This window comes from Ascidiella aspersa, chromosome 3, assembly GCF_963924565.1.
Source record: "Ascidiella aspersa chromosome 3, kaAscAspe10.2, whole genome shotgun sequence".
NCBI lineage: Eukaryota > Metazoa > Chordata > Ascidiacea > Phlebobranchia > Ascidiidae > Ascidiella > Ascidiella aspersa.
Window position 1 is genome coordinate 12,074,992 of NC_139449.1, and position 72,089 is coordinate 12,147,080.

General features: G+C 36.0%; 3 protein-coding genes across 4 annotated transcripts in view; all 3 read left to right on the forward strand.

The window, feature by feature from the left end:
- The first annotated feature begins 4,135 nt into the window (after positions 1-4,135).
- Positions 4,136-18,342, forward strand: LOC146160210 (serine/threonine-protein phosphatase 6 regulatory subunit 3-like). 2 transcript variants are annotated; one of them, XM_083385624.1, is made up of 22 exons: positions 4,136-4,413; positions 4,490-4,649; positions 4,860-4,973; positions 5,644-5,781; positions 5,895-6,073; positions 6,399-6,521; positions 7,118-7,247; positions 7,578-7,730; positions 8,140-8,364; positions 10,536-10,719; positions 11,174-11,349; positions 12,113-12,210; positions 12,336-12,387; positions 12,742-12,850; positions 12,966-13,050; positions 13,263-13,405; positions 13,834-13,958; positions 14,042-14,115; positions 14,257-14,321; positions 14,638-14,692; positions 16,026-16,337; positions 16,699-18,342. In XM_083385624.1, the coding sequence occupies exons 1-22, from the start codon at positions 4,280-4,282 to the stop codon at positions 17,012-17,014; spliced, it is 3,150 nt and encodes a 1,049-aa protein (XP_083241750.1). In that variant the 5' UTR covers positions 4,136-4,279; the 3' UTR covers positions 17,015-18,342. The 2 variants fall into 2 exon arrangements, with proteins under 2 accessions (XP_083241750.1, XP_083241751.1); XM_083385625.1 differs by having other exon boundaries at positions 12,164-12,210.
- Positions 18,343-65,670: 47,328 nt separating this feature from the next.
- LOC146160211 (cell cycle control protein 50A-like) lies at positions 65,671-67,907 on the forward strand. The gene has a single exon (XM_083384270.1). It carries the CDS (start codon positions 65,689-65,691, stop codon positions 66,745-66,747), a length of 1,059 nt encoding a protein of 352 aa, XP_083240396.1. The 5' UTR covers positions 65,671-65,688; the 3' UTR covers positions 66,748-67,907.
- Positions 67,908-67,921: 14 nt separating this feature from the next.
- LOC146160212 (CCR4-NOT transcription complex subunit 2-like) overlaps positions 67,922-72,089 on the forward strand; it is a 14,290-nt gene continuing 10,122 nt past the window's right edge. Inside the window, exons 1-6 of the mRNA XM_083386027.1 lie at positions 67,922-68,062; positions 69,150-69,224; positions 70,225-70,267; positions 70,589-70,712; positions 70,982-71,164; positions 71,825-71,849. Of these exons, the coding sequence (XP_083242153.1) occupies positions 67,973-68,062; positions 69,150-69,224; positions 70,225-70,267; positions 70,589-70,712; positions 70,982-71,164; positions 71,825-71,849 (540 nt within the window). The 5' untranslated portion in view covers positions 67,922-67,972. The remainder of the gene's footprint in view (positions 68,063-69,149; positions 69,225-70,224; positions 70,268-70,588; positions 70,713-70,981; positions 71,165-71,824; positions 71,850-72,089) is intronic.

Genomic DNA, 72,089 nt, shown 5'->3' on the forward strand with positions numbered 1-72,089 from the left:
TAAGTTATGCGTTACACGCGTTTCATGCGTTACTTAAGTTACGTACGCCACATTCGCTAAATACCCCACATACGCCAAATACGCCACATAAATCACGTATGGATTACATGCATCAAATGCATAATGTTACATGCGTTACATGCGTAACATACGCCACATACGCCACATATACGCCATATACACCATATACGTTAGGTACAAACACGTATGGATTACATACATTATGTTACATACGTTGCATCACATACATTATGTTACATATGTTGTGCGTTAGATGTGTCACATGCGTTACAAATACCACATACGCCACATACGTTACTTACGCTACGTTCGCCACATGAAGACGTTATGACGTTACAACGCTGTTTATAATGAGCTACTGTTTACTGTCATCGCAATAAAATTTACAAGGGATACATATTATATATATCAACATATTATTATCAGGGCTGCAAACATATTATATGCAACGCAACTCGCCAAAAATAATGATTTTTGTAACAAATATCCCCATTTACACCAAAAACTGCAACAGTGCACACAACTTGTACCACGACAATCGCAGGTCTCATGGAGTTAAATTATACTTCGGTTAAATCACTGTCTCGTAGAAATCGGCAATTACTGGCAAATATGATGTAACAGCGACTATAAGATTTCCCATTACACTTTATGTTAAAACATGCGCTAAATATTTATGGCCTTTGCGAATTTGTTATTTTGTTAAACAAGCAGAACATACATATCCGAACTTACCCGGTATCGCAGAAACATCGGACATTTGAGTGCCTTTTGGTTCAGTCTTTTGGCTCATGTCTGATTTACTTAAAGCAGGGAGTTGAACCGAACCCAAACCGGATTTTTATGAACCGGTTTTGGACCATTTTTGTCCCGAACCGTAACCGGATCTAAACCGTTTTTTTTGTAAGGAGTCGAACCGGAACTGAACGGAATATTTGAAGAAAACCTGAATCTTAGGCATTGAGTAGTATATACTCTCGGTCGAAAGTTTTGGCTACTTGCCTCACACTAAAAGGTCTTTAATTTTTCGTGGTTCACTTTTTCAAAAAAAAATTTTTTTTCCTTTTCAAAAAGTATACCGATTAATTATTTTATACTATATTCATATGTGTCTTTTCTGCCATAAATGCCTAAAATCCTCAGTTTTATGCCATTAATGCTTAAAAGCAGAGCTGACTTACGGTCGTTTTAGACCCCTCGCTGTGCCGACCATGTTGAGGCAGTTTTGTCTTTTCGATCGACAGTTTTTTCTCATTGCTAACCCTTATGTGTGGCAAATAAAACTTGCTTATACTAACTTTACAATCCCACTTTAACACACGACAAACTATCGTAAAGTCTTAATATTATTATTTTAATCGATAGTCATTATTATTATTATTATTGAAACGGAAGTCTGGAATGGTTGCGGGTATGCCAACTTATTTTTGCAAAAATTTAACGGTACGACTGATTTTCGATTTACTAAGTAGTTTGAGGTGTAAAATAATAGCGGCCAGGGGGTGTCTTAGAAACCTGATTCCTTAATCAAAGAACAGAAAGGTCTACTTATATGAGTCTAGACAAGAGTCACATGCGGCTCTTAACCATATTTTAGGCGGCTCCGATTAGGATTCGAAAAAAAGTTGCCATTTGTAAAAGACTTAATATCCCTTAAACCTAATTTTCAATCGTAATAAAATTTAACTTATTTAACTGTTAACGGTCAATTGGTCTTCACACGATGCATTTAATAAAACGCTCCAGTCATTATTATATAAACCTTCGACATCACAAATGATCACTGTACTAGGACTTAGTGCAATCAGCTATGCTTTTAGCAGGCCATGCCCCCAAACTACTTTATTGCCGACCTTAACTTTGTAAATAAATCTAAAATTATATCGTTTTATCGTGCTTTATATGAATGGCTTTGAAGTGTTGCTCGAGGCGACGTATTACCTGACAGATATTTTTGTTTTTCTTTAATTTGAAAATTTTTCCAATATCAGCTTCATGTCTGCGGCAAGTTCGCTGGTGAACAGCTGTTGTTTTAGATTTATTCATTTTGGAGGTAACTTTATTAAGACATCTCTGAAAATTATTTGCAATGCATTGTCTCTATTTATTTTACTTTTAGTTTAACTGCGTGATTTTTTTATGTGACTTCCTATAAAATCTAAAGTAAAATCAAATTCATCTCCGGTACTAACAAAGGTTGAGACCTATCGATCCAAACTCTAGATCAGTGGCTGTTAAGTGTTAACCGTTTGCCACTGTCGTAACGCTAAAAAATCCTTTCCACGCCCATAGGTTTGGAAAAGTACAAAATGTTTACTAATCACGCACAAAACTTTGCGCTTTCGCATATTAAAATTAAAATAATGTGCTATGTATCTTTTTATTTTGTAACATCGAATTTCCCGGCTGCACGAATTTATATTCACAATAGCCAATTCTCAGGGTGTTTAAACAAATCTTGGTGACCAAGGCATAAACTATTTAGAGCAGTATTTTCTAACCATTTTTTGCATGGCATATCCTGTATACTGGGCGAGCGAGGCGAGCTCGAAATTTTTTATCGGTATTTTTGTTAAATGCTTACAACTTTTATTTACATATAGGCCTAATCGTTGCCCTATATATTTGAAGAATCAATGAGACCGACAGATATTAAAAAAATATGATTAGTTTGAGGCACGTGATCAGGTGAATCATATGTTATTGACGTTTGAGCAAACGGTGTAAGTACCGGTACTGATGATCGAAACCATGTCCGACGAGCTAAAAGCTGAACTGAATGACGTGATTAATTGAGTTAAATATATTAAAGCGAACACACTAAACCTAAAGGGAGAAACGCTAAAGTCAGGGATTTGAAATATATCGACAATAAGTCCACACATATTGTTTCCCTTTTGGGGGAAATCATCCCCTGTCCAAAATAATTGCTTACCACTGTTAAACAATTGCTTATCACTGTTATCGAGTAATGTGTGAAACATTCTTTGCACGGTGGTCCCCCAAAACTTTAAATCTGTTTGTCACGGATTGTGCGTGTTAAAATATGGAAACCTTATGATATGACCAATTTGACAATGAAATCGTAGAATAGCATTGGTAAAATATTTTTATGGTGGGGATTTCCCATGGACCACAAAAAAGAACCATTAACTTGATTTTCAAACAAATGTCTTATTTAATATTTTTCGCCGGGAAGTTTTTTATAGTTATAAAATAAAACACAGCTATTTATCACTTTATTTCGGCGCCTTTTTTGAAACAAATTTAACACGCAAAAACAAAAATTAAACGTTTTGAACGTTTACGTTGTAGTCTCATAGCAGCCTCCTTCAACATTTGAATGGAATTATGGGAAATGTGACCTCACTTCCGACTGATTACGCCATTTGTGAATGAAAGGGTACAACTGGAAAAGTGGTTTTGCTACTGAATAAGTAAAACCTTTGCGGTCTTACTATTAATTTTTTTAGCTGCTTAAAGCTCTTCGCTGCATAAACCTTGCACTCAAGAACGTAATATGAAATTCGGCCATTTTGTAAGTGATAACTATAATCACATCTGCTACTTAATTACTGTCACTTTCGTTTTTCGACTTCACCTGTCCAAAGTGTTGTTTTCAAAAACACTTACTAATGGAAGTTGAATGCGCTCTTATTAATCCAAAAACACACCACTTATTTTTTACTTTTATTACATCTATATATCATTTATAAACCGAATTGACCAATGGTATTCAATTTGGGAAATGAGATTGCAGTGAGTCAGTGACTAAATAAGACTTTAAGCTGGTGTTTCAAGACATTAAAGCCTTATAAATGTACTGCAATTTTCAAAGAAAAAGAAATAAATCTGTTTATATATTGCCAGGTCCTAAAAAAACAAATGACAATTCAGTTTTTGTTATAAAATGAAAAGCGGTGCTGGTCTAGAATCCTATCACATTTTCGTCCGGGAGTTCATGTTGCTAAAAGTGTTTGGCTTAGTGTGAGAGTTTTGGTTCGGGTGGGTTAAGTGTTATTATTAGTTTAATTCTAACATATTTCTGCCTTTTCTTGCAAGTTCAATTTAGACAACTCGTTTTGTTACTGTTAAAATAAATGTTGTAGGATTCTAGACCAGCGCCTATGATAATACTACACCCAAACTCGCACCTTGACCCAAATAATGTTAGCAATGTCTAAAGTTTACTTTATTTAAAGGATGTTGTTTTAAATGCTTTTGTGATTGAACTAAACCAGTGCTAAAACTCGCAATCATGTTTTGGACTTTTGCAACAACCTCCAACATGGATACGCTCCTTGAAAAGGAGGACATAACTCTCAGGGAATTAATGGATGATGACGATATTTTACAAGAATGTAAAGGCCAAAACACAAAGCTCATAGAATTGTAAGAGGCAATTTTGAAAGTGATTTGTTACTAATAATTCAGTAATAGTAGTAACTTTCCTAAAATATCTATTTAGTTTGAGCAAAGCAGATGTTATGGAGGAACTTGTTATGCTTATCATTACTGAACCATCAACCGATGTTGAAGACAATTTAAAATACAAATATCCTAATATAGCCTGTGAACTTTTGACATCAGATGTGCCACAAATGAACGAAATGCTTGGAGAAACTGAGGTGAATTAAAACACCTTTTTGAAATATTTTTAATAGTATGAGACACTAACTAACGGCTTACATGAATTGTGATACAATTTTTTTTTTTTTTAATTTAAATTGTTATGAACCTTTTGATTTAAGATAGTTGAGAATAATCTTTATTAAATACTGGATATTTTTTTATTTAATAGCCTATGCCAAAACCCTATTACAAAATTTGTTTTGCAGTCTTTACGCCAAAAATTATTTTCATTTCTTGAAACTGAACCACAATTAAACCCACTTTTGGCCAGCTTTTTTTCAAAGGTTGTTGGAATATTACTTTCAAGAAAACCAGAACCGGTAGGTTAGCTTTTAAATTTGTGTTTAGCTTAGCATTTCTATTTTAATACTTCTGAACTGTTCAAGTTATTACGAAAACTGTGCATCTAAAATTAAAAAAGATAATATTTTTTATAAGAATTTGCAGAACCCATTTTATTCCGATGTTCATGGTAATACATTTTAATCTTGTAAGCATGGTATAAGTTTAGCAGGCTATAACTCTAAATCGGAACTCTCAAGCTGTTTGCCTAACTTTTGTGATAAATTATGAATATGCATACAGCCAAGCATACAGGATGTAAATAGATACTAATGATTAAATACTTGCTAATATATCAATTAGCCAACCAAAAGTAATATATGTGTCATTTAGTAAAAGCTTTAAAATTTGCAAAATTAAAGATTTTAAGCAACTTTTGGTGAAAGTGTGACATAAATGTTTTTCATACTTCTGGCACAAGATAAAACTGTTTTGAGATGTATGTACTGCTTTAAAAAAGCGTATGGTGGCCCAGGGCAAATTTGCCTGTTTGAACATTTTGGTCTTGTTGAATTAAAAACTAATGCAAAAACTAACAAAATAACTAGGTAGTTGCCAAACTTATAAGGCCATATAAACATGTAAACTTGTATATCTTTTGTATAGTATGAATATAAGTTTTTTTCTTGTTTTTGTTAAAAAAAACAGACACTGGAGTTTATTAAAACGAAAAGTGATTTTCTTGGAAGTGTACTAAAACACCTTGGAACTTCAGCCATCATGGATCTGCTGTTGCGTTTGGTGACTTGTGTTGAAGCTGCCGATCTAAGGGCACAAGTATTATCGGTTAGTAGCTAAGATTACCTTGTTTTTTGCTTATAATATAAGTGTGAATTATATTTTAGTGTGTAACCAATCGATTAGTTTCTGATGTAAAAAAATGTTACCTTTGATTGCAGTGGCTCAATGAAAACCAGCTTGTGGAGCGTCTAATCGGACTTATTGATCCCAGTGTTAATGAAAACTTCCATTGCAACAGTGCTCAATCACTATGTGATATAATCAGACTGAGCAGGGAACACATGTACACCATGCAGGAATCTGCACAGGATGATCCTTTGTTGAACACCCTTGAAAAGTAAATGTGTGATGCAATAACCTTTTTGTTTATTAGGATATAAATAATGTATTACATTACTTCATCAAGTAATTATAAGAAAAACTCTTTTTATTAGGATAGAAAAAAAAATGTTTTTAACTTTTAGTTTGATCTTATTTACCAATTCAGTTGTGCTTTCATTAGCAGCAAATGTTTATTGATGAATGTTATTGCTGTTATATTGTGACGAGTTTTTCAAAATTTATTTTTTTTCTGTAGTAAAAGGTAATACTTTTAAAAGTTACCGTCTTTATTTGATTTGTATGTTTTCATATCAGCAAGGTTGTTTTATGCCTATTTTTAGGAAAGAAACAGTCCAGTTGTTGCTGAAGCACATGTTTGACAAAGAAACTTGTGAGTCTGTGATAGTGAATGGAATCAGTGTTCTTTTGGCTCTCCTTGAGATTCGAAGGCCTGCACCTTTTGGGTAACTACATTCTTTACTTTGTTGCTTGTCACCAGGTTGTGTTGGCATTAGTTAAAAAAAAAAAAAAAAAAAAAAAAATGCTCTTTGTTTTAAGCAACGGTTCTCAAATTGGGGTCCAAGGATCAACTGGGTCCATACAGTGGTTTCAGAGGGGGCCGCAAGGAAAATTAATCTTAAAGTTTTTCAACATAAGGCTTTAGCGAATGTTTTTAAAACACTATTTTTTTATCTCTAATCATTATTGTCTTCAGTTATGCTTTGTTATTTATTCATATAGCATGTTTTCTGATGTCTCTTGAGACATCATAAGCATCTATTATGCTGTACACCCTGCAATCAGAATCGTTCACATTAGTTAGAAAGTTGTTACATTAGAAAGAATCATGACTGCAATAGTGTACTACAAAAAACATGGGTCAACTGCCCCTTGACTTTTTATAGGGCCTCGAAATATCAAAATAATTGCAACGGGTCCACCAGGCAAATTTTTTAGAATAGTTTGAAAACCACTTGTTTAAAGTATACTCTCTCTGTGGGCATTTAATTACCATAGTGTATAATCTGTTTCAGTGCTGAAATAATTTTTGTAATTACAGTTTTCCTGAAATGGCTCCAGAGCTTACACAGTTGGATGTGGAGCGTCTAGCTTGTGGTGTGTCTAAAACTTTGCATGGATTGAGCGACAGGCTTCCTGACTTTCATCAATTGCTGCAGAAACCTCCCAAGGTTGTTGTTTTAAACTGTTGACATCTAGTAATTATGATTTATTTAAAGTTTACAATGACAACTATCAAATTAATTGATCAGATATAATCAATTTCTATATATATTATGTATGCAGTGTTTTAGGTAAATATTTTCATGATTACTTGCTTGGAATGTTTTGTGATGCTTAGTTAAAAGATTACAAAACACTCTTTGTAAATCATTTACAAAATGAAAGCTAAATAATATTTACAGCCTTGATATTTGAGAATTTTTATGTTCCGTGGTAAACACCAGGTTCACAGGGTTGACTGCTTTTGTACTAAACAGATGCTGTGTTGTATTTTGTAGCGAGACATGATGCAGTGCACATTCGGTGAGCTGGATCCACCTCTGGGAAACACTAGGCTTCATGTTGGGAAGCTGCTTTCAGCAATATTAATCACTAACACTCACAACATTAATGTGCAACTGTCAGAGCTGCAAATTTTCAATGCAATACTGGTGAGAATATGTTTCAAGTTATCAAACAAATATATCAAATAATATATATATATATATCAAATAAAACAAAGCTTGTAAAATGTAGTTAATTGATAATTTGGATTATAAGCAATAAACATGTCGACTAAGAATTACTGGCCGATATAATTAATAAGATTGGTAAAAAATACCTCCTGTTTGGTGATGTAGTTGAAAGTTATGCACTATAAAATACTACACAGGTTACTTCATTCAGCAAAAGATAAAAGTTATGACTAATCAGTGGTTTTAATCTTTTGGCAAATGAACAAGAGAGTGAGGTTTTCAAGTGGGACAAGCTTAAGGCTAATCTTAAACATTGGGATAGCCTGAACAGTGATTTATATAATTATAACATTTTCTCAACATTGGTTTGCTGTTTTGCCAACAGGACCTTTTCTTTCAATATGAGTACAACAACTTTCTCCACACGCAAACGGTCCAGTGCATACAAACGGTGCTGAGCAACGTAGTGACAGTGACCAACAACCCCAGCCCGGCACCTGCCTATAACCAAGTCCAATCGTCAAACAATGATCAAAACGAAGAGAATGAAGGTCAAAAGGAAGATGATGACCTGGAAAATCCTCGAAAAGTTGCCCCCTTGTTGACACATGTCAGTAAAATCTAATCCTAATTTTTCCATCATTGTCTGACCTTGTTATTTAATGAAAGAAAACAGTACATTTTAAAAGCTAGAAAATAACGAAGGCATTATCGGCTGGAAATAACCTTCTGATTCAAGGTGCTCTGGCCTGTGTTTAAAAATTCTGAAATAACTCTTAAAGGTTAGTGCTGTGATTAAACTAAAGAGCATAACACCAGAGAAATAAATAAATCAATACCTGTAACCTGTGCCATTTAGGTTGAAATGTCATTGTGCAGAGAACAAGAATGTATGTTTTAAAAATTGCAGTGTAAATGTAAACCAAACTTGAGGTAGAATAAATCTGACCGAAGTTATTCATTGACGTAGAAAATATATTTAATATAGTAGAAACGCGAGCAATTTTTCACACATTGTTTGCAACTCAAAACAATAAAAAATATTTTTGTGGCCAATGGGTCATTCCATTGCTACTGGTACAGTGGTGGCACCATATGTCACAGATTTTTTTTTAATTTTATTTGTAGAATCTCCCTGCAATTCTATGAAAAGTGATACCAATTTTACCGAAATTGGTCAAGTACTTTTTGAGATATCAGCGACTGAAAATTGGCTCTTTTTAGGCTTTTTTGTGATCGCTCATGCATAAAATTTAACTGAAAATTTTGTTTGACCTATTACGAAGGTGTTTAAAATGGTAACTTAAAAATTCCAATGCATATCAGTTCTCCGAAGTAAGCAGATTCTAAAAAGATATATTGTTGTTTGTTTTTGTATCACTACAGGCCACCAAGTGGCTAGTTTCACACATGACTATTTGTGAGCAGTCATGCATGACCAAACTTTGATCGGTTATAGCGAAAAATACTCTACTTCGATTTTTCTGCAACTTAGCTTAAATGAAAGGTAATTTTGTTGGCTTTCTACCCTCCAAATATGAAGTGGGATATTTGAGTAGAAATTACAAAATTTCATTGCTTTGTAATAGATTGCGAAAAAGCTTTATGACGCACTATTATAATGTATAATTATGAAATGTGATTGTCTGGTGATTCCAGGAAGTCAAAAAAACTTATAGAAGTCTGCTGCTACAGCAATGCACACTAGAAGCCAATATAATATCTTTCTCTTTGTCATCGTATAGAATCCTCCTCTGTGTTAGTATAAGTAGTATTGTGCGCTGACTGTGCATAAAGTTTTCAGTCGCAAAACATTACAATTAATAGCAATTTTGCCATACATTGATTAAAATTATTGGTCTATGTATTGGCTTCTAGTGTGCATTGCTGTACCAGCAGATTTCTATAAGTTTTTTTGACTTCCTGGAAGCACCAGACAATCACATTTCATAGTTATACATTATAATAGTGCGTCATAAAGCTTTTTCGCAATCTATTACAAAGCAATAAAATTTTGTAATTTCTACTCAAATATCCCACTTCATATTTGGAGGGTAGAAAGCCAATAAAATTACCTTTCATTTAAGCTAAGTTGCAGAAAAATCGAAGTATTGTCATGCATGACTGATCACAAATGGTCATGTGTGAAACTAGCCACTTGGTGGCCTGTAGTGATACAAAAACAAACAACAATATATCTTTTTAGAATCTGCTTACTTTGAAGAACTGATATGCATTGGAATTTTTTAGTTACCATTTAAAACACTTTCATAATAGGTCAAACAAAATTTGCAGTTAAATTTTACGCATGAGCGATCACGAAAAAGCCTAAAAAGGGCCATTTTTCAGTCGCTGATATCTCAAAAAGTACTTGACCAATTTCGGTAAAATTGGTATCACTTTTCATAGAATTGCAGGGAGATTCTACAAATAAAATTAAAAAAAAATCTATGACATAGGGTTCCACCACTGTACCAGTAGCAATGGAATGACCCCAATGCTTGAAATTGGTTTACATGTAGCTCATTCAATTTAATTCCAATATTAAACAACATCATAGAAAGTCAAATGCAGAAATATTGATACATTTTTTTAGTATTTTTGTATTTTAGTTATACAATTAGGTCCTGAAGCATGTACTTCCTTTTATGTGTTAGTAATGTCAGTAATCACTCATGTGGTATCTGTAAGTACTGGCTTGGCTTTGTCAAAAACTAATACCTTAACTTAAAATAGTTTACTTCAATCTGTTTAGTGTACAAATGTTCTTGCTTCCTGCAGCTTTTCGAGGATTGCCGCCTGATTCAGAGAATACTGGATGCGTGGGAGGATAATCGAATCCACGAAACGGAGGCAGGTGGACACAGGAAAGGAAACATGGGACACCTCACACTCATTACTAACCAGATACTAGAAAACATGGAAAAGGGAGCGAATGCAGAAAGGATTCGGCATTTTATTGAAGGTTCGTAATCAAACCATGTAAATTTCATATGTAAAATAGAAGTGTTTTGTTTTTATGCTACTTTCTGTCATTATTCAGTTTTATTTTAATAATAAATATGTTTATAATAGTCTTTATAGAGCAATATAAATATGAAATGCACAATATTACAGTAAAAATCAATATGAAAAATGTTTACGGACTTTCTGATTGCTCTCTGTACTAGAATGATAGTTACTATTGAAGTACAAATCATATACAAATCAAAAACAACAATATTATCCACCGAATCAGCTAAAAATTAAATAATATAGTAATTATAAAACTCAATTTTTATTTGTATGGTGGTAGAAAAAAAAACAAGAAAAACCTTTTAAGAATGATGCCACGTTTTTTTGAATTCAATTAGTTTTCCAATATATCAGAGCACAGCTGCTAATTTAACATAACTTGGCATGTTCCTGTGAATTACCAGGCATGCCTGAGGAGGACCAGGGGCGTTGGCAAAAGTTTGTGGCTGAACCCTTAGCTGAAATGAATGATAAGAACTCACGAGAGTTGGGTGGCCACAATCCTATGCATTTCTCATCTGACGATGACGGTGACACTGACTACAGAGATATACCTTTTAGTTCAGGCTCTTCCCAACAGGTAAATGTAAGAGTGACTGCACTTTTTGTTCCGATTTATCCAGCATTTTTTGTTTAATTTTTAACAAGTCTTAAAATTTTGATTCAGGAATTTAGATCTACAGTTGGTAGAGTCAAAGCTTTTAAAAAAACAGTTAAATTCAAGGCCCCATGATTCTGTACATTTTGTTGTCGTTTATCTTTGCTGGTTTGCTTGCTTGTTTAGTGGTTTGGTTTACTTTTGCTGTGTATTTAATATGCTTTGACATACCATTTTAAACTGAGAAGAAATTCAACTTAAGCTTGAACATACTGTGCTTTATGTATTATTGGTTCAAACTTATACAAACTAGATGTTAATTATTGTGGTATTGATTTTTAGTACAATCATATGATTTAACGATTTGCATTATGCTTCTGTATTTCATGGTGCATGATGAAACCTTACTGTTTATAAGAAAGAGTTTTTACATATATTTTTCTTTGAATGCTTTGGCACGCGTACAACCACGCAAAGTTTCTCTTGCTTCATTGGCAAAATGATTTTTTTACTGTAGAAATAATGCCTTTGGTTTGGTTTGCATGCAAAGCCTATTGGTTTAGCTCAATGCTGTAATAAAATGGCGTGCTGTGCGCTGGTTTCATAAAGCGGTTTAAACTAACAAAACCATTGAAAAAATTAAACATTGGTAGCTTTAAAAGCATTGAAACTTTTACCCAAAGCATTTAAAGTAAAATTGCCATGCTATAATGGAGAGACTTTGCCAATGTTGTGCGTTTGCCAGGCATTCACCGACTATCAACTGCAACAAATGACATCCAATTTTATTGACCAGTTTGGATTTACTGATGGAGATTTTGCTGAACAGGAAGAACCAGACAAGTAAGTTTTCAAGTGCCAAGTAATTTTCTTAATAAAATGTATTTTAGTTTAAACAATACATTCTGTGTAATTTAAAAAGAATGCAATTTGAAAGTTCAGTATGCCTAATGCGGGCTTGTTTGCAGATTCAACAAAATAAATTCCATTGACTTTGACATTAAAGCGGACACCAACACTGTAAGTAATAAAGCTAACACGAAATCAATAATTAACTTACTGGAATGTTAAGGGTGTTTTGGTCCTTAGCCCCTTAAGGTTTTTAAATATTTTATATTTTGTTGTACTATGAATGCAAAGCACTTAAGTTTTTATTATAATTCGTTTAAGCACAGTTATTCTCAACGTCAAACCAAAACCCTTGTTTCATTTTTTGCCTTTGCTAGTCTGGGTAATCAATACATGTTCATTTAAAACGCTTAACGAGTTAATGTAAAAGGTTTCCTTGGTTAGGATGTAAAATATTTGAAACAACTTGCGTCTAAGAACGTTAAAGTGGCTTTATCAATGTTGAGATTTACATTAAATTTGCAGCCGAGCCAGGAGTTATTTGAAAACGTGTGTCAAGCTCGCCTTCCCAACTTTGGTGACAGCAGCGATGAAGACGAAGAAAACAAAGATACAATCGACTCATCTGAAGAGGGCAAGTGTTCTACTTTGTTTTGCAACTATAAAACATTTGTAAACATAGCCATGGAAATGGTTGTTTTCTGTTAAATGTTTTAAATAATTAATCAATAAGGTGAAAATATGTGTAGGTGAAGAGGATTGGAATGAGAGCCAGATTACTCACTCCGACTCACCGTTTAAGTACGGAACTGCCGCACCTACTATATCTGTCAGGTACAAAATTTACTGCAAACCAGCCGTTGGTTTAAGAATATTTACTATCAAATATTTTTATATACGATTGTTAGTATTAAGACAACCATTAAAAAGGAAAGTTTCAAAATATACTTTTTGTTAAACAAATTCAACCCAAACTTGGAAGCTTGCATTTTTTAAACTTATTCCTTCTAAAACGTACATTGCCACATTTACCATTATTCTTTCAGAGACCGCACAAGTTCGGGCGACAGCATGGGAAACAGCAGCAGTGGCGAGGAAGAGGACGAAGCACCAAGTCCAACCACCACCATCACGTCCATTAAACTGCCCGACGCATCCGAAGAAATGGACACTTCTCCCCAACCGCAGGGTAGGCACTTCGTATTGTGATCGAAAGCACCTTATTTTGTCTCGTGATCAAATGGCCGTCACGTTTGGGTTTAAAGCAGATACACGTGTACAATTTGCCCATTTGTTTTTTCTTGCCTCATGTTTGGTGGTTGGCACGCAATTTGGAACTTTTGCGTACAAAAAAAAAACTTTTCGCGTTTATTCATTTAAAACTAAAATCACGTTTTTGGGGGAATGTGTTATTGCGTAATTAGTTTAACATAGTGTCATTGGTAGGTTATTAAGACGCCCCCTTTCCAATATGTTGGCCCTCCTATTATCTACACCCGCCTTGACCTAAATTGAGCCTTTTTTTTTAATGCGCGGCTCTTTGAATGCAAATTTCGTGAAATATTATTCTTGTGCCTTAAAGGATCATAATAATTATTTTTTTATCTGTGTGTTTAGCCTGGAGTGCGTCATTTGACGAGAGAGCAAGTGGGAGTAACGAAGGCGCCCAGGAAACCTCCCCTACTGCCCAACAATCAGCTGACGATCAATTCCAAGCCGCACCTTCATCCCACGAACCTCAGGTTAGTTGCTGAATCCCTGCTGGAACTTTTTCGATCGAGGGTTGTCCTTTTACCCGATAAATATGTAATGTACGCCTTTTCAGGAAACCAATTCTGAAACTACGAACAACGTAGAAGATGGTTGGGCAAATTTCGACCAATTCAACAAAGTAAACAGGTATGTGGTTCTCTTTATAACAGTATCTTACTCTTATTAGCTGGCATATTACATTACAACACAAACCCTGCTCTTAAGTATTTTTGTAGATTTTAATAAGAGATAAGCTTCAAAATAAACTTCTTTTAACGTTTGTTTTAGTGCCGAGTCGCCCGAAGTGCAGCAAAGTGGAAGTGAACCTTTATCGGCAAGGGCAGCTGCTTATGGTAAGCAACAACAACATAGGGATTAACTCTTCGTCGCCATTCGCGACCCTCCATAATGACGCGATTGAGTGACAATGATTAGGACTACATTTATTTCTACGTGTTGTATTTTATCACTGTCGATCTACGAATTGAGAAACGATTGCAAAACGCAACCCCATAAAACCCATACTTTAGCAAATGCTTTCAAAGATTACGAGAAATGTTATGTTTATCAAAGTCGTATCTAAAGGATAAAAGAAATTTTAATCAAGAGGTCACAACTAAAGACGCCCACGTCAAACATATATTGACAATAAACTGTTTTTGTCCTCAGCAATTGCGGATTCGACAAGTAAAGATGCACCAGATCAATCCACAGGATCAGTGAGGTTGGTAACCTACCAATTTGTTTGCCGTCTAATTATACTATCATGTAAAATAAAATTTGAATTGTATGTTGTTGCTTGTTGTTCCATAACCCATAGTTGGAAGCTCGAGCCATTATTAAAAGTGGTCGAAAAAGAGCGTTAGAATAGATTAATTTCCTGCAGGTTTTAAGATTAATGTTTCCTCCAATTTTACCCATACCCACTATCTGTCTTTCGTGTATATAACAATTAGACTCATGCTATGTTTTTTTTATTGTGCCTTAAAAGCCTACGTCACAAACACGTGGCGCTTCGCTAATTCTCCTTTATGAAAATTCCATCCGTTGTTTGAAACCGTGGCGTGAAAATCGACCAAATACAATTGAGGCTAGGTTTTCGGAAATTTTCGTAAACTCATGTGGAACTATGTTGATTTACACACTACGCTGCGCTGATCCTACAATATTGGTGCACTTCTAGAGACACGCTAGTTTGTCCAACCGTAACCGCACACAACTCTATAAGCGATACCTTGTATTTTATCGTATAGTTTCAAGTTGCTATCGCCTTTACGCATTGCCAGGGTTTTGCCTGTAAAATGGATGTACAATTGTACAGTGTACACACTTAGTCTTTTTGGTGTACATTTTTTAGCAGTTGGTTGAAAAACTGTTTGTTTTGAGCCCTTTGTCAATCGAATACGTTCAACTCTTTGGCAAAATGTTCAACCCTTTGGCAAACGAATACATTTTGAGTAATTAATATGCTATGATACTTATAACATAAATTTCAAAAAAAAATATTTGGATTTATGTCAACGTTAACTGCCCTAACTGTTTAATGATTTGATGGATTATCAAATCCTTTTGAATGATATAAAGCAAAGTAAAGCATGTATAATTGTAGATATTCATTTTGATTGTTTTCGTTTTCTGACTGAATTAAACCGGAATTAAAATTTCATGTGTTTGGTGCCATAGTTTTTTAGACCTTTTGCGAAATATTAATAATTAACTAATGCTTTAATGAAGGGATTGGCTTTTCATCAAGTCAGTAGCATTAACGTGAACCATTTAAAGCACATTCCTAACAAATCAAGTGATATGTTTCTCAGTAAAATAGTAAATGAATCCCAATTTTCTTAATATTTTGTTTCATTACGGGAGTTGGAATAGACCAGTCATTTCTCGTAAATCAAGTATTTGCTTGCAAGAGCAGGCTCATTCAAGTCGTGGTTGGAAATAGTGTCTCATAGTGCGACACCTTTGGCGTTCGAGTGTTATCCATATTTGTGCAATGGTTCACAAAGCTCGAAAAATACCCTTTACAATTTTTATGTTTTCTGTTTGTTCAGCGAGGGCATGGACGTTGCTCCTCCAATAGACGAACCAGAAATCACATCCAGTGATTCCACCGCTTCCTCCATCCAGAAGGACGCTCCAGTGTCCGAGGTGGAGGTTTGCATGGAGGTGCAAGAGGAGGTCAAGCCTTCCTCCTCATCCCAACAAAATCAGGTTCCCGCTGCTGCGTCAGAAGTTGAAGAGGACAGCGCTGAGAAAAACTCTTCCCCTGAACTTGAAATGGAGACCGATGAGAGTCCTTCATCATCCTCGGAGAATGCAGGCGCAACAACAACGCCAACTGAAACTGAATCCGTCGAAAACCGGTGAGTTGTTTTTTATTTTAAACTTGAGTATAACCTTTTTTTTTATTTAAAACGATTTTTTTAAATTGCGTATGCCAGATCGACTTGAGCTCTTTTTTTTATGCACAACACGCTTTGAATCTTGTATCTATTAAACGACTTGTTTATTACTGTATCCGACTTTAGCGTGATATATAACGTAATTGCCATAAAGTTAAGTCATATTTGCACATGTTATCACATGGGTAAATCTAGTTATTTATTTAATCCCAGGGTCTCATCTTTTAAACCAACTTTTTGCTAATATTACTCTTAAAGTTTTCCGGTGCACCAAGGCCTGCAATTTTTTCGCTCAAAAACCAATACGCTCTCTTTTTATCAGATTACAAAGCGAAGCCGACCCAGCAGGGGAAGCCCCGCTCGAGGTGTCATCCACCACCGCCGTCGGAGCCTCCAGTGACGTCAGTTCTTCCTCTGTCCCCCCTGGACCGGGCCGATCCTCGCCCGACCCCTCATCCCAGAACCCCCCATCCGACGATCACCAGGAGCAAGAAGCAGACACGACCCCAGCAGCAGAGGCCCAGTCCTCATCTTCGCCGCCGTCGTCGCCGCTTAAACCTGCCGCCGACCTCGTGCAAAACGACGAAGTGACGTCATCGACCTGTGACGTCGGAGTGACAATGAACGGGCCCGTGTGACGGCTCGTGCGCTGTTCTTCAGGCCTCCCCGTGTAATTCCCCTGACCACGTCGTCGCGGTAAAAGGTGGCGTCAACAAGCAAGTGCGAAACTCGGGGCTTCCCCCTTCCCGCTTTCGGGCGTGTGGACTTCCGACCGGCAATTTAACGTCAGCAGCTTTATCCCAGACGTGCGCACTTTTGCAGTTTCGGAGCCAGTTCGCTTCCCCTACCTTCTCCCCTCGCCCCACCTCTGTCTAAGCTGTGCGCGACACGACGTCCATCATTGTGGCCTTAGAAATAATATCCTTCCCAGTCGCCCTCCCTAATCCCGCCAACTTTATAATCGCTTCGAAAAAACATTTTAAGCCAGAGTTAAACCCTTATTTATTTTTGCCTTTCCGAGGTACCTCATCGCAGCGGAGAGGTGTTTTTACCGATCAGCGGCTTCAATGCACTAGTAACCAACGCGTAATCGTTTGTCTGCTTGCATCATGGTTTAACAACGAAAGCGAAATCAACAAAATACAGCACGTTACGCTGCTCCTCTGTATTAATCACCAGTGCACGGGTTTCAGGATGTCTTGCCACTGACCAGACATTATTGCTCGGTTTTAGACCTGTCGAATGATTTTGACAGTTACGCTTTGTTTTGTTTTTATCCAAAGTCCTTTATACGTGGGCGGCGGCTCGATGTTGTTCCTCATTGGCGCTTGGGCTGCGAATAACGTGCAAAAACTTTACACATATCGTCGTCAAGGTGTTAACGATGACACGGTCAAGCTATAGATAGCAAAGGCAGCAGCAGCAGCAGCCACTTTGGCGGCCCTGATTGCGCATTAGGTGCTGTTCGCCAAACACTTATCGACGTTGCTGTTGCTTTTGTTGTTAATGATGATGATTTTTCAATGCGACTGTGACAGTTTAATATTTTAATGACCCCCAATGAACTTCTTTAAACTACCGCCATGTTCGCCATTCTACTATTATTGTTATCGTTATTATTATTATTATTATTACTACTACTACTACTACTTAATTCGTGGCCAAGTAAAAAAAAACTTCACAAGCCGTGCTAAAGTTCAAGCACCCTTCCTTCTATTTGTTGTTCGTCCCAACTTTAGAAATGATATTCTATTACCGTTGTCCCTCCCTATCTCTCCCTTTCTCTTTCGAAACAAGTGTACTACTACATGGTCAAAACCCGGCTTCTCCGGGCGGTGCGTCTTTTTAGGGTGTACGTGGGCTACGCAGCACACTTGCTGGCCGCCCACGCTCCCTCCCCGTGTATCGTTACAGTTGTGGAATCCAACTATTGCGCGTGTAAAGATTGCGTCAAGTAATTCGAATAAACCACATCGATTTAACTTTGCCTTGTTGTTTGAGTAGCTAACAAAATAAGGATTGTTCAATATTCATCCGCTCTTAGGCTATTTATTTTCCCAATCCCCCCAATGGTTACAACACTAGGATGTTGTCTCAGACTTCACCTAAACATACAGATAGTGTCAACGCAAAAACGCAACGGACTTTCAATCAAAACTGACATCACAAGCCTCAATTTTTTTCTTATTGTTCGATTTAGTTCTTAACGAGCTTTAGGTTATTTTGTCCCGTTTGTCGATTTGGAAAACTAGAAAGTAACAAACGCAATTAGCTAGTCAAATTTTTGACGTGGCAATTTTCACTGCTGTTCCTACCCGATAAATTCTGGTGATACGGTAAGCGCGGCCTCTAGCAGGTCGCACAGTGGTGTTACATATTGTATTACTTTGGCTGCTCATAGGTACAAACTATTTTTAAGCACATACATGAATATTTAACGACAAGTCAGTCGAAAACATACTATATATATATACACCGAAAAGCCATCGCAGACTCGCCGAATCTGTCGATCTATGATGCAAGCAGAGCAAGCCAGAAAAACAACTGGCCTGCAGTGAGGTTCGAACTCACGACCTCCGGTCAAGCCGGGACCGTCGCTCTAGCAACTGAGCTATGCAGGCTCAGAGAGGAGCGAGTCGAGAAACAACCATGCGCCAATACTTGCACATTTTGTTAGTACAAGCAACTTCACACTGGGGGATCATCAGTCCGTATCAATCAATGAAAGACACACACAAACATATGTGTTTAATAACATCTGTGATCTAGCCCCTCGGAAGTTGCTTTATGACCAACGATTACGGCTTCCGTATCAATAGTACACCGAAAAGCCATCGCAGACTCGCCGAATCTGTCGATCTATGATGCAAGCAGAGCAAGCCAGAAAAACAACTGGCCTGCAGTGAGGTTCGAACTCACGACCTCCGGTCAAGCCGGGACCGTCGCTCTACCAACTGAGCTATGCAGGCTCAGAGAGGAGCGAGTCGAGAAACAACCATGCGCCAATACTTGCACATTTTGTTAGTACAAGCAACTTCACACTGGGGGATCATCAGTCCGTATCAATCAATGAAAGACACACACAAACATATGTGTTTAATAACATCTGTGATCTAGATATATATATATATAGGTACAGTTGTAAGAACAGCTTTACAGAATAGATTTATTTATCGGTTTGGTGAAACCTATAATACAAGCAATAAACCTAATTTGTCATGGATTTGCCTTTGCAATTTTGCGCAAAATTTTACCGAACACCCTTTGTTTTAGTTTGGTAATCCACATATCTGATAACATTAGCTTGGTGCGAGGGGTGATTTCAGATACTTTTTACCAAGTTTCGGAAATCTATATCAGACATACCCTTCACAATATCGCCATACAATGACTTTCGTTTTTTTAAACGCTTCTTGTTTTGGCACATTCTCAATATCTTTGTTATTACCATTTTTTGATTGCTCTTTAAAATATATTTTTTAAAGTTTATATTGCAAAAAAGGATATCGCTAACAAACCTTTAAAGTGAGTGTACATAGACCAGTAGTTCCCAAACTTTTTCAGCTCGCAACACACTAAAAATAGCTTAAATATTTCGCGGCACACTTTTAGCAGAACAACAATTGAGTCACTTTACAATTGCTTATCACACCAGATAGACTATGTAAATGCTTCAATATGATTAATTTGTAATGGGTAGTGCGGATTTAAGTCTAAAACGCTTGCTTGTATGCCTATTGGTAATACAAGTATACCGTACTCTATTTCCGAAATTACAAATAGTTTCGCGGAAGTCAATAATAACTTGTATAGAACCAAAAGAGTTCATTGAAAAGAAAGCAAAATATCATTGAAAAAAAGCGAAGATGGAATTGCAATCAGATTTTTTATTTAAAAGTCCTCTCATACCTCGCTTAGGTCTACATAGTTTTGCACTAACCCCAGCTATGTGTGACAATATACTCTATATAGTTTTAACCGTAAAACCCATGACGTTCTGTTGCTACACCGAAAAAATCTGAAAAAGATTTTTCCAACATGGTATAGCCTACCAATTTTTAACACAGCTGAAACACTTTCGCATATAAAGAATCTCCCGCAGACAATAAAATGAGAAAGTCTTGCTTTATGATTATATAGGTGACCAGTGTTGTCCTACCAACTTTACGTGTGAAAAAATTAGAAAAATATCAAACTGGGTAAATCTCACGACCCAAACCTTTTCTGGTGTGGTCCACACTCAGGTTTTTAAATTTTGGGAGAAGACGTTACAAATTTAAATTTTGTGTGCTAGCAATCGTGTAGAAATGTGAAAATGAAATGGATTTTAAATAATTATAGCCTACTTAAGGAGGCAAGGCGTTCGCGCAAAGGTTGAAAAATTTGCGTTTTATAGGTTCAAATTGCCAGACTTTCTATTTAGAGGTAACGTGAAGTATAAATTATTTTGCCAAAGCCATCATTTGACTTAATCATCTGCATGGTTTCATAATATAGGTTTGGTTTGAATATAGGTGTTGATTTAAGTGGTAGGGAAGGCATATTCACGGTTCCCAATTTTTTTTGAAATACTTGAAAAGGGGGGACATGGCAAACTGTCCTACCTGCCCTCCCTGTGAAAAGAATTGACATGCCTTGCTTGAATAGCGACGAAGAAAATACTTCTTTAAAATCGTCAGGTTTCCCAAGCACGCAATATTTGCGCGGCAAAATATTATTTGAAATGGAATGATGCATCCCGTTTAGGGCTTACCGCTTGCTTTCATAAACCCACGAATGATTCCACTTGATGAGGAATTGACTTAAGAGTAGTTCGCTTAGTTTTGCGTTTGTCATGGTAGGAATTGCGTGCTGCCAAGTTTTTGTGATCAACTAAGTTAAAACTGGGACAATGTGAACCTTTATTTTATAAGATAAACTCGACATGACGTCTAAATCTTGTTTGTATAAACTTAAGTTTGCAATTATAAAGGTTCTGTGTCAATTTGAATTGCAAGCGACGACACAATGTAGGTAAGTGTCGCATCAGTGGAGAAACCATTGTCAAAAGAAAAATTAGTCCCATTTTCAGACGTGGTAAGATTTTTGAAAAAGGTTTATTACAATTAGTTTGTTTTGCGATTCAGTTTGATTGGATCTAATTGTTTATCTTTAGCATCAAACTGCACGAGATTTATGAATTACTTGATTTTTTATTGGTCTATTTGTACGTCAGGATTACGGTTTAAAAAATACAAAAAATTAGGAATTGTTGTAAAGTTACGAAAGCGAAGAGAGAAAACTACGAAGATTGGTAAGATTAACATTATTACAAAAGGGTTTAGACAAAGCAGAACAGTGAACAAGCAGAAGCTTTCAAACGTGTATAAAATGGAGTACAACAAAAAGGTAGAGCCAACAGTAGTTCACCACAATCAAACAAAATTGGCGAAAGAAAAAACGCTTTTTTTCCCCATACTTTTCAAACCATTTTGTTGATAAAAATTGCTTCTGCGAACCAGAAAATGTTTCGGAAGATCATCCAGGACTTTCAAAAATAATTTTTGCGGGTGAATCGTTTTTGTTGATATCGACCGTCGTATCTTGGTTGAAAGCTGCAGGAGCCACTTTGTTTCGACTAAACAACCTGCATCGCTTTTTCGAAAATATGCAAGAGACAAACCGCGCCAGTAAGCTTGGACGCCTCTTGTGTGAAGGCTTCACCTTCTCGACTTTTTCACACAGTAAATAATCAGTAGTTGGTTTGGCTTCCCTTATGCCAACAGGGAGTCCTTTTTTTGGTGAAAAAGAACTGAATTGATTTTCGATACAACATCGGAAAGTTCCGCCATCTTTACTGCGCTCCTCAACCTTATGTTTCTGCGAAACATCCGCTTCTGTTTCCCGAAAATTTTCAGTTTTGCGGTTTTGATTTGCGACGTACTGCAAGCTTTGGCTTTCTAATATATTAATTTCTCGGTTCGAACGTTCACAAGTGGAATAAAACTTGTGAAAATTGACGTTTGAAGATTCGGCAAAATCAGCGCCAACTGTTGTGATTTCTTCAGCAAAGTTTTCTTGCTTACTGGTTGCTGGTTTAACCATCGTTAACGACTGGTCTTCTGCCACATCTCTGCGATTTTGCGTAGATTTAGTCATCCTTAAGATTCTATGTAACCAACTTTTGCGTTTTGCAATGCGTGGCCTTTGCAAGGTTGTCGCATTCGGACTAAAACGTGCCAATGGGGATGAACAGCTGGCTCCATTTTCAACTGCAAAAATAGATAGATTGTTTTAGTGTAATGTGAAATACCCATAATTAGTAAAAACAACTGTATATTTACCATTTTGTTTGCGCGATCTTATCTTTCTTATCTTGTTTATCTTTTGTGTACAACTCGATTTTATTCGCTGAAAAAAAAATAAATCATTTTTTGTCATTTTTCCCCGAATATTAAAATATATTACAATTTTTATTAAGTAAAAGAAAGAGAAAAAGTTAAATAAATCAAAATTTTACCTTAAAAAATCCTGACTCTTTCGGTTTCGTTTTACGGCACTGATGTACAACACTCTAAAAAAAAAGTTACAAATAATTCAGTAAGCAAATAAAGATTTGCAAAACAAACTGAAAAATATAGCTAATTCGCACTTTAGATAAATTGTCGTTCAAATTCTCCTTATTCGATTCACAGGAGGCAATCTCAGACTTGTCATATATGATGATAGATGGTACAACTGTCCGTACAACAGTGTCTTCGTCCTGAAAAAACACACGCTCCAGGTAAAAACGCTAAAATTCGTAGAGCTGAAAATCCTACCGCACCTTTGTTAATTTATTTGCTTCATTGATCTTCTGAAATTCCGTGGATAGCTCTTTTATAATTTCGTCCATTTTTGTTACGCCGTGTTCCCTTGCCACTTCTGACGAAAGAAGAAAGTTCGTAAGCAAAAATTTGAAAGAACACGCCATTTAAGATCAAAATACACCGTAAATTATTTGAGGGAATCATTAAAAGCTCTCAATTAGTATAGAACACGTTTTAAATTTCTATACCTTCTCCACTACTTTTTTCAACTTGTATTTTCATTGTGACCTTTACTGCTTCCGCAATGTATTTGGGAAGTGGTAATTTGGTAAAATGTGAATACGGTAACTTATTCAGCGTCGTATGGATGAGAAATGGTTGACAACCTTTTTCTGTGTAATACAAATCTCAAAGGTAATACAATTATCATCTACCGATTGTAAAACAAATATAGAGGTATTCTTACCTGCGTTGCATTCATCAAAACTTATTCCCATCTTGATTTTTTCGTCTGACACATCACCTTTTCCAACACATTCCAAGCGTTCAGTCTTCTTCTCAGGTGAGTGTTCGCACTTAATTTCCTCTGTTGGGCCTAAATGAGAGAGATGGGGTTAAATCTGCTCTTGTGTATTGTTTAGTGATACTTAGCTGGACCACAGAGTGGCTCTGAAAAGTAAGACACCCGGAGACGCGGTTAAACACAAACAGCACTTTTGAAATCTGCTCCTCAATTGATTTGGAGATCAGAAGCAGAAATCAGGAACCGATACGACGAAAACAAAAAAGAAGACCTCTATAACAATGCAAACCATGGTTAAGCTTCGAAGTACAGATACCGTTAATGGGACGCTCTAATATACTTCAAAAAGAATCTTTGCAACAATCATTAAATTAACTATACTATACAGTACTTATATTTTCACAGTAATAAAGAGTTTTAAATGAAAAAAGTTCTCACCCATTTGCGTTTCTGAAGCAATAACTGCAAATTCGATAATTCCGTTAATTATTTTCTTGATGTCATCTAAATTCTTATCACTGGAGTTGTTGATGATATCCGCTTTAATCCACTGCAAATTAAACTATTAGTTTAAAATACGTTAGGGATTCAAACACAAACAAATCTACACCTTACCTCAAGTTTCTCTTTTGGAGAGGGCTGGATTATGTGTTCTGTGTTGGGGCAATACACAACAAGAACGTCGCGCGCATGAAACTGCGTTTTTTGTGCTTGTACCGACTCTTCCATGTGCTGTAGTACCGGCATCGGGGCAGGCTTTACCCACGGCCGAGGCTTGTCCACGTCAAGATCGACGGTGTTGCAATACTGGACACATCTCTCCCAGTCCACTTTCGCTGTCTTGCCGAGGTCGCGAAACACCCGCCATCTTTTCAGCATCGGCAAATCTTTGACGACCTTTTCAACAAACGGCATCCCCATGGTTGGATTCCTAACGTCCGGCGACCAAGCCCAGTTATCGTCCAGCACTTCGGTGTACTCGTTGGCCCTTCCTTTAGCCCGATCTGGAATTTCCAGCGACGCCCTGCCCTTGTATTTTTCAAAGCGCCATACTTCATCCACGCTGACACCATTTGTATCCTGCCGCGGCAGCAGGATCCTGATCCCAGCAAGACGCAGATCTTCCTGATCCTGTCTTCCTTCGTTTAGGAGGAACGCCCGCCTCTCTAACAAGAGCTTCTTCCGTTGATAAAGGTAGGCCTCCACGTACTTGCATTGGAATTTGTCCACTGAAAAAATAAGTAATGTACAAAATGTGATAGATGTTCAGAATGGAACAAAAGTGTTCAAAAGATAGTTATAATAAAATGACTTACATGGATCATTAACTAGCTGTAGGGTCTCCGTAGAAAGCTGAATTGATTCCTATAAAAACGTGTACATAGGATGCGTTATATATTTTTTAATTCTTGCATTAACACGTCGATATTTTTAATAAAATTAAAACAAAACTAACGTGAACTGGCTTGGTATCTTGGTCGGTTACCCATAAATCCCTCAGAACGTCGTAGGCTGTAGGTCTCTCCTCTGGGCATTGGGAAACCAAACGGTTGATCAGAGATCGACAATCTTGATAAAATTCACCAGATTGCAATATTTCTACAGCTATTTTACTTTATTTACCTGGCGTGTTTTAATAGGAATGCCAACTATAGATAAACTAAAAACAATCACCACTTACCAGGTGAAATGCCACTGCGAAAAGACAACCCTTTGTTCTTGTGTTTGTTGTATTGTTTCTTGAGCTTCATTTTTGATTTCGCAGTAAACGGAATGACTCCATTAACCATGATGTAAAGAACGATGCCCCTTGAAGATAAAAATGTCTTATAGTTTGCAGTAAAGTGAACTTTAATTGTCAAAATATATTCACATACAGACTCCACATATCAGCGCTGTACGGGTCATATTTTTGTTTGCTTCCAAAAAAGATCTCCGGGGCAACATAGCCTGGTGTTCCGCAATTCGAGGTTGCAATCTCCTGGGGAAACCCCAAATCCATTAATATCACGTCTCGCTCTTTCTTTTTGGGGTGAAAGGAATGACCAAGATCACCCAACTTCAATTGTCCGTCTTCGGTTACAAATATGTTTTCCGGCTTTATGTCCCTAAATTAAAAAGCACGTGGCAGTGACTGATGTGCAATTTTAACGACATGATAGTTTGTCAGCAGTTTCCTAACTACAGTCTGAAAAACAGCGCATCACCCAAAACAAATAACGTGAAAATTGTCTGTTTACCTGTGAGCGATGTTATTTTCGTGTAGTTGTTCAACCCCATTTAACATTTGCACGAAATAATGCCGAGCAACGTTTTCCTCCATGTAGCCCTTGCCGGGTTTTGCCGCAACATGGCGACAGAACAGATTTCGAAAATCACCCCCGGATGCAAACTCCATTACCAAAAAGACTCTTTTGCACCCGACGAAGACGTCGAATAACTTTATCTGAAACAAAAATAAAGTTTTGCCAAAACTTTTTTAAATATAATGTCGTGTTGCATTTTGCTAAGTTTGTTTTAAACCGCTTTATAGGCAGCGGAAAAAGTCAACATATAATACGGCGGTTATAAAAACTAAACTATAAAAGCATGATTTATTTTCACGTACGATGTTTGGTTGTCCAAACGTCCTGTGTAGGTTGCCAATTTCGCCAGGAATATATTTGGCCAAACTTTCCAATTCGGTGGTACCGTTGTCGGCATACACGATCTTAATTGCCACCTTAGAATAAAAAGGGTATTCAGTAATGCCAAAACAAATATCAAGTCTATAACATTTTGCAGACTCGAATTTCATAGAAAATATGTATTTGCCTATTGCAATGATATTATGTAATTAATTCTCAGCAAGACATTTTTATAAATGAGATATATTTTTATGCAAAGCCTTTCTCCTTTCGTCATTATCGAGAAAAACCCAGAATAAATAGCATCAAATCATATTATTTTTTAGTTCTTAAACAAAACCCAGTAATGTGCGCTACAGCGTGGTAAACTACACAAATTGTTTTAGAAATACACTTTTCAATTTATCTATTACGTCACAGTTATAAAAATGCTCATGCAAGCCAGCAACCCAAAGTCGTCAAACTTAACACACGAACCAATAGCATGGCCATTGCTATGGCAACTAAGCAGTTACAAATAGGCACAAAATGTAAAAAATGAAATATATCAAGGTTTAATCATATATCTTATTAATACTGCGATAACAAATACTTATTAACATTGTTATGCTTTTTTCAATTCAAACTTTGTAATTGAAACAAATCAAAGTGCAAATTGTCTATTTGTAACTTTTCTGGGGTACTCTGAAACTATAATTGTGTTCAGCAATAGGACCTTCCAGTTACAGCCTAGAAAAATAATCTCAAGTGTCCTACCTTAAGCTGTCGATTTTTCTCGCAAACAAACTGCAATTTGTCGCAGGATTCCAGTTTTTCCTGGGTCGGTGTTGCAACAAACACACGTCCAACTGCGCCACCGCCCAAGAATTCATCACTCAACTCATAACCATGGGCCAAGCAGATTTTTTTCTCTTTCGTGAGAACCAAGTTCTGCACTTGAAAATTCATCGCTGGTTCTCGGAATATAGCACTGAAGATTTAACGAACGCTTAAAATCTAACAAGAATTTTTTATAAACTTTTATCAGCACGTCCTCTCTCCACATTTGCACTAAGGCTATAAAAATCTCAAATGTGTAAATTTTAGTTAACGATTGTTGCCAATCTCTTAGTGATGAAACAAAGGCCTTTGTTATTTCAATATATTATTTTAAGAGTGAAGCAATATTAAATAATGAATTTTGCTAACTGACCACGGAAATATTGATCTGGGTGGCGTAATGACGGACTGTAGTCATATCCCTAGTATACCACAGCTTCGAGTCACAGTCATTCGAGCTGCCAGATTATCACTTTTTACCCTTTTTGTGTTTTTTCTGCTTTTCGAAGCTTTAAAACAAAATGACAAGCATGGCAAGTTTATATATATCGAAAATGTATATATCTATTCATGGTCTGAACTAAATTTGTGCGAAAAGCTTGCCATAGTATAGTAATTTAATTTGTCGTCGGAGTTGCACTGCATTTTATTATCTTTCTATTCACTCATGGCATTCCAGCATTACGTATTACGTCCGACATTGGAGTAACATTATTGTGAATTTGGATTTAGGTAAAAATTAGACTTACCAAGTCGTAAAAACTTTTGCATGTAAATAAGACCTATTAATTGCGTTGATCTGGCAAGTTTTGTTTTGTATTCTTACAAGTTTAGGTTTCATTCCTTCTGTCAAAGATAAGATTGTGCAATTGGTTTTCTTAAGTCATTGGTCGTAATACAATGGCGTTATAGAGGATACTCTTATTGCTAGTATTGCTTTTAAACCGCCCTTTAGAACTGACTTAGTCAAAATACGGCCCACCAACCATTTTTTTTTTTTTAATATTTAACGACAAGTCAGTCGAAAACATACTATATATAGGTACAGTTGTAAGAACAGCTTTACAGAATAGATTTATTTATCGGTTTGGTGAAACCTATAATACAAGCAATAAACCTAATTTGTCATGGATTTGCCTTTGCAATTTTGCGCAAAATTTTACCGAATGCCCTTTGTTTTAGTTTGGTAATCCACATATCTGATAACATTAGCTTGGTGCGAGGGGTGATTTCAGTTACTTTTTATTGCCAAGTTTTGGAAATCTATATCGGACATACCCTTCACAATATTGCCATACAATGACTTTCGTTTTCTTTTTAAACGCTTCTTGTTTTGGCACATTCTCGATATCTTTGTTATTACCATTTTTTGATAATTGCTCTTTAATATATATTTTTTAAAGTTTATATTGCAAAAAAGGATATCGCTAACAAACCTTTAAAGTGAGTGTACATAACCCAGTAGTTCCCAAACTTTTTCAGCTCGCAACACACTAAAAATAGCTTAAATTTCGCGGCACACTTTTAGCAGAACAACAATTGAGTCACTTTACAATTGCTTATCACACCAGATAGACTATGTAAATGCTGCAATATGATTAATTTGCAATGGGTAGTGCGTATTTAAGTCTAAAATGCTTGCTTGTATGCCTATTGGTAATACAAGTATACCGTACTCTATTTCCGAAATTACAAATAGTTTCGCGGAAGTCAAAAATAACTTGTATAAAACCAAAAGAGTTCATTGAAAAGAAAGCAAAATATCATTAAAAAAAAAGCGAAGATGGAATTGCAATCAGATTTTTTATTTAAAAGTCGTCTCATACCTCGCTTAGGTCTACATATTTTTTGCAGTAACCCCAGCTATGTGTGACAAAACTATACTCTATATAGTTTTAACCGTAAAACCCATGATGTTCTGTTGCAACACCGAAAAAATCTGAAAAAGATTTTTCCAACAAGGTATAGCCTACCAATTTTTAACACAGCTGAAACACTTTCGCATATAAAGAATCTCCCGCAGACAATGAAATGAGAAAGTCTTGCTTTATGATTATAGGTGACCAGTGTTGTCCTACCAACTTTACGTGTGAAAAAATTAGAAAAATATCAAACTGGGTAAATCTCACGACCCAAACCTTTTCTGGTGTGGTCCACACTCAGGTTTTTAAATTTTGGGAGATGACATTACAAATTTAAATTTTGTGTGCTAGCAATCGTGTAGAAATGTGAAAATGAAATGGATTTTAAATAATTATAGCCTACTTAATGAGGCAAGATGTTCGCGCAAAGGTTGAAAAATTTGCGTTTTATAGGTTCAAATTGCCAGACTTTCTATTTAGAGGTAACGTGAAGTATAAATTATTTTGCCAAAGCCATCATTTGACTTAATCATCTGCATGGTTTCATAATATAGGTTTGGTTTGGATATAGGTGTTGATTTAAGTGGTAGGGAAGGCATATTCACGGTTCCCAATTTTTTTTAAAATACTTGAAAAGGGGGGACATGGCAAACTGTCCTACCTGCCCTCCCTGTGAAAAGAATTGACATGCCTTGCTTGAATAGCGACGAAGAAAATACTTCTTTAAAATCGTCAGGTTTCCCAAGCACGCAATATTTGCGCGGCAAAATATTATTTGAAATGGAATGATGCATCCCGTTTAGGGCTTACCGCTTGTTTTCATAAACCCACGAATGATTCCACTTGATGAGGAATTGACTTAAGAGTAGTTCGCTTAGTTTTGCGTTTGTCATGGTAGGAATTGCGTGCTGCCAAGTTTTTGTGATCAACTAAGTTAAAACTGGGACAATGTGAACCTTTATTTTATAAGATAAACTCGACATGACGTCTAAATCTTGTTTGTATAAACTTAAGTTTGCAATTATAAAGGTTCTGTGTCAATTTGAATTGCAAGCGACGACACAATGTAGGTAAGTGTCGCATCAGTGGAGAAACCATTGTCAAAAGAAAAATTAGTCCCATTTTCAGACGTGGTAAGATTTTTGAAAAAGGTTTATTACAATTAGTTTGTTTTGCGATTCAGTTTGATTGGATCTAATTGTTTATCTTTAGCATCAAACTGCACGAGATTTATGAATTACTTGATTTTTTATTGGTCTATTTGTACGTCAGGATTACGGTTTAAAAAACACAAAAAATTAGGAATTGTTGTAAAGTTACGAAAGCGAAGAGAGAAAACTACGAAGATTGGTAAGATTAACATTATTACAAAAGGGTTTAGACAAAGCAGAACAGTGAACAAGCAGAAGCTTTCAAACGTGTATAAAATTGAGTACAACAAAAAGGTAGAGCCAACAGTAGTTCACTACAATCAAACAAAATTGGCGAAAGAAAAAACGCTCTTTTTCCCCATACTTTTCAAACCATTTTGTTGATAAAAATTGCTTCTGCGAACCAGAAAATGTTTCGGAAGATCATCCAGGACTTTCAAAAATAATTTTTGCGCGTGAATCGTTTTTGTTGATATCGACCGTCGTATCTTGGTTGAAAGTTGCAGGAGCCACTTTGTTTCGACTAAACAACCTGCATCGCTTTTTCGAAAATATGCAAGATACAAACCGCGCCAGTAAGCGTGGACGCCTCTTGTCTGAAGGCTTCACCTTCTCGACTTTTTCACACATGAAATAATCAGTAGTTGGTTTGGCTTCCCTTATGCCAACAGGGAGTCCTTTTTTTGGTGAAAAAGAACTGAATTGATTTTCGATACAACATCGGAAAGTTCCGCCATCTTTACTGCGCTCCTCAACCTTATGTTTCTGCGAAACATCCGCTTCTGTTTCCCGAAAATTTTCAGTTTTGCGGTTTTGATTTGCGACGTACTGCAAGCTTTGGCTTTCTAATATATTAATTTCTCGGTTCGAACGTTCACAAGTGGAATAAAACTTGTGAAAATTGACGTTTGAATATTCGGCAAAATCAGCGCCAACTGTTGTGATTTCTTCGGCAAAGTTTTCTTGCCTACTGGTTGCTGGTTTAACCATCGTTAACGACTGGTCTTCTGCAACATCTCTGCGATTTTGCGTAGATTTAGTCATCCTTAAGATTCTATGTAACCAACTTTTGCGTTTTGCAAAACGAGGCCTTTACAAGGTTGTCGAATTCGGACTAAAACGTGCCAATGGGGATGAACAGCTGGCTCCATTTTCAACTACAAAAATAGATAGGATTTTTTTAGTGTAATGTGAAATTTCCATAATTAGTAAAAACAACTGTATATTTACCATTTTGTTTGCGCGATCTTATCTTTCTTATCTTGTTTATCTTTTGTGTACAACTCGATTTTATTCGCTGAAAAAAAAAAAGAATCATTTTTTGTCATTTTTCCCCGAATATTAAAATATATTACAATTTTTATTAAGTAAAAGAAAGAGAAAAAGTTAAATAAATCAAAATTTTACCTTAAAAAATCCTGACTCTTTCTGTTTCGTTTTACGGCACTGATGTACAACACTCTAGAAAAAAAAGTTACAAATAATTCAGTAAGCAAATAAAGATTTGCAAAACAAACTGAAAAATATAGCTAATTCGCACTTCAGATAAATTGTCGTTCAAATTCTCCTTATTCGATTCACAGGAGGCAATCTCAGACTTGTCATATATGATGATAGATGGTACAACTGTCCGTACAACAGTGTCTTCGTCCTGAAAAAACACACGCTCCAGGTAAAAACGCTAAAATTCGTAGAGCTGAAAATCCTACCGCACCTTTGTTAATTTATTTGCTTCATTGATCTTCTGAAACTCCGTGGATAGCTCTTTTATAATTTCGTCCATTTTTGTTACGCCGTGTTCCCTTGCCACTTCTGACGAAAGAAGAAAGTTTCGCAAAAATTTGAAAGAACACGCCATTTAAGATCAAAATACACCGTAAATTATTTGAGGGAATCATCAAAAGCTCTCAATTAGTATAGAACACGTTTCAAATTTCTATACCTTCTCCACTACTTTTTTCAACTTGCATTTTCATTGTGACCTTTACTGCTTCCGCAATGTATTTGGGAAGTGGTAATTTGGTAAAATGTGAATACGGTAACCTATTCAGCGTCGTATTGATGAGAAATGGTTGACAACCTTTTTCTGTGTAATACAAATTTCAAAGGTAATACAATTATCATCTACCGATTGTAAAACAAATATAGAGGTATTCTTACCTGCGTTGCATTCATCAAAACTTATTCCCATCTTGATTTTTTCGTCTGACACATCACCTTTTCCAACACCTTCCAAGCGGAGTTCAGTTTTCTTTTCATGTGAATGTTCGCACTTAATTTCCTCTGTTGGGCCTAAATGAGAGAGATGGGGTTAAATCTGCTCTTGTGTATTGTTTAGTGATACTTAGCTGGACCACAGAGTGGCTCTGAAAAGTAAGACACCCGGAGACGCGGTTAAACACAAACAGCACTTTTGAAATCTGCTCCTCAATTGATTTGGAGATCAGAAGCAGAAATCAGAAACCGATTCGACGAAAACAAAAAAGAAGACCTCTATAACAATGCAAACCATGGTTAAGCTTCGAAGTACAGATACCGTTAATGGGACGCTCTAATATACTTCAAAAAGAATCTTTGCAACAATCATTAAATTAACTATACTATACAGTACTTATATTTTCACAGTAATAAAGAGTTTTAAATGAAAAAAGTTCTCACCCATTTGCGTTTCTGAAGCAATAACTGCAAATTCGATAATTCCGTTAATTATTTTCTTGATGTCATCCAAATTCTTATCACTGGAGTTGTTGATGATATCCGTTTTAATCCACTGCAAATTAAACTATTAGTTTAAAATACGTTAGGGATTCAAACACAAACAAATCTACACCTTACCTCAAGTTTCTCTTTTGGAGAGGGCTGGATTATGTGTTCTGTGTTGGGGCAATACACAACAAGAACGTCGCGCGCATGAAACTGCGGTTTTTTTGTTTGTACCGACTCTTCCATGTGCTGTAGTACCGGCATCGGGGCAGGCTTTACCCACGGCCGAGGCTTGTCCACGTCAAGATCGACGGTGTTGCAATACTGGACACATCTCTCCCAGTCCACTTTCGCTGTCTTGCCGAGGTCGCGAAACACCCGCCATCTTTTCAGCATCGGCAAATCTTTGACGACCTTTTCAACGAACGGCATCCCCATGGTTGGATTCCTAACGTCCGGCGACCAAGCCCAGTTATCGTCCAGCACTTCGATGTACTCGTTGGCCCTTCCTTTAGCCCGATCTGGAATTTCCAGCGACGCCCTGCCCCTGTATTTTTCAAAGCGCCATACTTCATCCACGCTGACACCATTTGTATCCTGCCGCGGCAGCAGGATCCTGATCCCAGCAAGACGCAGATCTTCCTGATCCTGTCTTCCTTCGTTTAGGAGGAACGCCCGCCTCTCTAACAAGAGCTTCTTCCGTTGATAAAGGTAGGCCTTCACGTACTTGCATTGGAATTTGTCCACTGAAAAAATAAGTAATGTACAAAATGTGATAGATGTTCAGAATGGAACAAAAGTGTTCAAAAGATAGTTAAAATAAAATGACTTACATGGATTATTAACTAGCTGTAGGGTCTCCGTAGAAAGCTGAATTGATTCCTATAAAAACGTGTACATAGGATGCGTTATATATTTTTTAATTCTTGCATTAACACGTCGATATTTTTAATAAAATTAAAACAAAACTAACGTGAACTGGCTTGGTATCTTGGTCGGTTACCCATAAATCCCTCAGAACGTCGTAGGCTGTAGGTCTCTCCTCTGGGCATTGGGAAACCAAACGGTTGATCAGAGATCGACAATCTTGATAAAATTCACCAGATTGCAATATTTCTACAGCTATTTTACTTTATTTACCTGGCGTGTTTTAATAGGAATGCCAACTATAGATAAACTAAAAACAATCACCACTTACCAGGTGAAATGCCACTGCGAAAAGACAACCCTTTGTTCTTGTGTTTGTTGTATTGTTTCTTGAGCTTCATTTTTGATTTCGCAGTAAACGGAATGACTCCATTAACCATGATGTAAAGAACGATGCCCCTTGAAGATAAAAATGTCTTATAGTTTGCAGTAAAGTGAACTTTAATTGTCAAAATATATTCACATACAGACTCCACATATCAGCGCTGTACGGGTCATATTTTTGTTTGCTTCCAAAAAAGATCTCCGGGGCAACATAGCCTGGTGTTCCGCAATTCGAGGTTGCAATCTCCTGGGGAAACCCCAAATCCATTAATATCACGTCTCGCTCTTTCTTTTTGGGGTGAAAGGAATGACCAAGATCACCCAACTTCAATTGTCCGTCTTCGGTTACAAATATGTTTTCCGGCTTTATGTCCCTAAATTAAAAAGCACGTGGCAGTGACTGATGTGCAATTTTAACGACATGATAGTTTGTCAGCAGTTTCCTAACTACAGTCTGAAAAACAGCGCATCACCCAAAACAAATAACGTGAAAATTGTCTGTTTACCTGTGAGCGATGTTATTTTCGTGTAGTTGTTCAACCCCATTTAACATTTGCACGAAATAATGCCGAGCAACGTTTTCCTCCATGTAGCCCTTGCCGGGTTTTGCCGCAACATGGCGACAGAACAGATTTCGAAAATCACCCCCGGATGCAAACTCCATTACCAAAAAGACTCTTTTGCACCCGACGAAGACGTCGAATAACTTTATCTGAAACAAAAATAAAGTTTTGCCAAAACTTTTTTAAATATAATGTCGTGTTGCATTTTGCTAAGTTTGTTTTAAACCGCTTTATAGGCAGCGGAAAAAGTCAACATATAATATGGCGGTTATAAAAACTAAACTATAAAAGCATGATTTATTTTCACGTACGATGTTTGGTTGTCCAAACGTCCTGTGTAGGTTGCCAATTTCGCCAGGAATATATTTGGCAAAACTTTCCAATTCGGTGGTACCGTTGTCGGCATACACGATCTTAATTGCCACCTTAGAATAAAAAGGGTATTCAGTAATGCCAAAACAAATATCAAGTCTATAACATTTTGCAGACTCGAATTTCATAGAAAATATGTATTTGCCTATTGCAATGATATTATGTAATTAATTCTCAGCAAGACATTTTTATAAATGAGATATATTTTTATGCAAAGCCTTTCTCCTTTCGTCATTATCGAGAAAAACCCAGAATAAATAGCATCAAATCATATTATTTTTTAGTTCTTAAACAAAACCCAGTAATGTGCGCTACAGCGTGGTAAACTACACAAATTGTTTTAGAAATACACTTTTCAATTTATCTATTACGTCACAGTTATAAAAATGCTCATGCAAGCCAGCAACCCAAAGTCGTCAAACTTAACACACGAACCAATAGCATGGCCATTGCTATGGCAACTAAGCAGTTACAAATAGGCACAAAATGTAAAAAATGAAATATATCAAGGTTTAATCATATATCTTATTAATACTGCGATAACAAATACTTATTAACATTGTTATGCTTTTTTCAATTCAAACTTTGTAATTGAAACAAATCAAAGTGCAAATTGTCTATTTGTAACTTTTCTGGGGTACTCTGAAACTATAATTGTGTTCAGCAATAGGACCTTCCAGTTACAGCCTAGAAAAATAATCTCAAGTGTCCTACCTTAAGCTGTCGATTTTTCTCGCAAACAAACTGCAATTTGTCGCAGGATTCCAGTTTTTCCTGGGTCGGTGTTGCAACAAACACACGTCCAACTGCGCCACCGCCCAAGAATTCATCACTCAACTCATAACCATGGGCCAAGCAGATTTTTTTCTCTTTCGTGAGAACCAAGTTCTGCACTTGAAAATTCATCGCTGGTTCTCGGAATATAGCAATGAAGATTTAACGAACGCTTAAAATCTAACAAGAATTTTTTATAAACTTTTATCAGCACGTCCTCTCTCCACATTTGCACTAAGGCTATAAAAATCTCAAATGTGTAAATTTTAGTTAACGATTGTTGCCAATCTCTTAGTGATGAAACAAAGGCCTTTGTTATTTCAATATATTATTTTAAGAGTGAAGCAATATTAAATAATGAATTTTGCTAACTGACCACGGAAATATTGATCTGGGTGGCGTAATGACGGACTGTAGTCATATCCCTAGTATACCACAGCTTCGAGTCACAGTCATTCGAGCTGCCAGATTATCACTTTTTACCCTTTTTGTGTTTTTTCTGCTTTTCGAAGCTTTAAAACAAAATGACAAGCATGGCAAGTTTATATATATCGAAAATGTATATATCTATTCATGGTCTGAACTAAATTTGTGCGAAAAGCTTGCCATAGTATAGTAATTTAATTTGTCGTCGGAGTTGCACTGCATTTTATTATCTTTCTATTCACTCATGGCATTCCAGCATTACGTATTACGTCCGACATTGGAGTAACATTATTGTGAATTTGGATTTAGGTAAAAATTAGACTTACCAAGTCGTAAAAACTTTTGCATGTAAATAAGACCTATTAATTGCGTTGATCTGGCAAGTTTTGTTTTGTATTCTTACAAGTTTAGGTTTCATTCCTTCTGTCAAAGATAAGATTGTGCAATTGGTTTTCTTAAATCATTGGTCGTAATACAATGGCGTTATAGAGAATACTCTTATTGCTAGTATTGCTTTTAAACCGCCCTTTAGAACTGACTTAGTCAAAATACGGCCCACCAACCATTTTTTTTTTTTAATATTTAACGACAAGTCAGTCGAAAACATACTATATATAGCTACAGTTGTAAGAACAGCTTTACAGAATAGATTTATTTATCGGTTTGGTGAAACCTATAATACAAGCAATAAACCTAATTTGTCATGGATTTGCCTTTGCAATTTTGCGCAAAATTTTACCGAATGCCCTTTGTTTTAGTTTGGTAATCCACATATCTGATAACATTAGCTTGGTGCGAGGGGTGATTTCAGTTACTTTTTATTGCCAAGTTTTGGAAATCTATATCGGACATACCCTTCACAATATTGCCATACAATGACTTTCGTTTTTTTTAAACGCTTCTTGTTTTGGCACATTCTCAATATCTTTGTTATTACCATTTTTTGATTGCTCTTTAAAATATATTTTTTAAAGTTTATATTGCAAAAAAGGATATCGCTAACAAACCTTTAAAGTGAGTGTACATAGACCAGTAGTTCCCAAACTTTTTCAGCTCGCAACACACTAAAAATAGCTTAAATATTTCGCGGCACACTTTTAGCAGAACAACAATTGAGTCACTTTACAATTGCTTATCACACCAGATAGACTATGTAAATGCTTAAATATGATTAATTTGCAATGGGTAGTGCGCATTTAAGTCTAAAATGCTTGCTTGTATGCCTATTGGTAATACAAGTATACCGTACTCTATTTCCGAAATTACAAATAGTTTCGCGGAAGTCAATAATAACTTGTATAGAACAAAAAGAGTTCATTGAAAAGAAAGCAAAATATCATTGAAAAGCGAAGATGGAATTCCAATTAGATTTTTTATTTAAAAGTCGTCTCATACCTCGCTTAGGTCTACATATATTTGCAGCAACCCCAGCTATGTGTGACAAAACTATACTCTATATAGTTTTAACCGTAAAACCCATGACGTTCTGTTGCAACACCGAAAAAATCTGAAAAAGATTTTTCCAACAAGGTATAGCCTACCAATTTTTAACACAGCTGAAACACTTTCGCATATAAAGAATCTCCCGCAGACAATAAAATGAGAAAGTCTTGCTTTATGATTATAGGTGACCAGTGTTGTCCTACCAACTTTACGTGTGAAAAAATTAGAAAAATATCAAACTGGGTAAATCTCACGACCCAAACCTTTTCTGGTGTGGTCCACACTCAGGTTTTTAAATTTTGGGAGAAGACGTTACAAATTTAAATTTTGTGTGCTAGCAATCGTGTAGAAATGTGAAAATGAAATGGATTTTAAATAATTATAGCCTACTTAATGAGGCAAGATGTTCGCGCAAAGGTTGAAAAATTTGCGTTTTATAGGTTCAAATTGCCAGACTTTCTATTTAGAGGTAACGTGAAGTATAAATTATTTTGCCAAAGCCATCATTTGACTTAATCATCTGCATGGTTTCATAATATAGGTTTGGTTTGGATATAGGTGTTGATTTAAGTGGTAGGGAAGGCATATTCACGGTTCCCAATTTTTTTTGAAATACTTGAAAAGGGGGGACATGGCAAACTGTCCTACCTGCCCTCCCTGTGAAAAGACATGACATGCCTTGCTTGAATAGCGACGAAGAAAATACTTCTTTAAAATCGTCAGGTTTCCCAAGCACGCAATATTTGCGCGGCAAAATATTATTTGAAATGGAATGATGCATCCCGTTTAGGGCTTACCGCTTGCTTTCATAAACCCACGAATGATTCCACTTGATGAGGAATTGACTTAAGAGTAGTTCGCTTAGTTTTGCGTTTGTCATGGTAGGAATTGCGTGCTGCCAAGTTTTTGTGATCAACTAAGTTAAAACTGGGACAATGTGAACCTTTATTTTATAAGATAAACTCGACATGACGTCTAAATCTTGTTTGTATAAACTTAAGTTTGCAATTATAAAGGTTCTGTGTCAATTTGAATTGCAAGCGACGACACAATGTAGGTAAGTGTCGCATCAATGGAGAAACCATTGTCAAAAGAAAAATTAGTCCCATTTTCAGACGTGGTAAGATTTTTGAAAAAGGTTTATTACAATTAGTTTGTTTTGCGATTCAGTTTGATTGGATCTAATTGTTTATCTTTAGCATCAAACTGCACGAGATTTATGAATTACTTGATTTTTTATTGGTCTATTTGTACGTCAGGATTACGGTTTAAAAAATACAAAAAATTAGGAATTGTTGTAAAGTTACGAAAGCGAAGAGAGAAAACTACGAAGATTGGTAAGATTAACATTATTACAAAAGGGTTTAGACAAAGCAGAACAGTGAACAAGCAGAAGCTTTCAAACGTGTATAAAATGGAGTACAACAAAAAGGTAGAGCCAACAGTAGTTCACCACAATCAAACAAAATTGGCGAAAGAAAAAACGCCTTTTTTTCCCCATACTTTTCAAACCATTTTGTTGATAAAAATTGCTTCTGCGAACCAGAAAATGTTTCGGAAGATCATCCAGGACTTTCAAAAAAAATTTTTGCGGGTGAATCGTTTTTGTTGATATCGACCGTCGTATCTTGGTTGAAAGCTGCAGGAGCCACTTTGTTTCGACTAAACAACCTGCATCGCTTTTTCGAAAATATGCAAGATACAAACCGCGCCAGTAAGCTTGGACGCCTCTTGTGTGAAGGCTTCACCTTCTCGACTTTTTCACACAGTAAATAATCAGTAGTTGGTTTGGCTTCCCTTATGCCAACAGGGAGTCCTTTTTTTGGTGAAAAAGAACTGAATTGATTTTCGATACAACATCGGAAAGTTCCGCCATCTTTACTGCGCTCCTCAACCTTATGTTTCTGCGAAACATCCGCTTCTGTTTCCCGAAAATTTTCAGTTTTGCGGTTTTGATTTGCGACGTACTGCAAGCTTTGGCTTTCTAATATATTAATTTCTCGGTTCGAACGTTCACAAGTGGAATAAAACTTGTGAAAATTGACGTTTGAAGATTCGGCAAAATCAGCGCCAACTGTTGTGATTTCTTCAGCAAAGTTTTCTTGCTTACTGGTTGCTGGTTCATCCTTAAGATTCTATGTAACCAACTTTTGCGTTTTGCAATGCGTGGCCTTTGCAAGGTTGTCGCATTCGGACTAAAACGTGCCAATGGGGATGAACAGCTGGCTCCATTTTCAACTGCAAAAATAGATTGATTTTTTTAGTGTAATGTGAAATACCCATAATTAGTAAAAACAACTGTATATTTACCATTTTGTTTGCGCGATCTTATCTTTCTTATCTTGTTTATCTTTTGTGTACAACTCGATTTTATTCGCTGAAAAAAAAAAGAATCATTTTTTGTCATTTTTCCCCGAATATTAAAATATATTACAATTTTTTTTAAGTAAAAGAAAGAGAAAAAGTTAAATAAATCAAAATTTTACCTTAAAAAATCCTGACTCTTTCTGTTTCGTTTTACGGCACTGATGTACAACACTCTAGAAAAAAAAGTTACAAATAATTCAGTAAGCAAATAAAGATTTGCAAAACAAACTGAAAAATATAGCTAATTCGCACTTTAGATAAATTGTCGTTCAAATTCTCCTTATTCGATTCACAGGAGGCAATCTCAGACTTGTCATATATGATGATAGATGGTACAACTGTCCGTACAACAGTGTCTTCGTACTGAAAAACACACGCTCCAGGTAAAAACGCTAAAATTCGTAGAGCTGAAAATCCTACCGCACCTTTGTTAATTTATTTGCTTCATTGATCTTCTGAAACTCCGTGGATAGCTCTTTTATAATTTCGTCCATTTTTGTTACGCCGTGTTCCCTTGCCACTTCTGACGAAAGAAGAAAGTTCGTAAGCAAAAATTTGAAAGAACACGCCATTTTAGATCAAAATACACCGTAAATTATTTGAGGGAATCATTAAAAGCTCTCAATTAGTATAGAACACGTTTTAAATTTCTATACCTTCTCCACTACTTTTTTCAACTTGTATTTTCATTGTGACCTTTACTGCTTCCGCAATGTATTTGGGAAGTGGTAATTTGGTAAAATGTGAATACGGTAACTTATTCAGCGTCGTATTGGTGAGAAATGGTTGACAACCTTTTTCTGTGAAATACAAATCTCAAAGGTAATACAATTATCATCTACTACCGATTGTAAAACAAATATAGAGGTATTCTTACCTGCGTTGCATTCATCAAAACTTATTCCCATCTTGATTTTTTCGTCTGACACATCACCTTTTCCAACACCTTCCAAGCGGAGTTCAGTTTTCTTTTCATGTGAATGTTCGCACTTAATTTCCTCTGTTGGGCCTAAATGAGAGAGATGGGGTTAAATCTGCTCTTGTGTATTGTTTAGTGATACTTAGCTGGACCACAGAGTGGCTCTGAAAAGTAAGACACCCGGAGACGCGGTTAAACACAAACAGCACTTTTGAAATCTGCTCCTCAATTGATTTGGAGATCAGAAGCAGAAATCAGGAACCGATACGACGAAAACAAAAAAGAAGACCTCTATAACAATGCAAACCATGGTTAAGCTTCGAAGTACAGATACCGTTAATGGGACGCTCTAATATACTTCAAAAAGAATCTTTGCAACAATCATTAAATTAACTATACTATACAATACTTATATTTTCACAGTAATAAAGAGTTTTAAATGTAAAAATTTCTCACCCATTTGCGTTTCTGAAGCAATAACTGCAAATTCGAAAATTCCGTTAATTATTTTCTTGATGTCATCCAAATTCTTATCACTGGAGTTGTTGATGATATCCGTTTTAATCCACTGCAAATTAAACTATTAGTTTAAAATACGTTAGGGATTCAAACACAAACAAATCTACACCTTACCTCAAGTTTCTCTTTTGGAGAGGGCTGGATTATGTGTTCTGTGTTGGGGCAATACACAACAAGAACGTCGCGCGCATGAAACTGCGGTTTTTTTGTTTGTACCGACTCTTCCATGTGCTGTAGTACCGGCATCGGGGCAGGCTTTACCCACGGCCGAGGCTTGTCCACGTCAAGATCGACGGTGTTGCAATACTGGACACATCTCTCCCAGTCCACTTTCGCTGTCTTGCCGAGGTCGCGAAACACCCGCCATCTTTTCAGCATCGGCAAATCTTTGACGACCTTTTCAACGAACGGCATCCCCATGGTTGGATTCCTAACGTCCGGCGACCAAGCCCAGTTATCGTCCAGCACTTCGATGTACTCGTTGGCCCTTCCTTTAGCCCGATCTGGAATTTCCAGCGACGCCCTGCCCTTGTATTTTTCAAAGCGCCATACTTCATCCACGCTGACACCATTGGTGTCCTGCCGCGGCAGCAGGATCCTGATCCCAGCAAGACGCAGATCTTCCTGATCCTGTCTTCCTTCGTTTAGGAGGAACGCCCGCCTCTCTAACAAGAGCTTCTTCCGTTGATAAAGGTAGGCCTTCACGTACTTGCATTGGAATTTGTCCACTGAAAAAATAAGTAATGTACAAAATGTGATAGATGTTCAGAATGGAACAAAAGTGTTCAAAAGATAGTTATAATAAAATGACTTACATGGATTATTAACTAGCTGTAGGGTCTCCGTAGAAATCTGAATTGATTCCTATAAAAACGTGTACATAGGATGCGTTATATATTTTTTAATTCTTGCATTAACACGTCGATATTTTTAATAAAATTAAAACAAAACTAACGTGAACTGGCTTGGTATCTTGGTCGGTTACCCATAAATCTCTCAGAACGTCGTAGGCTGTAGGTCTCTCCTCTGGGCATTGGGAAACCAAACGGTTGATCAGAGATCGACAATCTTGATAAAATTCACCAGATTGCAATATTTCTACAGCTATTTTACTTTATTTACCTGGCGTGTTTTAATAGGAATGCCAACTATAGATAAACTAAAAACAATCACCACTTACCAGGTGAAATGCCACTGCGAAAAGACAACCCTTTGTTCTTGTGTTTGTTGTATTGTTTCTTGAGCTTCATTTTTGATTTCGCAGTAAACGGAATGACTCCATTAACCATGATGTAAAGAACGATGCCCCTTGAAGATAAAAATGTCTTATAGTTTGCAGTAAAGTGAACTTTAATTGTCAAAATATATTCACATACAGACTCCACATATCAGCGCTGTACGGGTCATATTTTTGTTTGCTTCCAAAAAAGATCTCCGGGGCAACATAGCCTGGTGTTCCGCAATTCGAGGTTGCAATCTCCTGGGGAAACCCCAAATCCATTAATATCACGTCTCGCTCTTTCTTTTTGGGGTGAAAGGAATGACCAAGATCACCCAACTTCAATTGTCCGTCTTCGGTTACAAATATGTTTTCCGGCTTTATGTCCCTAAATTAAAAAGCACGTGGCAGTGACTGATGTGCAATTTTAACGACATGATAGTTTGTCAGCAGTTTCCTAACTACAGTCTGAAAAACAGCGCATCACCCAAAACAAATAACGTGAAAATTGTCTGTTTACCTGTGAGCGATGTTATTTTCGTGTAGTTGTTCAACCCCATTTAACATTTGCACGAAATAATGCCGAGCAACGTTTTCCTCCATGTAGCCCTTGCCGGGTTTTGCCGCAACATGGCGACAGAACAGATTTCGAAAATCACCCCCGGATGCAAACTCCATTACCAAAAAGACTCTTTTGCACCCGACGAAGACGTCGAATAACTTTATCTGAAACAAAAATAAAGTTTTGCCAAAACTTTTTTAAATATAATGTCGTGTTGCATTTTGCTAAGTTTGTTTTAAACCGCTTTATAGGCAGCGGAAAAAGTCAACATATAATACGGCGGTTATAAAAACTAAACTATAAAAGCATGATTTATTTTCACGTACGATGTTTGGTTGTCCAAACGTCCTGTGTAGGTTGCCAATTTCGCCAGGAATATATTTGGCAAAACTTTCCAATTCGGTGGTACCGTTGTCGGCATACACGATCTTAATTGCCACCTTAGAATAAAAAGGGTATTCAGTAATGCCAAAACAAATATCAAGTCTATAACATTTTGCAGACTCGAATTTCATAGAAAATATGTATTTGCCTATTGCAATGATATTATGTAATTAATTCTCAGCAAGACATTTTTATAAATGAGATATATTTTTATGCAAAGCCTTTCTCCTTTCGTCATTATCGAGAAAAACCCAGAATAAATAGCATCAAATCATATTATTTTTTAGTTCTTAAACAAAACCCAGTAATGTGCGCTACAGCATGGTAAACTACACAAATTGTTTTAGAAATACACTTTTCAATTTATCTATTACGTCACAGTTATAAAAATGCTCATGCAAGCCAGCAACCCAAAGTCGTCAAACTTAACACACGAACCAATAGCATGGCCATTGCTATGGCAACTAAGCAGTTACAAATAGGCACAAAATGTAAAAAATGAAATATATCAAGGTTTAATCATATATCTTATTAATACTGCGATAACAAATACTTATTAACATTGTTATGCTTTTTTCAATTCAAACTTTGTAATTGAAACAAATCAAAGTGCAAATTGTCTATTTGTAACTTTTCTGGGGTACTCTGAAACTATAATTGTGTTCAGCAATAGGACCTTCCAGTTACAGCCTAGAAAAATAATCTCAAGTGTCCTACCTTAAGCTGTCGATTTTTCTCGCAAACAAACTGCAATTTGTCGCAGGATTCCAGTTTTTCCTGGGTCGGTGTTGCAACAAACACACGTCCAACTGCGCCACCGCCCAAGAATTCATCACTCAACTCATAACCATGGGCCAAGCAGATTTTTTTCTCTTTCGTGAGAACCAAGTTCTGCACTTGAAAATTCATCGCTGGTTCTCGGAATATAGCACTGAAGATTTAACGAACGCTTAAAATCTAACAAGAATTTTTTATAAACTTTTATCAGCACGTCCTCTCTCCACATTTGCACTAAGGCTATAAAAATCTCAAATGTGTAAATTTTAGTTAACGATTGTTGCCAATCTCTTAGTGATGAAACAAAGGCCTTTGTTATTTCAATATATTATTTTAAGAGTGAAGCAATATTAAATAATGAATTTTGCTAACTGACCACGGAAATATTGATCTGGGTGGCGTAATGACGGACTGTAGTCATATCCCTAGTATACCACAGCTTCGAGTCACAGTCATTCGAGCTGCCAGATTATCACTTTTTACCCTTTTTGTGTTTTTTCTGCTTTTCGAAGCTTTAAAACAAAATGACAAGCATGGCAAGTTTATATATATCGAAAATGTATATATCTATTCATGGTCTGAACTAAATTTGTGCGAAAAGCTTGCCATAGTATAGTAATTTAATTTGTCGTCGGAGTTGCACTGCATTTTATTATCTTTCTATTCACTCATGGCATTCCAGCATTACGTATTACGTCCGACATTGGAGTAACATTATTGTGAATTTGGATTTAGGTAAAAATTAGACTTACCAAGTCGTAAAAACTTTTGCATGTAAATAAGACCTATTAATTGCGTTGATCTGGCAAGTTTTGTTTTGTATTCTTACAAGTTTAGGTTTCATTCCTTCTGTCAAAGATAAGATTGTGCAATTGGTTTTCTTAAGTCATTGGTCGTAATACAATGGCGTTATAGAGAATACTCTTATTGCTAGTATTGCTTTTAAACCGCCCTTTAGAACTGACTTAGTCAAAATACGGCCCACCAACCATTTTTTTTTTTTTAATATTTAACGACAAGTCAGTCGAAAACATACTATATATAGCTACAGTTGTAAGAACAGCTTTACAGAATAGATTTATTTATCGGTTTGGTGAAACCTATAATACAAGCAATAAACCTAATTTGTCATGGATTTGCCTTTGCAATTTTGCGCAAAATTTTACCGAATGCCCTTTGTTTTAGTTTGGTAATCCACATATCTGATAACATTAGCTTGGTGCGAGGGGTGATTTCAGTTACTTTTTATTGCCAAGTTTCGGAAATCTATATCGGACATACCCTTCACAATATTGCCATACAATGACTTTCGTTTTTTTTAAACGCTTCTTGTTTTGGCACATTCTCAATATCTTTGTTATTACCATTTTTTGATTGCTCTTTAAAATATATTTTTTAAAGTTTATATTGCAAAAAAGGATATCGCTAACAAACCTTTAAAGTGAGTGTACATAGACCAGTAGTTCCCAAACTTTTTCAGCTCGCAACACACTAAAACTAGCTTAAATATTTCGCGGCCCACTTTTAGCAGAACAACAATTGAGTCACTTTACAATTGCTTATCACACCAGATAGACTATGTAAATGCTTAAATATGATTAATTTGCAATGGGTAGTGCGCATTTAAGTCTAAAATGCTTGCTTGTATGCCTATTGGTAATACAAGTATACCGTACTCTATTTCCGAAATTACAAATAGTTTCGCGGAAGTCAATAATAACTTGTATAGAACAAAAAGAGTTCATTGAAAAGAAAGCAAAATATCATTGAAAAGCGAAGATGGAATTCCAATTAGATTTTTTATTTAAAAGTCGTCTCATACCTCGCTTAGGTCTACATATATTTGCAGTAACCCCAGCTATGTGTGACAAAACTATACTCTATATAGTTTTAACCGTAAAACCCATGACGTTCTGTTGCAACACCGAAAAAATCTGAAAAAGATTTTTCCAACAAGGTATAGCCTACCAATTTTTAACACAGCTGAAACACTTTCGCATATAAAGAATCTCCCGCAGACAATGAAATGAGAAAGTCTTGCTTTATGATTATAGGTGACCAGTGTTGTCCTACCAACTTTACGTGTGAAAAAATTAGAAAAATATCAAACTGGGTAAATCTCACGACCCAAACCTTTTCTGGTGTGGTCCACACTCAGGTTTTTAAATTTTGGGAGAAGACGTTACAAATTTAAATTTTGTGTGCTAGCAATCGTGTAGAAATGTGAAAATGAAATGGATTTTAAATAATTATAGCCTACTTAAGGAGGCAAGGCGTTCGCGCAAAGATTGAAAAATTTGCGTTTTATAGGTTCAAATTGCCAGACTTTCTATTTAGAGGTAACGTGAAGTATAAATTATTTTGCCAAAGCCATCATTTGACTTAATCATCTGCATGGTTTCATAATATAGGTTTGGTTTGGATATAGGTGTTGATTTAAGTGGTAGGGAAGGCATATTCACGGTTCCCAATTTTTTTTGAAATACTTGAAAAGGTGGGACATGGCAAACTGTCCTACCTGCCCTCCCTGTGAAAAGAATTGACATGCCTTGCTTGAATAGCGACGAAGAAAATACTTCTTTAAAATCGTCAGGTTTCCCAAGCACGCAATATTTGCGCGGCAAAATATTATTTGAAATGGAATGATGCATCCCGTTTAGGGCTTACCGCTTGCTTTCATAAACCCACGAATGATTCCACTTGATGAGGAATTGACTTAAGAGTAGTTCGCTTAGTTTTGCGTTTGTCATGGTAGGAATTGCGTGCTGCCAAGTTTTTGTGATCAACTAAGTTAAAACTGGGACAATGTGAACCTTTATTTTATAAGATAAACTCGACATGACGTCTAAATCTTGTTTGTATAAACTTAAGTTTGCAATTATAAAGGTTCTGTGTCAATTTAAATTGCAAGCGACGACACAATGTAGATAAGTATCGCATCAGCGGAGAAACCATTGTCAAAGGTAAAATTAGTCCCATTTTTAGACGTGGTAAGATTTTTGAAAAAGGTTTATTACAATTAGTTTGTTTTGCGATTCTTTGATTGGCCCTAATTGTTTATCTTTAGTATCAAACTGCACGAGGTTTATGAATTACTTGATTTTTTATTGGTCTATTTGTACGTCAGGATTACGGTTTAAAAAACACAAAAAATTAGGAATTGTTGTAAAGTTACGAAAGCGAAGAGAGAAAACTACGAAGATTGGTAAGATTAACATTATTACAAAAGGGTTTAGACAAAGCAGAACAGTGAACAAGCAGAAGCTTTCAAACGTGTATAAAATTGAGTACAACAAAAAGGTAGAGCCAACAGTAGTTCACTACAATCAAACAAAATTGGCGAAAGAAAAAACGCTTTTTTTCCCCATACTTTTCAAACCATTTTGTTGATAAAAATTGCTTCTGCGAACCAGAAAATGTTTCGGAAGATCATCCAGGACTTTCAAAAATAATTTTTGCGCGTGAATCGTTTTTGTTGATATCGACCGTCGTATCTTGGTTGAAAGCTGCAGGAGCTACTTTGTTTCGACTAAACAACCTGCATCGCTTTTTCGAAAATATGCAAGATACAAACCGCGCCAGTAAGCGTGGACGCCTCTTGTCTGAAGGCTTCACCTTCTCGACTTTTTCACACATGAAATAATCAGTAGTTGGTTTGGCTTCCCTTATGCCAACAGGGAGTCCTTTTTTTGGTGAAAAAGAACTGAATTGATTTTCGATACAACATCGGAAAGTTCCGCCATCTTTACTGCGCTCCTCAACCTTATGTTTCTGCGAAACATCCGCTTCTGTTTCCCGAAAATTTTCAGTTTTGCGGTTTTGATTTGCGACGTACTGCAAGCTTTGGCTTTCTAATATATTAATTTCTCGGTTCGAACGTTCACAAGTGGAATAAAACTTGTGAAAATTGACGTTTGAATATTCGGCAAAATCAGCGCCAACTGTTGTGATTTCTTCGGCAAAGTTTTCTTGCCTACTGGTTGCTGGTTTAACCATCGTTAACGACTGGTCTTCTGCAACATCTCTGCGATTTTGCGTAGATTTAGTCATCCTTAAGATTCTATGTAACCAACTTTTGCGTTTTGCAAAACGAGGCCTTTACAAGGTTGTCGAATTCGGACTAAAACGTGCCAATGGGGATGAACAGCTGGCTCCATTTTCAACTACAAAAATAGATAGGATTTTTTTAGTGTAATGTGAAATTTCCATAATTAGTAAAAACAACTGTATATTTACCATTTTGTTTGCGCGATCTTATCTTTCTTATCTTGTTTATCTTTTGTGTACAACTCGATTTTATTCGCTGAAAAAAAAAAAGAATCATTTTTTGTCATTTTTCCCCGAATATTAAAATATATTACAATTTTTATTAAGTAAAAGAAAGAGAAAAAGTTAAATAAATCAAAATTTTACCTTAAAAAATCCTGACTCTTTCTGTTTCGTTTTACGGCACTGATGTACAACACTCTAGAAAAAAAAGTTACAAATAATTCAGTAAGCAAATAAAGATTTGCAAAACAAACTGAAAAATATAGCTAATTCGCACTTCAGATAAATTGTCGTTCAAATTCTCCTTATTCGATTCACAGGAGGCAATCTCAGACTTGTCATATATGATGATAGATGGTACAACTGTCCGTACAACAGTGTCTTCGTCCTGAAAAAACACACGCTCCAGGTAAAAACGCTAAAATTCGTAGAGCTGAAAATCCTACCGCACCTTTGTTAATTTATTTGCTTCATTGATCTTCTGAAACTCCGTGGATAGCTCTTTTATAATTTCGTCCATTTTTGTTACGCCGTGTTCCCTTGCCACTTCTGACGAAAGAAGAAAGTTTCGCAAAAATTTGAAAGAACACGCCATTTAAGATCAAAATACACCGTAAATTATTTGAGGGAATCATTAAAAGCTCTCAATTAGTATAGAACACGTTTCAAGTTGCTATACCTTCTCCACTACTTTTTTCAACTTGCATTTTCATTGTGACCTTTACTGCTTCCGCAATGTATTTGGGAAGTGGTAATTTGGTAAAATGTGAATACGGTAACCTATTCAGCGTCGTATTGATGAGAAATGGTTGACAACCTTTTTCTGTGTAATACAAATTTCAAAGGTAATACAATTATCATCTACCGATTGTAAAACAAATATAGAGGTATTCTTACCTGCGTTGCATTCATCAAAACTTATTCCCATCTTGATTTTTTCGTCTGACACATCACCTTTTCCAACACCTTCCAAGCGGAGTTCAGTTTTCTTTTCATGTGAATGTTCGCACTTAATTTCCTCTGTTGGGCCTAAATGAGAGAGATGGGGTTAAATCTGCTCTTGTGTATTGTTTAGTGATACTTAGCTGGACCACAGAGTGGCTCTGAAAAGAAAGACACCCGGAGACGCGGTTAAACACAAACAGCACTTTTGAAATCTGCTCCTCAATTGATTTGGAGATCAGAAGCAGAAATCAGGAACCGATACGACGAAAACAAAAAAGAAGACCTCTATAACAATGCAAACCATGGTTAAGCTTCGAAGTACAGATACCGTTAATGGGACGCTCTAATATACTTCAAAAAGAATCTTTGCAACAATCATTAAATTAACTATACTATACAGTACTTATATTTTCACAGTAATAAAGAGTTTTAAATGAAAAAAGTTCTCACCCATTTGCGTTTCTGAAGCAATAACTGCAAATTCGATAATTCCGTTAATTATTTTCTTGATGTCATCCAAATTCTTGTCACTGGAGTTGTTGATGATATCCGTTTTAATCCACTGCAAATTAAACTATTAGCTATAAATATGTTAGGGGTTCAAACACAAACAAATCTACACCTTACCTCAAGTTTCTCTTTTGGAGAGGGCTGGATTATGTGTTCTGTGTTGGGGCAATACACAACAAGAACGTCGCGCGCATGAAACTGCGGTTTTTTTGTTTGTACCGACTCTTCCATGTGCTGTAGTACCGGCATCGGGGCAGGCTTTACCCACGGCCGAGGCTTGTCCACGTCAAGATCGACGGTGTTGCAATACTGGACACATCTCTCCCAGTCCACTTTCGCTGTCTTGCCGAGGTCGCGAAACACCCGCCATCTTTTCAGCATCGGCAAATCTTTGACGACCTTTTCAACGAACGGCATCCCCATGGTTGGATTCCTAACGTCCGGCGACCAAGCCCAGTTATCGTCCAGCACTTCGATGTACTCGTTGGCCCTTCCTTTAGCCCGATCTGGAATTTCCAGCGACGCCCTGCCCTTGTATTTTTCAAAGCGCCATACTTCATCCACGCTGACACCATTTGTGTCCTGCCGCGGCAGCAGGATCCTGATCCCAGCAAGACGCAGATCTTCCTGATCCTGTCTTCCTTCGTTTAGGAGGAACGCCCGCCTCTCTAACAAGAGCTTCTTCCGTTGATAAAGGTAGGCCTTCACGTACTTGCATTGGAATTTGTCCACTGAAAAAATAAGTAATGTACAAAATGTGATAGATGTTCAGAATGGAACAAAAGTGTTCAAAAGATAGTTATAATAAAATGACTTACATGGATTATTAACTAGCTGTAGGGTCTCCGTAGAAAGCTGAATTGATTCCTATAAAAACGTGTACATAGGATGCGTTATATATTTTTTAATTCTTGCATTAACACGTCGATATTTTTAATAAAATTAAAACAAAACTAACGTGAACTGGCTTGGTATCTTGGTCGGTTACCCATAAATCCCTCAGAACGTCGTAGGCTGTAGGTCTCTCCTCTGGGCATTGGGAAACCAAACGGTTGATCAGAGATCGACAATCTTGATAAAATTCACCAGATTGCAATATTTCTACAGCTATTTTACTTTATTTACCTGGCGTGTTTTAATAGGAATGCCAACTATAGATAAACTAAAAACAACCACCACTTACCAGGTGAAATGCCACTGCGAAAAGACAACCCTTTGTTCTTGTGTTTGTTGTATTGTTTCTTGAGCTTCATTTTTGATTTCGCAGTAAACGGAATGACTCCATTAACCATGATGTAAAGAACGATGCCCCTTGAAGATAAAAATGTCTTATAGTTTGCAGTAAAGTGAACTTTAATTGTCAAAATATATTCACATACAGACTCCACATATCAGCGCTGTACGGGTCATATTTTTGTTTGCTTCCAAAAAAGATCTCCGGGGCAACATAGCCTGGTGTTCCGCAATTCGAGGTTGCAATCTCCTGGGGAAACCCCAAATCCATTAATATCACGTCTCGCTCTTTCTTTTTGGGGTGAAAGGAATGACCAAGATCACCCAACTTCAATTGTCCGTCTTCGGTTACAAATATGTTTTCCGGCTTTATGTCCCTAAATTAAAAAGCCCGTGGCAGTGACTAATGTGCAATTTTAACGACATGATAGTTTGTCAGCAGTTTCCTAACTACAGTCTGAAAAACAGCGCATCACCCAAAACAAATAACGTGAAAATTGTCTGTTTACCTGTGAGCGATGTTATTTTCGTGTAGTTGTTCAACCCCATTTAACATTTGCACGAAATAATGCCGAGCAACGTTTTCCTCCATGTAGCCCTTGCCGGGTTTTGCCGCAACATGGCGACAGAACAGATTTCGAAAATCACCCCCGGATGCAAACTCCATTACCAAAAAGACTCTTTTGCACCCGACGAAGACGTCGAATAACTTTATCTGAAACAAAAATAAAGTTTTGCCAAAACTTTTTTAAATATAATGTCGTGTTGCATTTTGCTAAGTTTGTTTTAAACCGCTTTATAGGCAGCGGAAAAAGTCAACATATAATATGGCGGTTATAAAAACTAAACTATAAAAGCATGATTTATTTTCACGTACGATGTTTGGTTGTCCAAACGTCCTGTGTAGGTTGCCAATTTCGCCAGGAATATATTTGGCAAAACTTTCCAATTCGGTGGTACCGTTGTCGGCATACACGATCTTAATTGCCACCTTAGAATAAAAAGGGTATTCAGTAATGCCAAAACAAATATCAAGTCTATAACATTTTGCAGACTCGAATTTCATAGAAAATATGTATTTGCCTATTGCAATGATATTATGTAATTAATTCTCAGCAAGACATTTTTATAAATGAGATATATTTTTATGCAAAGCCTTTCTCCTTTCGTCATTATCGAGAAAAACCCAGAAAATTGTTTTAGAAATACACTTTTCAATTTATCTATTACGTCACAGTTATAAAAATGCTCATGCAAGCCAGCAACCCAAAGTCGTCAAACTTAACACACGAACCAATAGCATGGCCATTGCTATGGCAACTAAGCAGTTACAAATAGGCACAAAATGTAAAAAATGAAATATATCAAGGTTTAATCATATATCTTATTAATACTGCGATAACAAATACTTATTAACATTGTTATGCTTTTTTCAATTCAAACTTTGTAATTGAAACAAATCAAAGTGCAAATTGTCTATTTGTAACTTTTCTGGGGTACTCTGAAACTATAATTGTGTTCAGCAATAGGACCTTCCAGTTACAGCCTAGAAAAATAATCTCAAGTGTCCTACCTTAAGCTGTCGATTTTTCTCGCAAACAAACTGCAATTTGTCGCAGGATTCCAGTTTTTCCTGGGTCGGTGTTGCAACAAACACACGTCCAACTGCGCCACCGCCCAAGAATTCATCACTCAACTCATAACCATGGGCCAAGCAGATTTTTTTCTCTTTGGTGAGAACCAAGTTCTGCACTTGAAAATTCATCGCTGGTTCTCGGAATATAGCACTGAAGATTTAACGAACGCTTAAAATCTAACAAGAATTTTTTATAAACTTTTATCAGCACGTCCTCTCTCCACATTTGCACTAATTGGCTATAAAAATCTCAAATGTGTAAATTTTAGTTAACGATTGTTGCCAATCTCTTAGTGATGAAACAAAGGCCTTTGTTATTTCAATATATTATTTTAAGAGTGAAGCAATATTAAATAATGAATTTTGCTAACTGACCACGGAAATATTGATCTGGGTGGCGTAATGACGGACTGTAGTCATATCCCTAGTATACCACAGCTTCGAGTCACAGTCATTCGAGCTGCCAGATTATCACTTTTTACCCTTTTTGTGTTTTTTCTGCTTTTCGAAGCTTTAAAACAAAATGACAAGCATGGCAAGTTTATATATATCGAAAATGTATATATCTATTCATGGTCTGAACTAAATTTGTGCGAAAAGCTTGCCATAGTATAGTAATTTAATTTGTCGTCGGAGTTGCACTGCATTTTATTATCTTTCTATTCACTCATGGCATTCCAGCATTACGTATTACGTCCGACATTGGAGTAACATTATTGTGAATTTGGATTTAGGTAAAAATTAGACTTACCAAGTCGTAAAAACTTTTGCATGTAAATAAGACCTATTAATTGCGTTGATCTGGCAAGTTTTGTTTTGTATTCTTACAAGTTTAGGTTTCATTCCTTCTGTCAAAGATAAGATTGTGCAATTGGTTTTCTTAAGTCATTGGTCGTAATACAATGGCGTTATAGAGAATACTCTTATTGCTAGTATTGCTTTTAAACCGCCCTTTAGAACTGACTTAGTCAAAATACGGCCCACCAACCATTTTTTTTTTTTAATATTTAACGACAAGTCAGTCGAAAACATACTATATATAGGTACAGTTGTAAGAACAGCTTTACAGAATAGATTTGTTTATCGGTTTGGTGAAACCTATAATACAAGCAATAAACCTAATTTGTCATGGATTTGCCTTTGCAATTTTGCGCAATATTTTACCGAATGCCCTTTGTTTTAGTTTGGTAATCCACATATCTGATAACATTAGCTTGGTGCGAGGGGTGATTTCAGTTACTTTTTATTGCCAAGTTTTGGAAATCTATATCGGACATACCCTTCACAATATTGCCATACAATGACTTTCGTTTTTTTTTAAACGCTTCTTGTTTTGGCACATTCTCGATATCTTTGTTATTACCATTTTTTGATTGCTCTTTAGTATATATTTTTTAAAGTTTATATTGCAAAAAAGGATATCGCTAACAAACCTTTAAAGTGAGTGTACATAACCCAGTAGTTCCCAAACTTTTTCAGCTCGCAACACACTAAAAATAGCTTAAATTTCGCGGCACACTTTTAGCAGAACAACAATTGAGTCACTTTACAATTGCTTATCACACCAGATAGACTATGTAAATGCTGCAATATGATTAATTTGCAATGGGTAGTGCGGATTTAAGTCTAAAATGCTTGCTTGTATGCCTATTGGTAATACAAGTATACCGTACTCTATTTCCGAAATTACAAATAGTTTCGCGGAAGTCAAAAATAACTTGTATAGAACCAAAAGAGTTCATTGAAAAGAAAGCAAAATATCATTGAAAAAAAGCGAAGATGGAATTGCAATCAGATTTTTTATTTAAAAGTCCTCTCATACCTCGCTTAGGTCTACATATTTTTTGCAGTAACCCCAGCTATGTGTGACAAAACTATACTCTATATAGTTTTAACCGTAAAACCCATGATGTTCTGTTGCAACACCGAAAAAATCTGAAAAAGATTTTTCCAACAAGGTATAGCCTACCAATTTTTAACACAGCTGAAACACTTTCGCATATAAAGAATCTCCCGCAGACAATAAAATGAGAAAGTCTTGCTTTATGATTATAGGTGACCAGTGTTGTCCTACCAACTTTACGTGTGAAAAAATTAGAAAAATATCAAACTGGGTAAATCTCACGACCCAAACCTTTTCTGGTGTGGTCCACACTCAGGTTTTTAAATTTTGGGAGAAGACGTTACAAATTTAAATTTTGTGTGCTAGCAATCGTGTAGAAATGTGAAAATGAAATGGATTTTAAATAATTATAGCCTATACTTGATGAGGCAAGATGTTCGCGCAAAGGTTGAAACATTTGCGTTTTATAGGTTCAAATTGCCAGACTTTCTATTTAGAGGTAACGTGAAGTATAAATTATTTTGCCAAAGCCATCATTTGACTTAATCATCTGCATGGTTTCATAATATAGGTTTGGTTTGGATATAGGTGTTGATTTAAGTGGTAGGGAAGGCATATTCACGGTTCCCAATTTTTTTTGAAATACTTGAAAAGGGGGGACATGGCAAACTGTCCTACCTGCCCTCCCTGTGAAAAGAATTGACATGCCTTGCTTGAATAGCGACGAAGAAAATACTTCTTTAAAATCGTCAGGTTTCCCAAGCACGCAATATTTGCGCGGCAAAATATTATTTGAAATGGAATGATGCATCCCGTTTAGGGCTTACCGCTTGCTTTCATAAACCCACGAATGATTCCACTTGATGAGGAATTGACTTAAGAGTAGTTCGCTTAGTTTTGCGTTTGTCATGGTAGGAATTGCGTGCTGCCAAGTTTTTGTGATCAACTAAGTTAAAACTGGGACAATGTGAACCTTTATTTTATAAGATAAACTCGACATGACGTCTAAATCTTGTTTGTATAAACTTAAGTTTGCAATTATAAAGGTTCTGTGTCAATTTTAATTGCAAGCGACGACACAATGTAGGTAAGTGTCGCATCAATGGAGAAACCATTGTCAAAAGAAAAATTAGTCCCATTTTCAGACGTGGTAAGATTTTTGAAAAAGGTTTATTACAATTAGTTTGTTTTGCGATTCAGTTTGATTGGATCTAATTGTTTATCTTTAGCATCAAACTGCACGAGATTTATGAATTACTTGATTTTTTATTGGTCTATTTGTACGTCAGGATTACGGTTTAAAAAATACAAAAAATTAGGAATTGTTGTAAAGTTACGAAAGCGAAGAGAGAAAACTACGAAGATTGGTAAGATTAACATTATTACAAAAGGGTTTAGACAAAGCAGAACAGTGAACAAGCAGAAGCTTTCAAACGTGTATAAAATTGAGTACAACAAAAAGGTAGAGCCAACAGTAGTTCACCACAATCAAACAAAATTGGCGAAAGAAAAAACGCTTTTTTTCCCCATACTTTTCAAACCATTTTGTTGATAAAAATTGCTTCTGCGAACCAGAAAATGTTTCGGAAGATCATCCAGGACTTTCAAAAATAATTTTTGCGGGTGAATCGTTTTTGTTGATATCGACCGTCGTATCTTGGTTGAAAGCTGCAGGAGCCACTTTGTTTCGACTAAACAACCTGCATCGCTTTTTCGAAAATATGCAAGAGACAAACCGCGCCAGTAAGCTTGGACGCCTCTTGTCTGAAGGCTTCACCTTCTCGACTTTTTCACACAGTAAATAATCAGTAGTTGGTTTGGCTTCCCTTATGCCAACAGGGAGTCCTTTTTTTGGTGAAAAAGAACTGAATTGATTTTCGATACAACATCGGAAAGTTCCGCCATCTTTACTGCGCTCCTCAACCTTATGTTTCTGCGAAACATCCGCTTCTGTTTCCCGAAAATTTTCAGTTTTGCGGTTTTGATTTGCGACGTACTGCAAGCTTTGGCTTTCTAATATATTAATTTCTCGGTTCGAACGTTCACAAGTGGAATAAAACTTGTGAAAATTGACGTTTGAAGATTCGGCAAAATCAGCGCCAACTGTTGTGATTTCTTCAGCAAAGTTTTCTTGCTTACTGGTTGCTGGTTTAACCATCGTTAACGACTGGTCTTCTGCCACATCTCTGCGATTTTGCGTAGATTTAGTCATCCTTAAGATTCTATGTAACCAACTTTTGCGTTTTGCAATGCGTGGCCTTTGCAAGGTTGTCGCATTCGGACTAAAACGTGCCAATGGGGATGAACAGCTGGCTCCATTTTCAACTGCAAAAATAGATAGATTTTTTTAGTGTAATGTGAAATACCCATAATTAGTAAAAACAACTGTATATTTACCATTTTGTTTGCGCGATCTTATCTTTCTTATCTTGTTTATCTTTTGTGTACAACTCGATTTTATTCGCTGAAAAAAAAAAAGAATCATTTTTTGTCATTTTTCCCCGAATATTAAAATATATTACAATTTTTATTAAGTAAAAGAAAGAGAAAAAGTTAAATAAATCAAAATTTTACCTTAAAAAATCCTGACTCTTTCTGTTTCGTTTTACGGCACTGATGTACAACACTCTAGAAAAAAAAGTTACAAATAATTCAGTAAGCAAATAAAGATTTGCAAAACAAACTGAAAAATATAGCTAATTCGCACTTTAGATAAATTGTCGTTCAAATTCTCCTTATTCGATTCACAGGAGGCAATCTCAGACTTGTCATATATGATGATAGGTGGTACAACTGTCCGTACAACAGTGTCTTCGTCCTGAAAAAACACACGCTCCAGGTAAAAACGCTAAAATTCGTAGAGCTGAAAATCCTATCGCACCTTTGTTAATTTATTTGATTCATTGATCTTCTGAAACTTCGTGGATAGCTCTTTTATAATTTCGTCCATTTTTGTTACGCCGTGTTCCCTTGCCACTTCTGACGAAAGAAGAAAGTTCGTAAGCAAAAATTTGAAAGAACACGCCATTTAAGATCAAAATACACCGTAAATTATTTGAGGGAATCATTAAAAGCTCTCAATTAGTATAGAACACGTTTTAAATTTCTATACCTTCTCCACTACTTTTTTCAACTTGTATTTTCATTGTGACCTTTACTGCTTCCGCAATGTATTTGGGAAGTGGTAATTTGGTAAAATGTGAATACGGTAACTTATTCAGCGTCGTATTGGTGAGAAATGGTTGACAACCTTTTTCTGTGAAATACAAATCTCAAAGGTAATACAATTATCATCTACTACCGATTGTAAAACAAATATAGAGGTATTCTTACCTGCGTTGCATTCATCAAAACTTATTCCCATCTTGATTTTTTCGTCTGACACATCACCTTTTCCAACACCTTCCAAGCGGAGTTCAGTTTTCTTTTCATGTGAATGTTCGCACTTAATTTCCTCTGTTGGGCCTAAATGAGAGAGATGGGGTTAAATCTGCTCTTGTGCATTGTTTAGTGATACTTAGCTGGACCACAGAGTGGCTCTGAAAAGTAAGACACCCGGAGACGCGGTTAAACACAAACAGCACTTTTGAAATCTGCTCCTCAATTGATTTGGAGATCAGAAGCAGAAATCAGGAACCGATACGACGAATACAAAAAAGAAGACCTCTATAACAATGCAAACCATGGTTAAGCTTCGAAGTAGAGATACCGTTAATGGGACGCTCTAATATACTTCAAAAAGAATCTTTGCAACAATCATAAGATTAACTATACTATACGGTACTTATATTTTCACAGTAATAAAGAGTTTTAAATGAAAAAAGTTCTCACCCATTTGCGTTTCTGAAGCAATAACTGCAAATTCGATAATTCCGTTAATTATTTTCTTGATGTCATCCAAATTCTTATCACTGGAGTTGTTGATGATATCCGTTTTAATCTACTGCAAATTAAACTATTAGTTTAAAATACGTTAGGGATTCAAACACAAACAAATCTACACCTTACCTCAAGTTTCTCTTTTGGAGAGGGCTGGATTATGTGTTCTGTGTTGGGGCAATACACAACAAGAACGTCGCGCGCATGAAACTGCGGTTTTTTTGTTTGTACCGACTCTTCCATGTGCTGTAGTACCGGCATCGGGGCAGGCTTTACCCACGGCCGAGGCTTGTCCACGTCAAGATCGACGGTGTTGCAATACTGGACACATCTCTCCCAGTCCACTTTCGCTGTCTTGCCGAGGTCGCGAAACACCCGCCATCTTTTCAGCATCGGCAAATCTTTGACGACCTTTTCAACGAAAGGCATCCCCATGGTTGGATTCATAACGTCCGGCGACCAAGCCCAGTTATCGTCCAGCACTTCGATGTACTCGTTGGCCCTTCCTTTAGCCCGATCTGGAATTTCCAGCGACGCCCTGCCCTTGTATTTTTCAAAGCGCCATACTTCATCCACGCTGACACCATTGGTGTCCTGCCGCGGCAGCAGGATCCTGATCCCAGCAAGACCCAGATCTTCCTGATCCTGTCTTCCTTCGTTTAGGAGGAATGCCCGCCTCTCTAATAAGAGCTTCTTCCGTTGATAAAGGTAGGCCTTCACGTACTTGCATTGGAATTTGTCCACTGAAAAAATAAGTATGTACAAAATGTGATAGATGTTTAGAATGGAACAAAAGTGTTCAAAAGATCGTTAAAATAAAATGACTTACATGGATTATTTACTAGCTGTAGGGTCTCCGTAGAAAGCTGAATTGATTCCTATAAAAACGTGTACATAGGATGTGTTATATATTTTTTAATTCTTGCATTAACACGTCGATATTTTTAATAAAATTAAAACAAAACTAACATGAACTGGCTTGGTATCTTGGTCGGTTACCCATAAATCCCGCAGAACGTCGTAGGCTGTAGGTCTCTCCTCTGGGCATTGGGAAACCAAACGGTTGATCAGAGATCGACAATCTTGATAAAATTCACAAGATTACAATATTTCTACAGCTATTTTACTTTATTTACCTGGCGTGTTTTAATAGGAATGCCAACTATAGATAAACTAAAAACAATCACCACTTACCAGGTGAAATGCCACTGCGAAAAGACAACCCTTTGTTCTTGTGTTTGTTGTATTGTTTCTTGAGCTTCATTTTTGATTTCGCAGTAAACGGAATGACTCCATTAACCATGATGTAAAGAACGATGCCCCTTGAAGATAAAAATGTCTTATAGTTTGCAGTAAAGTGAACTTTAATTGTCAAAATATATTCACATACAGACTCCACATATCAGCGCTGTACGGGTCATATTTTTGTTTGCTTCCAAAAAAGATCTCCGGGGCAACATAGCCTGGTGTTCCGCAATTCGAGGTTGCAATCTCCTGGGGAAACCCCAAATCCATTAATATCCCGTCTCGCTCTTACTTTTTGGGGTGAAAGGAATGACCAAGATCACCCAATTTCAATTGTCCGTCTTCGGTTACAAATATGTTTTCCGGCTTTATGTCCCTAAATTAAAAAGCCCGTGGCAGTGACTGATGTGCAATTTTAACGACATGATAGTTTGTCAGCAGTTTCCTAACTACAGTCTGAAAAACAGCGCATCACCCAAAACAAATAACGTGAAAATTGTCTATTTACCTGTGAGCGATGTTATTTTCGTGTAGTTGTTCAACCCCTTTTAACATTTGCACGAAATAATGCCGAGCAACGTTTTCCTCCATGTAGGCCTTGCCGGGTTTTGCCGCAACATGGCGACAGAACAGATTTCGAAAATCACCACCGGATGCAAACTCCATTACCAAAAAGACTCTTTTGCATCCGACGAAGACGTCGAATAATTTTATCTGAAACAAAAATAAAGTTTTGCCAAAACTTTTTTAAATATCAAGTCGTGTTTGCTAATTTTTTTTAAACCGCTTTATAGGTAGTGGAAAAAGTCAACCTATAATATGGCGGTTATAAAAACTAAACTATAACAGCATGATTTATTTTCACTTACGATGTTTGGTTGTCCAAACGTCCTGTGTAGGTTGCCAATTTCGCCAGGAATATATTTGGCAAAACTTTCCAATTCGGTGGTACCGTTGTCGGCATACACGATCTTAATTGCCACCTTAGAATAAAAAGGGTATTCAGTAATGCCAAAACAAGTATCAAGTCTATAACATTTTGCAGACTCGAATTTCATAAAAAATATGTATTTGCCTATTGCAATGATATTATATAATTAATTCTCAGCAAGACATTGTTATAAATGGGATATATTTTTATGCAAAGCCTTTCTCGTTTCGTCATTATCGAGAAAAACTCCAGAATAAATAGCATCTAATCATATTATTTTTTAGTTCTTAAACAAAACCCAATAATGTGCGCTACAGCATGGTAAACTACACAAATTGTTTTAGAAATACACTTTTCAATTTATCTATTACGTCACAGTTATAAAAATGCTCGTGCAAGACAGCAACCCAAAGTCGTCAAACTTAACACACGAACCAATAGCATGGCCATTGCTATGGCAACTAAGCAGTTACAAATAGGCACAAAATGTAAAAAATGAAATATATCAAGGTTTAATCATATATCTTATTAATACTGCGATAACAAATACTTATTAACATTGTGATGCGTTTGTCAATTCAAACTTTGTAATTGAAACAAATCAAAGTGCAAATTGTTTATTTGTAACTTTTCTGGGGTGCTCTGCAACTATAATTGTGTTCAGCAATAGGACCTTCCAGTTACAGCCTAAAAAAATAATCTCAAGTGTCCTACCTTAAGCTGTCGATTTTTCTCGCGAACAAATTGCAATTTGTCGCTGGATTCCAGTTTTTCCTGGGTCGGTGTTGCAACAAACACACGTCCAACTGCGCCACCGCCCAAGAATTCATCACTCAACTCATATCCATAGGCCAAGCAGATTTTTTTCTCTTTTATTAGAACTAGGTTCTGCACTTGAAAATCCATCGCTGCTTTTCGGAATATACCACTGAAGTATAGCAGATCAACGAACGCTTAAAATCTAACAAGATTTTTTTATAAACTTTTATTAGCACTTCCTCTCTCCACATTTGCACTCAGGTTATAAAATTCCCAAATGTGTAAATTTTAGTTAACGATTGTTGCCAATCTCTTGATGATGGAACAAAGGCCTTTGTTATTTTAATATATTCTTGTTAACGGATGAGAAACCGTATTAATTAAAGATTTTTTTAACTAACCACTGAAACATTGATGTAAGTGGCTTATTTCGGACTGTAGTCATATACCTGGCATACAAAAGCTTCGATTCACAGCATTCGGGCTGCCAATTATCACTGTTAACCCTTTTTGTGTTTTTTTCTGTTTTTCGAAGCTTTAAAACTGAATAAAATAACAAAAAAACTGAAATAAAAATAAAAATGGCAAGTTAACTTTGTATATATTCGATAATGTATATCTCTTCATGCTCTGCACTAAATTTGTGCAGAAAGCTTAGCAGAGTGATAATTCAATTTGTCGTCGGAGTTGCACTATATTTTAAGATCTTTCTGTTCTCTCACACTCCAGCATTACGACCTAATTTGGAATAACATCAATGTGGCAATAAAACCAAATTCGGATCAAGGTTAAAATTGGACTAACCAAATGGTAAAAAGACCTTCATGTAAATAAGCTCTAAACTGCCTTTATCTTGCAAGTTTTTTTTAATTCTCAGAAGATTAAGTTTCAACCCCCTTCTGTTAAAGATAGTATTGTTCCATTGGTTTTGTAAGTCATTGGTCGTAATACAATGACGTTATAGAGAATACTATTATTGCTAATGTTGCTTTTTAAGCACCCTAGAACAGACTTCGGCAAAATACGGCCCGCCAACCATTTTTTTTTTATCTGGCACGCGCGGCAGCTTATTTTCCTTATGATACTTTTTTCGTTGTTTTTATTTACAGTAGTACACCACTCTTACCAGGTAGCCTACATATCCAGTCATGACCGTTCTTTACTTTTGCCTGTGTAAAAAGTTTTTAAAGGAAAATTGTTATCGAGCTTCGAGCTAATCTAATCTGTCTTTCTTTGATCATAAGTAATTCGTCTTTACATTATGAAGTAAATAGCATAACGACCAATTGCAATCTCTTAATTTATAATATCCAGACTTATATTTTTTCAACGTAGCCTACCGTAGCTATTTTAGTTAATGCCATTTTTCGTATTTCTCCCGATTTATACCGCCTTAGCAATATAGCGATTTTATCTGAAGTAACGCATCTGCCCTCAAATCCTCAACAAATTAAACGCAACAAGTGTTTTCTGTGCAATATCCAAGCTGTTGGGTCAACGACCGCACAACTTGATGACGCCAATATATCGAGCAATGTACATCAAAAGTTTTACTCCAAATCTAAATAAGGTATGCATTTTAAACAAAAACCCGCAATTTTTCGCGCTTAAAAAAATTCCTTTTCGGTTGTACACTTGCGGACAGCTCCCAACGTTTATAACGTCACACTATGACGTCATGTTCTGTTTGTTAGAAACTCAATTTTTTGGTTAGGCCCGTCGCAACGTTTTATGCCTCTCATGCGGCCTGCCGTAAAAAATAATTGCTTACCCCTGTTTTTGAAAATTGAAACCTTATGGCCTGTTGAATTGACATAAAATGACGCTGACGGCCATTTTTAAATCCAAAATGGCGGATTTTCCTAGGTCGAATCAACTATATTTTTTTTGGTGAATATACACAACCCAAATGAAACAAATCAGTTAAGAAACACTTGTTTGTTTTTCTCCAAATTGGCTCATTTTTTCCTAAAAAATGATACCAAATGATGTTTCATAAATCCACCTAGCAAATCTTTTTGACACACCACGGCGAAAAATGTTTTTTAAATTTGTTGGATCACAACAAATTTAAAACAATAAGACCCCACTTGTTTGCATAGTATTTCACAATATTATTTAAATTTAATTAAAAACGCTGTTAGTTGCCTGATTTTTATTTCGATAAGCTTATATTTAAATCAATATCATTTCTTAATTCAATGATGTGGTTAACTTAACAGGAACAAATAATTTTAATAAGTATCAGTTTTTTGTGACGACATTCGAGCGAAAGATGATATTGATATCACTGATCAGTGATCAGTCAATCTGTTTATTGTATTTAGCTGTTTTTGTCTTGTTAGGAGAAGCCGCATGTCTAGAATCCTACCACTTTGTTTCAAGTAACGAAACGAGGTGACAAAATTGAAACTTCAATGGCGAAAGCCTATCAGCGTTGAAACAATTATTAAACATCGCACAATATTTGAATTATGGGCTGTCAATTAGTGTTAGGGTGAGGTCGAGACAAGTATTATTATTTAATAATATTGCTTAATCAACAAAAGTTGTTTTGATATCAATGTGTTTCTGAATTACTTAAATTCAGTCATTTGACGAAACTGTATATTATGATAAAATTTAAAAAGTAAATAATACATTATTTATTTTTTATTGGTCAACTTTCTGTAACATGGTTTTTAAACCAGTTTTCTTGCAACACCCTTGAAAAAGTTTGCTGGCCGGCACCCCACCAAGAAACTGTCAAAAGCGTTACCGCACATAATTGAAAACTTTTGAAACAATTTTGCAACTTTAAATTGCGCAGCTGTAATGACATTTCAGCCCAAATTTAAAAAATAATAATGTTATCTGTAAGATTTGGATGGCTAAAATTATATACTAAAACAGTTAGCGCGACATAAGTTTTGTGCGTTAAGCGATTTTTCGAGGCTGAGCCCTTTTTGCGGTTTTACATGAAAATGCGGGCTATGACCGCAGCCGAGTGGGAAACTGTGCAGGGATAAATCTTCCATGCTGGCCTTACTTTCCAACTTGGGGTATAATTATTTACAAAAATTAAGTGCAACATATGGCCTTCTACCAGATTGGAAACTTTGAATTTTGCGCTGGGAAGAAGATTTTGCAGCTTAAAATTGCTCGGCTGTAAAGACATTTCTGCCCAAATTTGCGCAGCTATAAATGAGTACTATACTGAAAACCGTTAGCGCGTCAATTTTTTTTCGTGGCTGACTGCATTTTTCAATGATTTTACATGAAATGTAGGGATTTATCCCCCGCGCAGGCCTTACTTTCTAACCTGGGCCTTATATAGGATTGTTTTAATATAGCATAAGCAGAGCATTAATTTTTAAACAAAATTATTCTCTGGGTTTCTTACGAATTGAAAATGTGATAATCTTAATTGGCATCTAGGCTTATTTGGCATCTATCATACTTTCCAATACCTTTTGCAAATAACTCAAAGGTTACAGTGCAATATTATCAATAACTGGTCAAACAATATGCTTGAAAAAAGTATTGTACCAGCTAAGCATTTTTTTAAGATGATTACTTTGTCATGTACTTCAGTTTAGAAAGTATAACATGGATTTTTTGATCAATTTATAACTAAACTGTCGTTATTTGTCACACTACTGTGCCTCGATAGATTCTCAAGTGTGATTCATGACATTTTATTATTTCAGAAAATAACCTATTGTATTGTAAGATTGGCATGTGGTGAAGTATGTAGAATTGAATGCACACTATACAATTCTAAAACTGATAATATTTAGGTACTTACCTATTGCTTAGGGTTATTGGATGACGATTGTCAAGTTATGAAATTTTTGTGTCAAGGTGCCGTTAATCTTTTTTGAAGATTTTACTGTGCAGTAAGCTAAAAAAGTTTGAGAACCATGGTTGAAAATAGTTGTATTTTATTATCTTCAGTTTTGAAACATGTGCAAATATGTATAAAAAGTTATAATTTTTTGTTATGTTATAGGTTTGCTGTAACTAGCTAAGAAATGCCTCAGCAAAGTTATAATATCAATGATAGCACTGATGCTTTAGAAGTAGAGACACCGAGCAGAAAACCAGACAATACTGCTTTTAAGCAACAGCGACTTCCAGCCTGGCAACCTATTCTATCGCCTAAGTCGGTCCTGCCTACTTTTTTCATTGTCGGCATTGTTTTCATTCCTATTGGAGCTGTCCTTCTGACTGTTTCCAATGCCGTTCAGGAATATTCTTTAGACTACACTTACTGCACTGGCACAAGTGATGGGCTAGAAACAAACTGCTCCACCCTTCGAACAAATGCATCAAGAATGGTTGAAAGATGCTCTTGTAATGTGACAGTTGATGTTAAGGAAACCATGATACAACCTGTGTATGTTTATTATGGCCTAACCAACTTTTTCCAAAATCACAGAAGATATGTGAAGTCACGCGATGATTTACAGCTCATTGGAAACTCTGTTACAAACACATCTATCAGCCAAGATTGCGCACCATACAGATTAGCTGTTGTAGAACCCGGTGGCTATGAGCAGCCCATCGCACCATGTGGCGCCATAGCGAATAGTATGTTCAATGATACATTTTCACTGAGTTCCTTATCAATAGATCGCACAAATATTGCCTGGAAAACCGACCATGACACCAAATTCCAGAACCCAGACCCAAAAGACAACTTAACTGCTGCTTTTGCCTCCTACCATAAGCCACACTTTTGGCAGACTCCTGTTGATGAACTAGACCCGACTAACATTAACAATAATGGATACAAAAATGAAGCTTTTGAAGTTTGGATGAGAACTGCTGCATTTCCTACATTCAGAAAGTTGTATGGAAGAATCTCGCAAGATGTCCAGAAAGGTCAGTACACCTTTCTAGTGGACTATAATTACCCGGTCACAGAGTTTGATGGACGGAAAAGGCTCATACTATCCACAGCAAGTTTCATGGGTGGAAAGAATGCATTTCTCGGAATTGCTTATCTTGTTGTTGGATCTTGCAGTTTCTTAGTGGGTGTGGCTCTTTGTATTGTTCACTTTGCCACCAAGAAAAATCGAATGGATTGAATATGTTTCAACATGCATTTGCTGCCTATACTCTGTTGCTACCAGTTTAAATAGCAATGTAAATAAAGCCAGTAGTTTAAACAGTGCTGTATTTCACATAAATTAATTTCTTTTTTTCTTTCAGTTTTATGAAAAACAAACTGAATATTTGCTCAAAAAAAGAGCATAATGGTTGGCAGTTGTTGTTAGATATATTTAGAATATCAAAGCCCATACAGAAGCACATAGCATTTTAAACGTTTCGATTATCTGTTTAATTATTTTTAACATAATGTTAAAAAAGAAAGAGATATTCAAACTGTTTAAAACTTCTGTATTGGCTTTGATAATCTTAACTATGTCAATTGTTAAACTGTTGATCATTTAATAATGTTTTTGCTTTTAAGATTCCTAAACAGATATTCATCAAACTGCATTGTGATTATTATTTTGTATTTTGTTATAGTCAACATGAAATGCCAATTGTAGCACCACTCAAATTTCACGGTACTTTTAATGTTATTTATTTCATCGTTACTTAAAAAAACACGACAATTTACATACAACAGGAAGTGGCAGTTGAGTTAAATATATTGCTACTTACATTTTTCAATTTTTATTGTTAATTTGTTATTTTTTATTTAAGCAATAATTGTGTAAAACACAGTTTTAACATTTTACATAACGATGGTATTAGGGTATGTATGAGTTGTAAATTTTCAATACTTAATTGTCTGATGTGTGATTTTGTTGACCAACATATACCTAATGAACTATTTGCATCACAGATTAGGCTAACAGATTTATGTAATTTAACTTTAAGTAGTTTGAAAAACAAATTGTTTATCATATAGGTATGTTGTACATAAATATTTGTCTTTCTTCTTTAAATATCACTTTAAAAAAAACTGTAGATAATTTAAAAAGAATGTAGCGATTTTTAAAATTTCAGGACTTTATTTTTTTGAAAGCCTATTTCTGCCCAGTCTATTGCTTCTAAGTTATGTAAATAACAAAGAGCTGTCTTTAATTTTGAGTAAAAAGATAAAAATAAAATTTGTGTTTTATGATGCATATCTTAAATGTTGAATTTTAACAGAATGAATTACCGTCTTGTAAATATGTATTTTAATGAACTATAGCAGTGCAATGCTTAATTCTAAAGTGTATTTGTTCGTAGAGTTAGCTTTCGAGCCAATAGTACTTTTATTTCCATTAATATCAAAAGCAACACTACATTTGTCTAATGGTTAACGACAAACAGCAACAACAGAAACCTGGTCTTGTAGCTGATAATATGTTTTCCAACATCAGCACGCCAAAGAAAAACAAGATGGTAAATATATACACAAATTTTTATTTCATAAAAAAGTTATAAAATAATATTTTTTTGTCAAATTGCCTAAAGTCACCAAATGACATTCCAGGGACCAAATGCAGCCTGCAGTGTTTTTGTTTTATTTGACATGTGATATTGCCCTAATAATGTTAAAATAAACTAAAATAAAGGATACTGTCCTAATATTGTTACCGCACTGCCGCTACACTTTTTTAAATCTTGTTCCTGTATTACAGCTTAAAACAGTGGTCGGCAAACTGAGGCCATTTTATTATTATTTTAGTTTTATTATGTAGCTGTTGGCTGTCTGATAGCAGTACATTCATTATACTGTATTTTAAAATGTTGTGTGACCAGGAGTTTTTTTTTTGCCTCATTGTTGTATTAAAGGGTCCACAGGTCATCCCGCCCAAAAAAACTAGACTTTAAAATTAACTATGCAAATACACAAAAAAAATTGTACTAACTTTCGTCCCTGTGAATTAATTATATTTATATGAAAGCCGCTATATGTGTGTTATGGCATGTTGCACTGTGTACTCTAGAAAGACCAATATTTTTATTAAATTAGACTGTTCAGACATTGTTTTGAGCATTATGTGAATCTTTTTTTGTGCGCCATGCGGCGCATATCCTTTCAATCCAATTTTTATCAAATTATTACAAATAATTGCATTTTTCATGAAACGGGCGATTAGTCTGGATTTTCAGTACATGTTTGCATACGAGTTCACTCAAGAAAAACAGGTGTTTATGAGATTAATTGTATTCTGACGCAACTTGGTGAAGCCATAATGCATTTTTTTATGGTGCATTAAACAAAACTCGTAGATCCACCCCTGTTGTCGCAGTTGTTCCACCTAGTGGGCCTTCAATAGCTCCTAATAGTGTTTTGGGCTTTGACTAAAAATTTCCAACCACTGGCTTAAGGTATAGTTTTAAAAGTTGCCTAATTTATATTCAGTATATTTATCGTTTTTACCCAATTATATGCAAAACTTTAATTAGCTGACATTTTGTAAATTAGCTGTAGAATTTGCTTTATTGTATTTAATCTGCTAAATGTTCTATTTTTCTTCAACAGCTTTATGGCATGGAAGAAAATGAATTTGATATGGCTTCCTATTTAAACCAGGGATCTGCAAATACAGTTGCAGATGTAAGTTGATCATTTTTCTTGATTTTTTTAATCTGACAATCCACACAACAAATAGTTTATTACCGAGATTAAGTTATTTTAAACTAAAGGTAAACTGAAAAATACCTCAGTTTATTTGTTAATTTGAGGCAAAAGCACTTTACTGTAGTTCATTTTCATGTTGAAGTTGTGCAATCAAGAATGAAGCGTTTTCTGAATTTACATATTCTTGTTACCATAGGCGCCGAACTTCCAAAATTCCAGGGCGTTTTTTTTTCATCAGTACAAAATGCATCAGTAATCAGTAATCACCAAGAAAACGTAACAATAACAATACAAAAAATACCTTGGCGGCGTCGAAGAACAAGATTTGTCATGAAAACTAAGTTAATTTAAATCAAAATGACTAATTTCTACAAAGTAAGTGCATTTATTCGACCTTTTTCTATAGACGCGTGTCTAAGCTAAATCTAAAATGTTTCGGCGGGCAAATATTAAATTTTACCTGACAATATTTAGTTTAAAATTGAAAATGGGTTTAATTAAAATAAGAAGAAGCGGTTAAATTCATTAAGATATTAGAAGTGCATGAATAAGATTCGCGCAATGCGCAAAAATGCCGTTACGTTGTTAAAATACCTTAAAAATATATGGTGAACGGCCTCGTGGCTAGTTTGTAAAAAGGTTGCAGGCTTTATGTTATACATTGGCGGGTCGTATTTTGCGAGTTAGCACTTCGTCTTACATATATCTGCTAACGGAAACTGTCCCACGCTGTAAGTTTCGCACATTCTTTTGGTGAACTTAAACTGTACAACTGGAATGGCGTATTTTCAATATAATTAGTGGAAATTGCACACTAATTGCAAGTTCGACTTGGTCAAATTCCAGGGCGTTTTGACGCCTTGACAATTATCTAGGGCATCTAAAAACGCTCTGCACACCCACGTTCGGCGCCTATGCTTGTTACCATTTATATGTATGTTGATGGCTCTGTCTTACTTCATTTTTTTAAATTTAGATGCTTGGACAGTCCCAACTTTCTGCATTTTATGGACAGCAAAGTATGTATTGACATAGAGTAGTTTGTTACATTTGCTTGTAATTTAAAAGTAACATAACCTTTATTGCCGGCTTGCTAGAGCGACGGTCGTGGTATAACCGGAGGTTGTGAGTTCGAACCTCACTGCAGGCTAGTTGTTTTTCTAGCCTGCATTGCTTGCATCATTGATTGACAGATTCGGTAAGTCTGCTATGGCTTTTGGTGCACTGATGATACGTAAGCCAAAATCGTTGGTCAAAAAGCAGCTTCAGAAGGACTAGATCACAGTTGTTAACACAAATATAAATGTACATTTCTCATTGCATAACCTTTATATGTTTAGATTCCGCTGGAGTAGGGGGCAGAGGTATTACCTCACAGCAACCTTTCGCTCGGAGCATGTCCATGCCTGGAGGTCACATAACACCTACCAGTAGTGATAATCCAAACCAAATGAATCCGACAAGGTTTGTACTTTTAAATGTTACTTTCAAATACTATGTTTGTAAAATGAAGAATTTTTTTAGGTATACGAATAAAACTGTCGACTTGTGACATGTGGAATATATATATATTATTTATAATACTTTAAGCTAAAAAATACTGCATTATAATGTATTACTGTACTACAATCTTCACAATAAACTACAGTAACTGCTTATAATATTGGTGTCAAAATAGACCGGTACAGGTATTTTAAGGTTATCTTTTTGAATATATCTTTTTGTTGTTGCAGAGGAATTCTTCCAATGAGTCGCAGCAATATGGGTGGTAACCAAATGCCATCGTCGCAAATGGGAAATAGCATCTTGAGTGGAAGGCCAGGCATGCCAAGCCCCACCAGGGGAATTTCCCCCATTGATTTGTTTAGCATGAAACAATCGGGAAATCGAGGTTTACCTAACACTGCCATCTCAAGGTAACCTTGTCAGTACTTATTTTTAAGCAAACATCTAGATATTTTTATTGATTAATTGTTTTTTTAATTTTAAGCAGTTTGTTTTGATAAACAAGTGTTCGCCAAGCTTATTTCATTAAAGGCCTGATGACGGATAAGAGTTGTGATCACTGGCCGGAATATTACAACGATTCAAGATATAGGAAAATTAGAGTGATGCCAAATTTAAAATTTTGTTTCAAACTTGAATTTGTTAAGCTATTAATCAAAGAACACACTAAAAAGTATTTTCTGAAATATTAAATGAGCAAAACTTTTCTATTAATAAACTATCATTGACCTATTTCGGGATCGATAAGAAAATAAGCAGCAGCCAGATGAATTAAACTGGCAGACCGAATTTGACCTGCCGGCTAGTTAATTTATTTACCCTGCAATAAAGAAAGTGGGTTAGAAAATGTTAAGTTGCGTTAATGTAATTTCTGTATAAACTACCAAAACTTTTTCAGCAATTGTGTAAATACTCTTCCTAAAAACAAATTTAAGTTTTTGTAAAACTGGCCCTGTTTAATATGGTTGTTCATAATGTTTATTTCACTTTAGAACATAATGGTATACTAGCCAATCTTGTAAAATGAAAAATTTCAAATTAAAAAATGAAAGATATTTTTTTCTTTGCAGAACCCAGTCATTTTCCTCGTCTCAGGTATGTTATCTAATAAGTTTATATGTATTTATTGTTTAGAGCAGTAGTCGGCAAACTTTTTTTGTGGCAGGCCTCCCAAAGCCCTCTTTTTAGAGCTAGTGAAGGCCCGATAAGTTAAACCTCACGAAAATAGCGGCCGGCACAGGATATTTGTTTAAGGTGAAATATTACACAGCGGCACTCAGGACCACATTTGGCATGTGGGTCTGAACCACCCGGAGACAATATAAAAATTCATAG

Excerpts from the sequence above, each read along its gene's own strand:
- LOC146160210 (XM_083385624.1), top strand. The coding sequence starts at position 4,280 with ATGTTTTGGACTTTTGCAACAACCTCCAACATGGATACGCTCCTTGAA. Across the intron at positions 4,974-5,643 it reads TTTCAAGAAAACCAGAACCG|ACACTGGAGTTTATTAAAAC; the intron begins GTAGGTTAGCTT and ends TAAAAAAAACAG. Across the intron at positions 12,211-12,335 it reads GAACAGGAAGAACCAGACAA|ATTCAACAAAATAAATTCCA; the intron begins GTAAGTTTTCAA and ends GCTTGTTTGCAG.
- LOC146160211 (XM_083384270.1), top strand. The coding sequence starts at position 65,689 with ATGCCTCAGCAAAGTTATAATATCAATGATAGCACTGATGCTTTAGAA.